Raw genomic sequence first — 72,089 nt, forward strand, 5'->3', positions numbered from 1 at the left:
GGGTTAGGAACAACACAATTAGTTACACCAACACAATTACATGCACTCTGCACTCTTTATCTGTTATGACATAGTATTTATATAACCAAGTTAAAACATGTAATCAAACATGCTAAAATCTAAAATAATAATTTGTTTTATATCTAAACTTGTTATTATTATTATTTTTTTTCAATTGTAAATCATAAACTAGTTTGGGGTTTGGGGTTCATGGTTTAGGGGTTTAGGGTTTAGAAATTTCGTACCAATATATTTCACTTAATTATTCGAAATAATAATTTGTTTTATATCTAAACTTGTTATTTTTTATTTTATTTTTAAAATTGTGAATCATAAACTAGTTTGGGGGTTTGGGGTTTGGGGTTTAGGGTTTAGGGTCCAGGGTTTACAAATTTCGTACCGACATAAAAAAAATTTAATTTCAAACATATTTCACTCAATTATCCAAATCTAAAATAATAATTTGTTTTATATCTAAACTTGTTATTTTATATTTGTTTTATTCAATTGTGAATAATAAACTAGTTTGGGGTTTAGGGTTTAGGGTTTAGAGTTTAGAGTTTAAGGTTTACAGACATATTTCACTCAATTATTCGAAATATATCAAAATTTCAAATATCTCTATATAGAATACTCAAGTTTCTCATTTACTCCTCCTTACTCCTTTTTTCATCAAAATCCTTACTCCTTATATAGAATACTCAAGTTTCTCTACATACTCAAGTTTCTCTAAATGGAACATGAAGATGAAGAAGAAGCATTTGAGGTAATGTTTGAGGTGCAACAACAAATTAGAGGAGAAAATAGAAGATATGTTGAAAGTGAAGAAATGGAACAAAATGTTGAAGGTGAAGGTGAAGAATTTGAAGATGCGACTAGTAGAGCAAATGAGATGCAGAGAAATCGTCGACGACAAAGTGCAAACCTATATAATGAGGTAACATTTGATTAGAATGAATACAAAACACTTGATTGATTGAATGAATGAATGAATGTAAAACACTTGAATGAATGCAAAACCCGAGCCCAAACGACATGGCTGGGTCGTTTGGGGGCATTATAGAATGACATGGCTGGGTCGTTTGGGGACACTATGGAACGACATGGCTGGGTCATTTGGGGACACTATGGAACGACATGGCTGGGTCGTTTGGGGACACTATATAACTACTTTGCTGGGTCGTTTGGAGACACTATAGAACAACATGGCTGGGTCGTTTGGACCCTATATGGAACTACATGGCTGGGTCGTTTGGACTAAATTTAGTTAGTTTTTTTTTATGACTTTGTAATCCCTCATTACCTAAATGTAAATTGTTTGAGACTCTTGTTTTATTTTTCTATATGTAGGATTTTTTGTTGCTATCAGGGAATCGATCCTCTGTAAACTCGAACGACGGGGATTGTCAACCGATTTTAAGTGATACAACATAAATTTTTACTACGGAGGAGGTATGATTTAGTAGGCATTGATTTCATTTTTTTTTTAATTTTCTAAATGTAATTTTATTAGTGTATTAATAATAGTTGTTGTTTTTTATGTGTTTAGGTATTTCATACACGTAGCGAGGCAATCTGTTGGGCAACTGCTAGAGGAAAACAAGTTAATGTTGTTGTGGTCATTGAAAAGTCGGAGTGTGCCAAGGGAAACTGAGTAGCAAGATTGAATTTGGCTTGTGAGTGCTCGGGTGTGTATCGGTCACACAAGAAGGAAGGAGAAGGGAGGGCTAATAAGAGAAGGTCGGGAACCAAGAAATTGGGATGTCCATTTAAGTTAAAAGGTGTTTCCCAACGCGGCACTATCGATAGTTGGAAAATAGAAGTTAAAAATGGTATTCACAGCCATGTATTGGCGAAGACCCTTGAAGGACATGGATTTGCTACTCGTCTGACCGTTCCAGAGTTTGAGTACTTGTCAGAGATGAGTAAGTGTGGAATAAAGCTTAAACAAATTTTGGATTCCATCAAGAATAGGTATCATGAAAACATATCTAGTATATCCCAAGTCTACACTGCAAGGCAAAAGGTGAGGAAATTGGATATGAACGGTCTTACACAATTGCAGAGATTGCGTGAGTTGTTAGCAAAAGAACATTATTTTGAGGAGTTGAGACAGGATGAGAATATCAAGGAGATAACGAGGTTGTTATGGGCCCATCCAGAAGGTGTTAAGTTGGCTCAGACTTTTGCAACAGTTTTCATGTTAGACGCTACCTACAAAACTAACAGGTATCGGTGGCCTTTCGTACAGTTTGTTGGGGTGAGTTCAACGTGGAAGTCTTTCACCGTGTGTCAGGTGCTGCTTCAGTCTGAAACAACAGTCGACTATGAGTGGGCCCTGCATCATTTTAGTGGCTTGCTTGGTGACATAAGCCTATCCATGATCGTGTCTGACAGGGACTTAGCCCTGATGAGTGCCGCTGACAAAGTTTTCCCTAACACACACAAGCATCTATGTAGATGGTATATCGCTACGTGTGTCCTTTCAAAATGTTACGATATTTTTCCAACTACAGAACTTGTAGAGAAGGCCCAATTCTCGTGAAACACTGTAGTCAAATCGAAGACAGAGGTTATTTTACAGTGTAGATGGGATGCTTTGGAAAAATATTACAGGGTTGAGTACTCCAATTTTGTTAGTTATTTGTGAGAAACTTAGTTTCCTCACAGGGATCGATTCATATGTTGTTGGACTGACCAACACATTCACTTTGGGAGTACAACGACTAATAGAGTTGAAGGGTCTCATGCTCAGGTGAAGCGTGTACTAGGAAATGCAAACTGTCATGATTTTTTGAGTATGTTTAGCTTAATCCACCCGATTCTAGAGATCCAAATGTCCAAGATTAAAGCTACCTTTGAGAGAAGTATGATTGTAACTCAGCACCACCACCAGATTCCTTTGTTTCATGAACTCAGAGGCCTTGTCTCACACAAGTGTTTGGACTTGCTATTTGAAGAAATAGATACCCGCGTAAAGCGTGTTAAAGATGGAGAGATCAGGTGTTGGTGCTATTTGCGCACGAGCCATGGACTGCCATATGCTCATGAATTAATTGAGTTTGAAGGGCAAGAGCGGTCCATCCCTTTAACTGCTATCGTCCCTTTTTGGAAAACATTGTCTGTTTCTCCCAATGTATCAGTGGGTGTTGGTCCCGATGTTATACCTTCGATGGACTTGTTCATGAATAGGTTTGCAATGGTTTCTGAAGAAGAGCACAGGGTTATGATTAGGAAGCTTATGGAGATTGCCGTACCAGAAAGTATATGGCTAGTATCGCCTCATGAGGAAGCAAAAACCAAAGGTCGGCCGAAAGCTAGCTGCAGCAGAAAGCTTCCAATTGGAGATGAGAACTCTTCAAAGCGAGATCCATCTCATTTTGAACATTCTCAATGTGACCATGAGGAGTGAGTCTCGTCACAACCAAACACTATGCCCACCCAAAAAACCCACACCACACCAAGAAAGAAGCCTTCTCCAAAAATACCAACCCAAAACACCCACACCACACCAACAAATAAGGCTTCTCTAAAAACACCAAAAACAACCATACCAAGAAATAAGCCTTCTCCAAAAACAGCCACACCACAAAATATGAGAGATGGGTTAGACTTTGGAAAGACGAGGGGTCCTAAGGATTATGGGTTGGATATTCCTGAAGAAATGCATAAATACATTGTTAGAGTCCATGACCCTGTTGGCAATGGCAACTGCGGTTATAAAGCTTTCTGCATTGCATTAGGAAGAAGTCAAGAAGAATAGCTGCAGATGAGAAAGGACTTGTACGAAGAGATTACTGACAACCTCCCCCTTTATTGTACTTTGTACAATCAAAGTGAGGTTTTTTATGTGATGAAGGAAATCCTACATGAAGAAGGTTATGCACCCTTAAATAAGTGGATGAGTATGCCCTTTGCTGGATACCTATTTGCTTCAAGATTTAATGTTGTAATCCTACATTTAGGAGCTCATCAGTGCTTTTTTATCATGCTGCTGAGAACCCAAGCAAATCCTGAGAGAGTGAAAAAAGTGTTGGGTAGCGTGCATGTTGGTGGAAATCATTTTGTCAATGTTGAACTTGTTGAAGATTGTCCGGTTCCTCTAGTAATGCGCCAATAGCTTAGAGCTCGATATGATATTGCTGAAAGCTAGAATTTGGCCTTGACAGTAAGGCAATTGCAATTTATGGCATTGAACATTCCCAATCAAATATGGGAAAACGAGCCCGTTGAAGACCCAACAGTATATGTTATCGACTAAGTTGTTTGTATGTTGTTGATATGATATTTTGATGTAATTTGGAACAAATGTAATTTGATTTGATTTTTATGTTATTTGGAAATAGTGTTAAGGCTTTTATTTGATTTGATTTGGAAATTGAGTGATCGACTAAGTTGATTCGGACGGCAATCGAGTGATTTGGAAATAATATTCGTATGTTGTCAATATGATATTTTGATGTAATTTGGAATAAGTATAATTTGATTTGATTTTACTTGATTTTACCCCGTAACGACATGGTCAAGTCATTTGACCTTTATACCAAATGATGTGGCTGGGTCGTTTGAGCTTTAAGGCAAACGATCTGAAGCGGTCGTTTGGCCTTTATACCAAACAATGTGGCTGGGTCGTTTGAGTATTAAGCCAAACGATCTGACGCGGTCGTTTAGTATAAAGGGCAAACGATCTGAAGCGGTCATTTGGCCTTTATACCAAACGATGTGGCTGGGTCGTTTGGACAAAAAAAATTTTAAGTTCATTTCATTTTTACAATACTTTCATATTCATACAAACAAACATCAAATTCCACTTAACATCAAATAACAACAAATTCTACTTAACAACAAACACAAACATCCATCATTCATTCAAAATCAAATAAAAACAAATTCAAAACATCCATCATTCATTCAAAATTAAATAATCCATCCATTCGTTCCAAAGTTACAAATTACAAAGTTAACAAAGTTACAAACCCTAAACTGAAACAAATCATGAACTATAACGCCCACCACTGTACTTGCACCTAGTCAAGTTGTACGCCTGTTCGAAGGAGGACTTTGCTTCCTCTGGAATATTATTTCCAGCCAATTGCAGACCTCTCTCTAGCAAATGACTAGTTTCTTCGATGACGTCGTTCTGTCGAAAAAAAGGAAATCAAGATAAGTTACCAATCGAATGCAAAAAATCACAGTTAGAGAAACTCAATTAAAAATCACAATACTTACAATCGGTGAACAGTTAGGCAGTGTCTTCAGGGAAGGATGAATAGGAAGATGCTCAGGGTTCACCAATCGAACATGAGAATTTCTCGCATACCAAGTCATGTAGTTTTGATGATACTCCCATGGATAAGACGAAATAGGTCCTCGATTGCAGGGTTGGATCACGTGATTCTACCATGACTCCCAGTAAAGTGGCCCAATATTGGTCCAGTTCACCTCATACCCGCGTCCTGCCACAGTTCTTGTTCTCCAATTTGGTGTTGGAGGATTTACGGGTATAAGCTGTATGTGACCCAACTGACGCACCACCCTTGCGACAGCGTAAAGCTCGACAATGTTGAAAAAACATAGAAATCCCTCAAAAAATGCAATGTCATCGATCGGGTTTGTATCTCTGACATTATAGTAGGGATGCCAATCAACCTGAAACAAAATCAAATGTGTCATTAACAACTCCAATGATCAATTACTAAAAAAAATAATATAAACAAACTTAAATACTTACATTGAAATCATTAATATCATCCAGTATCGCTCGATAATATTGCAATGCATGCGTTGTATCGTAATAGTGTAGAGCGACTACTGTGTGTCTATTAGCACGCGGCTGAGATGAGCTATAGTCCATGTTTGGGACTCCTCTAAGTACCGGAAAATACTCATAGATCCACGCCTAGATATATACAAATAGTTAACATATTGATAGAGTAATAAAATTAACATTAAAAAAAATAATCTCTAAAATACTAAAGTTTTTCCTGTAAAAGAGTCATATAACCTCTAACCCCTTTCACCTTCGTACATATGGCATCCCCAAGACTTTTATACAAAAACGCCAAAACTACTGAACCCCATGCATACTCTTCTATCTCACTGAATTTCAACAACGGCCTTAGATAACATATAGGCACTCTAGTCCCAGACTTGTCAGTAAAAATGACACATCCAAAGAAAAACAGGATAAAAGCTTTGACAGCCCGTTGGACTTCCTGGAAACCCGAGGCCTTCTCCACCACCTTCCCAGCAGCATCACATATGGGGCTATCTTGAACCTTGTTAGCAAAATGCTTTCGGATGAATTCTAGCCTTACTTTTGAAGTGAGCTTGCTAACTTCCATCTCTGCCTTAATCAAATCAATAGGGAGACCCAGAGCACGATGTAGGAGATTTATCGATTCTTCTAAGTTCAACTCATTTGTCCCCCTTGACCTCTTCCTCTAAGCTGTGACTCCACAGATTTGCACAACATCGTCCAAAGTCACTGTCATCTCCCCAAATGGCATATGGAAGGTGTTGGTCTCTGGATGCCATCTCTCCACAAACACAGAGACCAATGGAGGATCCATATGCTCGTGATAAGTTACCACGAGATCAAACAACCCAGTCTTTCTTAACTGTTGGGCAAATTTCGGAGACCTTTGAAATTCATCCTTGAAATTCCATTGGGAGAACTTTGCTAAGTGCGAAACACACTTCAACGCTCCGCGATCCTCCTAAAACAACCAAGCACGCATTAGATATATATGAGTAGAAACAAAAGATTTTGTAAAAGAAAATCAAAGTACTATAGAAAAACAAAATATTATCCTTCTCTCCCAAACATCGCGAGTGACATGCACCGCATAGTCATACAACAACTCTGACTCATACGGGCCACCCCCATACTCACCTCTTTTAAACTACAAATCATTATTGGACTTTCTTACAAAATCCAATACTAGAGGTGCTTCTTCCACTGGTGGTACGACTTCTACCACATATTCTTCCACATCATCATCTTGCTCATCCTCCTCATCCCCCTCCTCACCCTCCTTATCATCCTCCTCACTCTCCTCTTCCACTATACTCTTTTCTTTGTCCATATTTACATCTAAATCTACATTGTTATCACTATCTACACTATCTTCACTCGATGAATCAACCTCAGGAACCTTTTTTTCTTTGTGGTCCTCTCTACGCGCTGATGTCGTTAAGCCATATGCTCTTTGTCTCTTTTTTCCAACTGCGTCACCACTAGAGGAACCGCCACCAAACAATTTCTTCACACTCTTGAATGTAGTTTTCGCTACATTCTTCACATTCTTTGATCGAGGACCCATCGCTACAAAGAAAAATAAAACAAGTATTAGTAACTATAATAAGTTTAATCAAATCTACACCTATGTTAGAAACAGTAAAATACAACACTAGGAAGAACCGATAAGTCCATGGTAGCTATATAAATCAAATCGAGGTTGAACACATATAAAAGGGAAATCTCAATCAAGTAATCGTTAGCCTATAAGTCCATGGTAGCTATATCATATTATCTATTAGTCATGTCAAACATAATAATAAGCTTCTATATTACAATCAAGTTGATCAATAATTTGACATCCAACAAAGTAGTAATGGACGATAAAGAGAAGACACTACGCAGTACTTAGTACAGCATGCCAAGGAATAGTTGACTGAGAGTTGCTAAATCTATAGCTAGCTTTCAACTGATGATAAATCAAAAACTAGTCAAACAAACAAACAAACATGCATGAAAAGGGTTAGTACAAATCCGTTTGACTGAGATTAGTACAAATCCGTTTGACTGAGATTAGTACAAATCACGAAATCAATTCATCTATAATAACATTTATGTTTAACATAACACTTATAGTGTCATGTATTAAAGAAAAGACTTTAATCACTACAAGAAATTAGGGTTTTAGCAACACTTGCAAGCATAGCCAATACCAGCAAAACTGTAGCAAAAGCTCATTTGCTACGCCTTAAGTGTCATTGCCAAGGCGTTGTAGATAGTGGCGAAGCAAAAGCTTATGGGCAACGTTAAAAGTGTGGCTAATACTCTTTCTACTATCCACATTTAAAAGCGTGGCTGAAAGACCTAAAAGCGTAGCTGATAATATTTTCGGGTTGCATTTTGTAAAATGTATATTTATGTCTGAAAAAATCATTAACAACGTTTCAGCATAGCTAAAGTAGTCCATCCGCAACCTTTTCAAGCGTAGCATAAGGGAAAGTATTGGCTACACATTCTCATGCGTTGCAAATAGAATTACATTAGCAACGCTTCAAAACGTAGTATGAAGTATGAGCTTTGGCAACAGATGGACATGGACCGCGGAAAACTACATTTGCAACCATTTGAAACGTAGCTTAAAGGGGGGACATTTGCTACACTCTCTTATTCGTTGCAAATAGAATTGCAATAGCAACATTTTAAAGCATAGCAGGAAGTTTTTTATGTTTCAGGTTCTCTTGGGTTTTGGCTACACGTTGGCCGTAGCGAAAGACCATATGTGGTTTAATACAATATCAGGCTTTAGCAATGCTTTAAAGTGTAGGTAAAGACTTGAACTGGTGGATGTTGTTCCATCATTAGGCAAGCTTATTAGCATAGCAAAAGCCCTTACAAATTTGTCGTGTTTTTAATTTACCCTGTTTAGAAATTGGTAGCAAGCAATAAATATAATCCAACAAAACCTTTCCATAAGCTAAATAAACAAAAGTCATACACTTCTCCAAATTCAAATACACAAATTAAACATCACCCAAAATGCATCATACATACTATACACAATATCATATTTATCCAAAAAAGCTATTACTATCTACATCCAAAATGTCACCCAAAAAAGTTATGATTGCATCCAAAATGTTGACGTTAAACTTGTCATAGAAATTTTGTCCAACTTCGAATCATAGCATTCATTCTTCCCAAGAACCCCATAGTCCTCCCTCACATCTTTAAGACATTAGACCCCATGACTTGAACTCTGCAATTGGAAAAGAGGTAGTGAGATTAGGGAGCCAGCAGAAAAGAGACAAAAGAAAAAAAAAGAGATGGGAAAAAAAATGGCAAAGAGAAAAAAGATGCTAAGGAAATGTACTTGTTTTTCTTGCTCAAAATCTATGTCACCAAGTATGAAGTATATCCTTAAACAATTAACAAATCATTTATAGACAATGATATGCAATGACTCCAATAAGTATATGATGAAGTTATGCACTTAAGTTACTTTTTAAATTGTTCCTCAAAATCATCATGTATTTAATTATCAGGAAGTGGATCAGTTTAGAACTATGTTCTCCAGCCTATAGTATATGCATCAATGCATGATGTTGCATGTATAGGGTGGTGCTTTGAATCCTTTTATTGGCCAGCGCAAGAACAGACACAAGCTAATTATTCGCTTCATCATAATAATCCAATGTTCTCGATCTAGTTAATACTTTCAATCTTCCCCTCCTCTCTATCAACACATTTTCAAATATCAACCTCACCTCTCTCTTTCAGAAAGACATGTGGGCTACTGGGGTACTAGCTAGGAACTAAGGTCAAAGTTTGGAAAAGGAACAAGGTGGCATAAAATATGGATGATAAAATATGCAGTAGGTTAATTCGTACCACATGAGCACCGGTGAATTGCGACATAAGAAATTCAAGTTTCGATTCAGATGCATCTTTCCAACTCTGCAACTCCTTAGCCCTTAGGTCAGTGTCAACTAAACGAGTTGTGAGCTCCTCAGCACGTTGTTCAGACTCATGTGCATGTCTTTCAGCAGCCTCTGCTCTCCTTCTAAGCTCCTCCACTTCAGAATTACGGTAAGCCGAGGAAGATGAGATTGGCTCCACGCCATGCCCAAGCCCACGATTGTAACCTGGTTTCTTATCCAGTACCATTTCAGCTATCTCATCCTCAGTCCTAGGTTTAGAGCCTTCTTCCAAAGGCTAAGACTTTATCTCCAACATCTTGTTCTGTAAGTTTAAATTCCAGGGAAAAAAATGCAGTGTCAAACACTACTTTCTAGTAACTCGTATGTTTTAAATTACGCACAATAAGCGAAATCAAAGACATGTTTATTACATGATTCTCTTCAGCCATGTGACTAGCCCATCCTTTCCCGGCATTAAGTACATCATACGATAGAATTCAATCCTACCAGGTTCTTGTCGAGTTTCTGGATCACGCTGTAACTCGTTCAGAAGATAAAAACAGGTGAGGATTAGTATGTCCACTAGCTACCACTAGTATGCTCACAAGATAAAAACAGATGAGGATAAAAACATACAGAACTAGCAATGTAGAAAAATAATAATAATGCAAGAATATATATCCAATATGACATCACACAGTTCCTATTATAGAAAATAGAAGTCCTCAAAGCATAATCATACTTAAAACAGTATCCGCTATAACAAGGAAATCCTAAGCTTGATCAGCATATGATTCCATACAAAAACCACTTCTACAACTAACTGAACAGACATTTAAATAAATAGTGTCATTTATTCAAGGAGTAACATGTTTGTACATGAGCATTGAATTTAATTAAAAAACAAAGAATGTTAGTTGTTTTTATACCTTTTCCTCACGGTAATTTGAAAATAACTTTGAACCACCACGATGGTGTACTACTTTTTTCGCACGGTTTCCCTTGTTTTGCACACTGAGTTTCTGCCATGATAATTTTCCATTATAGTACAACATAATAAGATTAGGATAGTGCAATCTAAAACAACTTTTACCTTGAACTTGTTAGTTTCGAACCACGTAGTAATCTTTTCCCAATCTTCCAGTGAGACACCATCATACGGCTTTTCACGTCCCCGGCGGTCACTCCAGCCTTTTTGTAGAACTTATGCAATCTACAATGGAATTCCCTGAACCGTTGGCCTAGAAACCTAGTGACAGCCCTTTCCACATGCGGGATATGCAAATCAATGTCAAACTTTGTCTACAAATAAAATTTGGTTGAGAGGGTTAGTAATAAGAATTTAGTACAACAACCAATATATATATATACAACTACTATATGGAGATTTATTACCAAAATATGCTCATGCATAGTGGTAATAGCAGGCCAGTTCTTCTTCTTGATCAAAATCCAGTTTTGAAAAAACAAAGGTGCATGCTTGCGGCAAAGTATGCCAACCTCAATAGCAAACTGCGAACTCCACCTTCCAACCGGTCTCAACATCCCAGGTGGTATCTCAATTCTAGGCTTCTGCCCCCCTTGCCTCACTCTATAGTAGTTAAGAGTATTATTTATTGCCTTGCCTCTTCTTTTTACTCTCGATGAGGTCGAAGCTGATTACAGTCAAAATTAAACCAACATAAAAAAGATGATCTAATTTATAGTTTGTAAATACGAAAAACTATTATCTTACCAACACTAGACACATTCCTTGGAATGACTGACTGTGCAACTAAGTTTGGCACCTGCCCACTGGTAGCTCTCAAAGATCGTCCACCTGGTGCCATGATCGACTTCACCAAAAATTTATGTTTAAATAAACTATCACAGGATATGTATCTTAGCAAAACCATACTAGCAACTTATACTAGCAATAAAAATAATATTCCTATAAATTTTTCAATGCCTTGTAAACTCTCAACCAACTTAGCAAAACCACAAACCAGTAATAATGCTTCCAGAAATTACATACTTATAAATGTAAAACAATCACAACTAAACAAAGGGGATATTCTAAACTGTACAAAGTAGGAACAAAATTAGTACCAACATTATTCCTCATCTTTCAAAACTCTACTTATACAATTTGATATGATTAGAATCATCAAAACTCTGCTTATACAATTACAATTATACAATTTTGCATTATAATACAATTAAAATCATCTAAAGCTTTAGACTTTAGATGTTCAACGTCTAAATTTTCTCAAATTAGAATCATCTAAAGCTTTATATTGGTGTTTAAATGAAAATGAGAGGAGATATTTCACTTACCAGTGAAAAGGAATAATGTTAGAAGTGAGTGTGTGCAAGTTTTATTAGTGAGTGTTGTGTGTTCTTTCTTTCCCCTTTTCTAATTAGATTTTTTCACTGAGAGAGAGAGAGAGAGATGGAGAGAGATGGAAGTGACTAAGTGAGTGTGTGTGTTGGAACTCTGAAGAGGAAAGAGAGTGCCGGTTTTATTAGTGAGTGTGTGTTCTTTCTTTCCCTCTCTAATTTGATTTTTTCACTGAAAAAATAGGCGCTAAAGTGAAAACAAGCGGTGGGAAGTAATGAAAAAAATGTTTAGTGAAAAAATATGCCGCTCAAGTTAAAAGAAGAGCGCGGGAAGTAGTGAATGGCACGAAGAACAAAAGGGTTACAAATAGATAGGGTGTCACTTTTTCCACCAATTTTGATTTTTCTTAAATTTGATATGACATTTTTCCAAATTTGTTAATGATATATGCATTCCGATATTTGAAATTCTAATGTTCGACAAAAATCGAATTAGAATTTGTTTTCAAAATCTGATCCGATTCGATCCAATTTTGTCAAAAACGATCCGATCCGAAATTTAATTATGAATTTATTTTCGATTGTTTAACACATCTTGACCGTCCATCTATATACTAATGGTTAATTAGTGTGTTACAAATAACAAGATTTCTGACAATCAAAGTCTGCGATCACATTGGCGCCATTATTGTTAAATATATTGTTGATCGAGTACTTAAGTTGTACATGGTATGTATAGTTGTAATGGCTAATGGACAGCAAGTTTACACTTTAAAATTTTTAAGTTATGTGTTTTAGTTAATGGATGAGTCAAATCAAGATCAAACACTACTTGCTCATTTCATTCAAACAAATCACGCGATAATTGAGCATTTGTTGGAGAAAATTGAAGAAGAACCAAATTGGGGTGGCTCAAAACCTGGACGTAAGGTGAAGATTCGTTCAAGAGGTGCAGCCCATGATAAATTGATTTCCGATTACTTCTCCAACCATTCTATCTTTGAGGATGATGCTTTTCGTACCAGATTTCGCATGCGCCAAAACTTGTTCGAGTGTATATACTTTGCCGTTGTAAATCACGACGATTATTTCAAACAAAAGCGTGATGCTGTCTTGACACTATATAAGCTTCTCAATGTATACGACAATGTATGAGTTGTGTACGACACTATATAACATGTTCGTGGGCAGCTTATATACAACAATGTATAAGTTGTGCATGACACTATATAACAAAAGAAGTTTATATACGACAGTGTATAAGTTGTCCAACAAGAGTATGAACATTCAGTGTTCATAGTCCTATAGAGTATGAACATTCATTGTTCATAGTCCAATAGGACTATTGATGTAAAGAAGAACTTATAAGTTGTAGATTTTCACAACCTACATTAAAAGCCTATTGATTTCTTGTGAAATACCAAAGATTAATGGTTTCAATGTTTGTTGATTCACACACAAGGAATACCAAACAATGGGAACAAGGGAAGTAACTCTTAATATTATTAACTCAAACCAAAACTAAAAACCCTAATACAGACTACCAGCCTTTATATAGGTGAAATACCCTAATTACCACAAAACTCGAAATTTTCCAAAAATGGAAAGTTTTGGGATAACCACATATTAAGAAACTACTAATCAAAATAGAACTAACCCAACTGACCAAATCAAAAATGGACTCTCCTATCAAAAGATATAGCAAAAACAAAACTTTCCTAAAACGACAAAAACGTGATTTTGAAGGCATAAACGATAGATTTAGGGCCTGAGAGGGTGGTGCCCACAACAAAGCTGTGGGTTATGCTTATTTTGACATTTCCAATTAAATATGGCCACGTCCATGTCTTTCCGACTTTGTTGCCCGCTTTTCCAGTTCATTGACATACGCATCATATGCCAACTTCATTGACATACGCATTGGAAAACTATACTGCATCAACTATGAACACTGAATGCTCATAGTCCAACAAGAATATGAACATTCAGTGTTCATAGTCCACTAGGAGTATGAACACTAAATGTTCATAGTCCAACAAGAGTATAAATATTCATTGTTCATAGTCCACTAGGAGTATGAACACTAAATGTTCATAGTCCAACAAGAGTATGAACATTCAGTGTTCATAGTCCACTGGGAGTATGAACACTAAATGTTCATGGGTCATTTGAGAAATCTTAAGTAGTGTCAATTTGACACTGAATCTTAACAAAAGTATGAACATTCAATGTCAATTTAATCAATTACCTTTTAGCAAAAAAAAAAGTGACTACTTAAGTGCATCCTGAAATTTGGCTTAAAAGATATTCTTTTCACAAATGGATAGACACCCAGCTAAGTTGAGCTTAATTGAATTTTTTGTGTTCCTTAAAGCTTAATAATCTAAATCAATATTCACACATATAATAAACATGTAGTGGTAGTAATCTTAGTTGGTATTCATCAATGATAAATATATATATATATATATATATATTAGGAACCATGATGGTAGTAAATGCTATATATATATATAGGAATACCAAGTAGACCAATATATTAAGAAGACATGACAAAAGTGAACTTACTTGACATTTAATCTAAGTCAGAATCATCATCAGTAGACATTACGCCCTCTTCTTCATAACTACAATATTCAACCAATGTATTGTCTTCTTCATCAGTATCACCATCATCAACAATAAAATCATCATCCATCGATGAGTTTCTCTCTATAATGGTCCTTACCATAGCCGTGTCAACTTCACTAGGGTTCAAATCCTCTCTATTCAGTTGTGTAGGTGCAACTTCTTCTGCTTCGATTTCATTGTTACTTTCATTAAGTTGCTCTTCTTCTTGATATGCCTCGCCACCATGCTCTACTCCAATCTCATCCACTCGTTCTAAAACGTCATACACATTCCTAGGCTTTAACTTCTGGACAACTTGCCAACTACACTGCAGTTTAGTATCACTCACGTAAAAGACTTGAGCTCCTTGAGTCGCTAGCACAAATCGATCATCTTTATACCAAGTCCGTGAAACATTAACACTAGTCACATAGCGGTCTGTGCGTATTCCTGTTTTTCTATTACCAACATCCCACCAATCACACTGGAAAAGAAAAACTCGATAACCAAATAAGTAGTCCAACACTACGACATCTGTTAAGATACCATAAAAGTCGATCTCTTTTGATTCGTGGCACCCTTCCACAACCACACCACTATTTTGAGTGCGTAGGTTTACTTCTTTATCCCTAGTGTGAAATCTTATTCCATTAACAATGCATCTGCTATACCGATTGACACGATTATCTGGCCCGCATGCTAATGAGTACAACTCATTAGTTGCTTCAGGAGATTTCTCAGACCGCAATATTTGCATCTACCAATAAAATGTAGACTAATTAATAGTATCACAATGGGCAAGTACTTAAGTACGATATCAAAAAGACCCTAAATGAACACTAACCCGACGCTTAAACCATTCAGGAAAAAGTGTTTCTTGCCTCTCTTCTAGATTATGTGGACTTTGCATGTTAAGCTCTGTCTTGTGTTGTCTGCATATAGTGAAAGGAAATAATTATGATTAATCATATGTATTTGCATCACTTACTAACACATATATAGTGTCGATCTAAATAATTATTCAACTTACTCAAGATATTGCAATACTTCATCTGTATTATTCAACACGTAGTACCTAGCCTTAGCGAGCTCTTTTGAGTCCATCATTATATACCTAAAAGCCCCCAATGGTCGCACATTTTGTTTGAAAACAGACAACCTTATCTGTTGTTTACCATTACCACCATCAAAATTCCTTTCTTCATGATTGAACCTAGTTTCAATTCCTTGCAAGTACATAGAGCAGAAAGTGAGACATTCAGTGTCAACATATGCTTCTGCAATTGAACCTTCTGGGTGTGCCTTATTACGTACATATTGCTTTAGCGTGTGAAGAAATCTGCGAAAAAATTCACAATTATTGAATACTTAATACAACATGATACTATAGTTTTAAACACAAGTTACATTTTATATTAAACATATACCTTTCAATGGGATACATCCATCGATATTGCACAGGTCCACCATATATTGCTTCATAGGGCAAGTGAATAGCCAAGTGAACCATTACATCAAAGAATGCCGGCGGGAAAATATGTTCGAGCTTACATATAATCAAGGCAATGTCTTTTTCCATCTTCTCAAGAATTTCCAATCTCAACGTCTTGCAACACAACTCCTTGAAGAAGGTACCCAACAGGAACCACGTACTCCATCATTAGACAAGCAACCACGTACTCCAACAGGAAGAAGTCGTTGTAGAAGTACATGACAATCGTGACTCTTCATTCCTAATATTTTACCATCTTTAGCATTTACACAACGAGAGATGTTTGAGGCAAAACCATCTGGAAACTTCACTGATTTCAACCACTCACAGAATGCAATTCTCTCTGCAGACGACATAGTGTAGCATGCAGGTGGTACAACAAATTTATTACCTTTCGAAATTACATGCAACTCTTCCCTTATGCCCATTGCAGCCAAATCCAATCGAGCTTTTACTGAATCTTTTGTTTTACCCTCTAAGCTTATTAGTGTGCCCAACACGTTGTCACAAATATTCTTTTCAATATGCATAACATTTTCAATATGCATAACATCTAGATTGTGGCGCAATTCAAGAGTTTCCCAATATGGCAACTCAAAAAATACGCTCTTCTTTGTCCAATTCAACTCAATCTCTGTCCGCTTTCTCTTCTTGTTGTTCAGTCCCTTCCCAAATTTTTGTTCTTCAACAAGATTAAGCTGCAATATCACTTTATCACCTGACAACTCCTTTGGTCGTGGCCTATTCTCAACCTTTCCATTAAACAACTCCTTTCCTCGGGTTTGCCAACGATGTCATGGCGGCAAAAAGCGACGATTGGCCATATAACATAACTTTTGACCATTCTTCAAATACATAGAATAAGTATCATTATTGCAATTTGGACATGCCAACTTGCCTTTGGTGCTCCACCCAGATAAGTTACCATATGCAGGAAAATCATTTATAGTCCACAATAGTGCAACATGCATTTGGAATGTCTTCTTTGACACGACATCGTATGTCTCCACCCCCATTTACCCACAAATCCTTCAATTCATCTATCAATGGCTGCAAACACACATCAATATCATTTCCTGGTGATTTACGACTAGGAATAAGTAAAGACATGAAGATGAAAGGCTCTTTCATAGATTTCTAAGGTGGCAAATTATACGGCATGACCATTACTGGCCACATGATATACTGATTGGTCATGTCACCAAAAGGGTTGAACCCGTCACTTGCAAGACCAAGGCGAACATTGCGAGGATCACTAGCAAACCACTCATACTTATTGTCAAACTCTTTCCATGCTTTAGAATCTGCTGGGTGTCTAAGTACATTTTCCTCCTCAACCTGTTTCTCTTTATGCCATCTCATATCTACAGCCGTCTTCCTTGACCTAAACAACCTTTGAAGCCTCAGTGTAAGTGGAAAATACCGCAAAACTTGTTGTGGTATTCTCTTATTCTTACCTTCATTAATCTTATACCTCGGTGAATTACATTCTGGGCAACTCTCAAGATCCTCGTGTTTTTTCCAAAACAGCACGCAATCATGTATGCATGCGTGTATTGGAATATAACCAAGCCCTAACCCCCGCATTAACTGCTTAGCCTCATGATGGGACCCTAGGAGTGTCTCGCCTGCAGGAAATGCCGCTTTTATCAATTGAAGTACCGTATCAAATGATTTGTTACTCCAACGATATATTATCTTTGAATGAAGCAACTTGACAAGGAAATCTAATTTGGAAAATTTCTCACACCCTGGATACAAAGGTTGTCGTGCATCATTCAAGAGTCTATCAAAAGAATCTAGATTTCTTCACTCATATCATGATGGCTAGTAGAAGGGTCTGCATTTGTACTACCAGTATAATTATCTCCAACTTCTCCATGCTGTATATCTGGAATATGGTTATCCACGCAAGTTGGTGCTCTTAAATCCTCAAGAAGTTCCTGCATACCATCGAAATGACCACTTTTATCACCAAAACCATCCTCATCTTCATCATCTTCACTCATCACCTCCAATTCTTCACCATGATATACCCAACGAGTGTAACTCTTGTCCATGCCATGCTCTTCCAAATCATATTTCACGTCACTGACCAGCTTGTAATATCTATTTTTGCAAATCCGGCACGGACATAAAATTCTATCCGCCTTGTCTTTGTGAACACTAGCAACGGTAATAAATTCATTAATACTATTTGTATACTGAGTGCCAAACCTATCTGCCAATTGAATCCAACTCTTATCCATATTCAATAATGAGACAGCTTCTACAAAAAAAAAAGATTTAAAAAAGTTAATTTGACTACAAATTAAACATTTCTATTGATCAAATATCGGCTAATGTAATGAAAAGTAATGTACTTACACAGGAGACACATCAAAGGGTAGCAGCAGATTCTAAGATCAAAATCAGACAGGGGAGGTGAATGATTTCCTGAGCATCCCTCGATCAACTATGAAACCAAAACATCAAAGTTAGTCTATTCTCTCTTTTTCCCAATTAGAATACAAGAGATTTGATAAGAGAAAAAGGTACCTTAAGAAAAGAGTGTGTCAACTTGATGATGGTGATGAAATTGTACGAGGGCGAGATAGAACGAATGTTTTCTTAAAAAGAGAAAGAGATGTTATTTTTACTAAGGGGTTCTTTCTTTTTTCAACTTGTTGGTTTTCTTTTTGGATATTGCTGCCAAAAAAAGGAGTGGCACAAGAGGTAGTATCGAGCAGTGGAGACTGGAGCACAAAAGTTTTCAGGCTTTTATAATGCAAGCAAAGTGGCCCATATCTCATTAAAAAAAATGAAGTGGCCCATAAATGATGTTCAGTTATTCAACATTTACAACGAATAATAAAGCGTGGCCAAAGCTTTGTCATTTGCAACCAAATAATGAAGCGTGGGCAAAGCTATTTTAGGTGAGTATTGGCTACGCATTTGAGCGTAGCAAACAAATTTTGACTATTTACTACGCTCCAAAGTGTCGATGATACTATAAAAAAGGAATTAAAACCATTTTCTACCATTTCCATTGTACTTAAAAATATGAAATATATTTAGCTACGCTTAAAAGCGTTGCAGATACTACCAATTTTATTTGAACCCTATAAAAGGTTAGCTACACTTAAAAGCGTTGCTAATGTATGGTATCAACTACACTTTCTAAGCGTTGCAAATAATTTCATAGCAAAAGCCCCCATCTCTTGTAGTGAATAATGACTTCAGCATAAGAAAATGTTTCTCAAGTATGCGCAAGATAAGAATGAAATGAAAAAAAAAATGTTAACCTTCTTCAACGAGAAGTGAAATGTCATATTGAAAGCATAAATTTCACAGCTGCAAATCTGAAACCACATCCTTCCAATGGTACAATGATAAATGTAAAATGAATAGTTTACCTACGAAATGAACGATGAATTCAATCCGTAAGTAAACTAAAACTAATGTTTTAATCTCGATTATCAAAGCTTCTACTCTCGATGCGAATTGCACTAAGTGGAGTAGGAAGTTCGTTCCACTCCTAGTTCCCTAGCATGGATTGTTTTCTAAGTCTAAGAAATCAGTCTTAAGTCTAATGAGAGCTTTACTTAAATGTTATGCTAACAAGACGCGCGTTAATTTAAATAACAAGATATAATAATATAATAAATAACAAGAATAAATATAAACTAAAGTTAAATCTAAAGCTACGGAAATACGATTGTTTGAATCTAGATAAAGAAATTAGAGGGAATTGAATCCACCTCGAATCCAACTTAACAACCAAGCGTAGAATGTTGTATCTCAATTCTCACGTTCTTACGGTAGAGAATTTCGAGTTCTAATCCCTAGTGTTCATGGCATTCCTACCGGATACTAACTAGCATGTGAGGTCGTCCACCCATTCTCATGGCTTAAAAACCTCGACCTTCTAGAGTGGAATAGATTCTACAACCACTTCTATACTAACCACTAAGTTTTCATCAAGGCTTCATCAACCCCTTTAATGGAGGTTTTAGCCTTGATTCATCAAACTAACATTTCCCATTGAATCTAAACTAAACATGATATAAAGAATTGAAATTTACTAATCTAATTTAAACAATAATTAAAATCTAATTACTAACTAAGAATTGAATGACAAGCAATAAATGAAATCAGATCTAACACAAATGTAAATGACAAGAATCTAAATTTAACAACTAGCTATTTTATTAATCAAACTAATTAAGAGTAATGATTCTAATAGTTTAATCTAAACAAGAATTGGATTTGAAATTAAACTTAATTAAAACAATCAAATCTAGATCTAGAAGCTATTCTAATGGCTACTTTCTATTCTAAGCTATGTACCCTAATTCTCTACTAAAAATCTACCATTAACAAAGAGCTAAGCTTTTGTTTTTATACATCCAGATCCAAAAATCGTGCATGGGCTTGGAGCCATGTTTTGGGCCAGAGAATCAGGCCCAAAACCCAATTCTTTCAGTCCAAAAAGGCCTCTTCAGCTAGATTCGGCTTCAACAGACTTTTCGTTCACTTCTACTCCTTTGATTGGGTCAAGTCTTGGACCATTGCAAAGCTCTTTTCAAGCCGGTCGTTTTGACATAAGGTAGGCCCAATTCCGAGGTCTGAGTCCAAAGATATGGCATTCGGAAGTTCTGCTGACTTTTGCTCCTTTATCTCGCTAAAGTGGCACATTTTTCGCACATAATGGACTTTGAAGCCTGAAATGCATAAAAACACGTAATCAGTATTAACTCTTACTTATTATTCACATAATTGGTCTAACAGTATGATTATTAAGGGGTTAAAACTACAGTTTTGGGCTCTTATCATACAATCAGTACATTTTTGTCTTGGAAAACCAAAACCAAATGTTTGAGTTCCAAACTTCTTTGAAGGAATAATAAGTGCTAAAAAGTCATACCACACCAAACAAGCAAACAAACAGCAGAAGTCCTCATTTAGCTCTCAAGCGAAAAACTGACAAGAATTTTATACTTACATATGTACAGGACAATCAAGTTGTAAACTTCTACGGCCGAAAGTTGCATAGAAAAAGGGTGCATAACTTAACTCTCACTCTTACTTCTACATTACATGAACTCTCATCACAAAGTAATTCTAATCATAAGTTTGAGTGCCAATATGAATATTCTGTAATTCCAATCTATATTATTCACAATTACGAACTTTTCCTTCTTTCCCTTTCTTTTTCTAAAAATGTATGCTATTTTCTGGATCTAAAGAATTAGTGGCATTTATAACACTACTGCACTGAAAACAAAGTACAATGTTAAGCTTATAAAAGTTTTTTTTTTTATTGGAATATATACTTCATAAAACAATAAATTGAAATTTCAGATCATCGTAAACACGTTCTTCCATTGAAATAATTTTCGCATATGAGTGATAAACAAAATTCTAGTTCCTAACTAATAAGAAAATACTAATTTACACCATGTTCCGTAAAAAAATACATGTGAAAATACAACTCACCAATCATGACTATCATCTTTCATATACAAACAAATGTCCAAACCCAAGTCCCCCATTTCAATCTTGTCTCGTGGAAACAATCACAACGGGGTCAGCCCAAACAACCCTTCTCTCAAAACCACATACTCACAAGATGATTCCGGCAAATGAGGCGTAAAAACAACTTGCAACTTCCTCCTAGTCCTCACAACACCATTATCACCCTCCGAACCCGTCCCTCCACCAACCACCTCCTCATTTCTCGACAAAAACAATCTCGTATTAACACAATACTTGTTTTATTATATGTTAGAACCAAGGTTATCGACAACATACAAAAAAATTTGTTCTAAATCAACTGATCCAAGGTTACCGACAACATATAAACAACACAGATCAACACTCTACGGAATGGGCAAACTGAATTATATAACTGAACCAAGGTATCAAACATTAACATTCGTTCTAAATCATTAATCATATAAGCATTTGCAATATAAAACATATAAACAATACAGATCAAAACAAAACCTAACTTAAACAACAGATGAAAAGAGACAATAGAAGAAAACTTATAATTAGATTGGGCGATTCTCAATTGGAATGGGCGAGAATTGGACTGGGCGATTCTCAATTTGATTGGGCGATTCTCAATTACAATTGTAGTTAAGCCGATTCTAATTGGATTGGGCGAGAATTGGATTGGATTGCTTCAATAAGATTGGATTGTTTTTGAGTTTTTTTCGTTAGGGTTCGAAAGGTTTTTTGGCGAGTGCACAAGAGAGATAACCCGTTAGAATAGATTTTTCCGGTTTTATGATTTAAGTGGGGGGTGTATTGGGCTTTTTGTTGGGCTTCGCGATTTGGGCTTGGGCTAGAGGCTGCCCGATCCAATTCTGGTGGCGCCCAATACAGGACTCTTTTAAAAAAGCGCACATTTTCGAAAAGTTGCTGTTCAAACAAAAAACCGGAAGTTCTATAAACTACTTCCTAAAGAAGCTTTCCTTATACACCATAAGCCCAAGTCAAGAGGATAAGACCATTGTCACCAAGTACGGTACGGGTTTAAAACGGTATACTTGAAAAAAACTTAGTTAGGTGTTTTTTTCTGGGGGCATAAAAACGGGTTTAAAACGGTAAAACGGGTTTAAAACGATAATTAAAAGAAACGGTAAAACCGATGATAAATAATATAATAGATAAGGAGTTTGATTTTCTATAAAAGTGGTGGAAAAAAAAATAGACACATAAATAAAAAAATAATAATAATACAAATGAAAGAAAGAAAATTCAAATACATGAAAGTATCAAATTATCATTACTCATCCAAATACTAGAAGTTTTAGATTCATTGCCAAAACACTATTCAAAATAAGATACTACTAATTACCAACCATAATGGCATAATTAAACTACAAATAAGTTAATAATTTTAAAATTTTTAATTAATTATTAATAGTCTAAAGCAAAATAGAATGGTCTCAATAAGTCAATCTAACGCCCACTCTTCAAAAAGGTAAACTCCAAAAAGCATTTTTTTTAAAAAAAAAAAAAAAAAAAAAAAGTTTTAAACGGGAGATTTTCAAAATCTCGGTTTTAAACGTTTAAAACGGGTTTAAATTTAAAAGCGGGTTTAAAAGCGTTAAAAACGATTTTGTTGAAAACCCGGGTTTTTAAATGGGAACCAGACGCCTTGGCAATATCTCGGGTTTTAAACGCGTTTTAAACCCGTATTTGGTGACAATGGATAAGACACATTTCTAGTTAAATGGGTCAATAGAGACAATTTTCTCATTCAATACTAGGCGGTTTTGTACGACTCCAATATCTTCGTACTCCTAGCAAAATGAACTAAACCATTTAACCAACGTCAATAAGATCATCCCCAAATTGTCACGGGTGTGCATGCACAGTTGCACGCATATAACATACGGAGATTAAGAGCTCAAGCTAGAAATGCACTGTTCTCTTCGAAGGCAAACCAGCAGTTGCTTCTCATATAACAATTTGGATATAAGCTTAGATTACAACAATGATCAGAAAGTTGAATTATATACAACAAGCTTCTAATCATCACAATCACTATGCAGTATACCACTTCCCCTATCTATACATATGTCATGATGCTTTGGGAGGAAAACACCCTGTCATTGCCGCTGAATCTCTTTAATAACAAACATTATGTCTCATCAGCCTTTGGTTCCAGTACCACAGGGATTTTCTCTTTCTGATCACCACGCAAGACTTCCACCATTACCTGATTTTCACAAAATAATGATTAGCGAAAGCACAACTCAATTACACGAACTAAGGTATCACCCTCGTAGAAACATCATGAAGATTTTTTTGAGATGAAAATGCCCTAATTTTTATTTTTTTATTTTTTATTTTATTTTATTTTTTTTTAGAAGGGAACAAAATCAGCCTCAACTATTGCGTACACTTTGAAGAACTGAATGTTGTAAATAAGCATATTGATCACAATAATATATCTAGGTTTTTACTTGTATAAAGGAACTAGTTAAAGGAAACAATGTCATACCTGCTCACCAACTTTACATTGATCAAGAATTCTGTACAGGTCACTACCATTAGTGACCTTCTTTCCATTCACAGATGTTATAATGTCACCCAGAATTAGTCTGCCATAGCCATCTCGTTTGGTTGGTTGCAGACCCTGTAGAGATGAGCTAACGTAATTAATAATGTAGAATGGACAAACTCGGGACAGTTCTAAATGCATAATTAACTAGAATAATTAAGGCAAAATTACCTAAAAATGCAACTTACTCTGCTGTTTTTTACATTTAATGCAACGTACTTTGAATTTATTCTAAAAATGACTGAACTTTCAATTTTTTTACAATTGATACAACCTGTTTGATTTCCGTCAAATCAAGTGCAAAATTGACGTTACCGTTTAACATCACGTGATTGTTTATGGGCAATAATGACTTTGTACTCACATGCTTAGTTGAACCAAGGGGACGCACACATCACCCAACTAATTGTTACTTCAATTTTGCACTTGATTTGACAGAAATCAAACAGGTTGCATCAATTGTAAAGAAATCAAAATTTCGTTCATTTTTAATATAAATTCAAAGTCCGTTGCCTTAATTGTAAAAAACAGCAAACTACGTTGCATTTTTAGGAAATTTTGCCAATAATTAAAGCTCAATTACTTTGTAAATCATGCAAAAAGTAAAATATGTAATCATGATAAGGAGATAACATACTGCTTTCCCAGCAGGACCATTTGCAGGAGCATCTAGGACAAGCACTCCACTAACCCCAAGTTGCTCCACAGACTGATCAGGTGCAAATTTGATACCTAAAATAGGCCTTGTAACTTTCCCAAACTTTACCAACTGGTCAACAATGCCACCTACCTGGATAGACATTGAATGAAACACATGCAAAACAATTCTCAAATAAAGAAAGTGGAGATTTTCATTCTCAAGCTAAATCCACATACCGAATTGAGATAGATCATTGTAAAAAAGATGGGACTAGAATCAGTTGTTTTATTGATAATTTTTTCATGATTAATTACAGATCCTTGGTATTCGATATAACCATGAGACTGGAAGATGCATCTGTACATTATGGAGTACCTTTCCCTTACTTCTTCTTCGAAGGTAATTTCATTATTTCCCGCAATTAAAAATCCAACTAAAGACTTCTCCTTCATAGCCTTTTAACTCTAAAATATAACGTCAGAGAGAAGTAAAAACTTACAGTATCAACCGGAATTGAAAATCCAACGCCAGACGATGCACCCGATGGAGAGTATATAGCTGTATTTATACCAATCAAGTTTCCCGAGCTATCAAGGAGAGGGCCCCCACTATTACCAGGATTTATGGCTGCATCAGTCTGTATAACATCCTGAATTGGACGGCCGGTGGCAGCTGAACTAATTTCTCTTCGGAGTCCACTACAAAGAAATAAAAGAAGCTTTAATAGTGACCAGACATGTTATTCAAATAATTTCAAACTATGAAAAAGGACATGCATTCTCCGAGTTGAGTATCAGTAAGACAAGTGTGACCAGATAAACTTGATACAAATACCTACTAGAGCATCTAATGGTTCCGCATCTATTGGGAGCCACATAAGACTAAAGGGAATAGAATACCAAAGCAATTGGGGAGAAATTAGCAAATATCATCTCTAATGGTTTTGAATCCAGTTTAAGCTCGGGAGGACAAGAATAAATAAGAATAATACAAATAAGAGATAGCAAAAGAAGTGGCATATTGGTAAGCATGAAGTTGAGTTTTAGTATCAGCATACCAGGTCCTTAATTCTACCTTAGTAAGCATAAGAATAATATACTTTCTTTGAAAATATATATAGAAAAAAAAAAGGGAGAAACAAAAGACAAGTGAAACGAATTCACAACCAAGTGGTCACCGATTCACAATCTTTCCGGACTAACTCAAAACATGGGAAGTATAAGGCACTCTAAAAAAAATTTATTTATGCTGATATTTTTGGGAAACATTCAAGATTTTGGGTTAGGATTTTAGGAAAAGATCCTTATGAGTAGCGGATAGTGAATCATACTGGACCACTTGGTTAAATAAGAGAAGCAGACAAAAGGAGGAGACATGTATCTTCAAAATATAATTCTTCAAAATTATGGTTTCAGAAATTCTCCAAAACAGCTAATCTGTACTTGTAAAAGAAGATACACCGCAATGATTCTCTTACCTGATTACGCCGGTTGTAAGCGTATGGTCAAGACCAAACTGCAAATATATACATGGAAAGAAGGAAAATAATCATATTGTCAGTTATGCAGATAAAGTTAGTAACCACTGTATTTATGACTGGTCTTTAAGTGTGTACAGCCATTCAATAAACAAGTATGGAGTGCGTATCTATTCAGTAAACAAGTATGAAACAACTGCAGAAGATATTAAAGTTCAAAAGAAAAACAGTGAAACACTAATAATACGTTACCCTGACCCTTCAGCACTAATATATGACTATCATAGTGATACTTTGACAATTAACCTCGATAAATTTGACTTGTATGTTCATGTTTATTAAAAGAAAATCCAACCAAATTGAAAATACTGAAAATTCTGAAATAGTAGCTCCATATCTCCCTCATGGTAGATTGTAGTGTTTTGCTATGAGAACCAATCTTTGTAAACTTTTGATTTTTTATATGAATGATTATTAGCGATCCAAACAAAAAAAGAATAAAAGAAATAAGGGGATGATTATATGAACTCCATTTAAAGTGACTTCAAAGTTACTCCACCACTAAATACAATGAATTAGAAGCTGATTTTTGGTGGAGATGTTCTCCACACAATGGAGATCATCCTCACAAAAAGTCAGTTCATTTGAAGATGTACAACATCATCAAAAATAGTTTAGAATGTTATGAAATTATCCAAAGACCAAGATTTCTTTAATTTCATAACAACTTTTGACTAGGTTAAACATATTTAATTCAGCTGATTTTTTGTGGGGGTGTTCTACATCATGTGATGTATATCTCCACAAAACATTAGCCCTCAATTCATCTTGTAAGTCCACTTTTAAGAGTGGAGTAACTTTGAAGCTACTATAAGGTGGAGTTCATATAACCATTCCCAAGAAATAAAGCTCTATCATGCATTACAGGAAATGTAAAAAGTTTTGGGACTTAGTTCAGCTCCCCCACACCAACCAATCCCACCACTCACTCACAGGTAGGTGTAGGTATAAAACATCAGACGAGGTATCACAATAAGATGGCTAAGGGGAACATTTTTCTTATCATCCACCTAAAGTTTGGTAAAAAATTTCACTCCAACCAAGGCCGTTTGGAGACAAAAGCAGCAAAGTAAAAGAGACAACATCTTAAACATGAACAAGAAATGAGGGCATAGAGAAGTAACTGAGATGGCATCCACTAAAGTCTTTAGATAGTGGGAATCTTCTTTTGGATGAGTTATAAGATTTGGTTTTCGGTTTTGTGGGTTATCTGTTATCATAAAATTTTATGAGTCTAATGTTAGCCCTTTCTGCCCTCCCTTCTTCTTCGTCATCATAAAAGTTTACCTTTTTTTGGTTTTTTTTTTCCAAATGGCATAATAGCAACATTGTTAGGATGTCTTCGACCACATAGATGGTAATCCAACCCCCTTCAGCACCCAACCCGCACACACCCAAACAACAAACATAAATAAATAAATTGCAACACATACATGCAGCCTTTTACAGATAACAATTACCACAAGATTTGAAGATTTCATTTACGGATATATGTATTTGAACATTTTTGGAATAATAGAGCATTACACCATATATTATGAAAATGAGAAGCAGCATCACAAGAACTGTCAAAACTTATAGGAACTTTCATGAGCATACCATATGTGAGAAGACAGGTTTTGATAAACAATAGCTGAGTGGACCACTATTCTCGTCATCAGCCTAAAGCTAAGTGGCAACCCAATTAGGATGGCTTAGGCCATGTAGATTGTACTTTTACACACCAATGGATCTTTCCCTAGCATAATGCGTAGTTGGCTCTTACACTCACACAAAGAAAGGGTGAAAAGGAATATCAGATTCGGAAGAATGATGTTCACGGAAGCTATGTGAGAATGGATAAACCCTACATCTGTTGATAGCTTATACATTACGAGGACAAATATGCTAGTCCAGTCAAAGAATTCAAACTAAGCAATTTCCCATAGCATTTGTCTTATGGAATTCACACTTACAGGATTTCCAATGGCATATACTTTCTGACCCACAAGTAAGTCTGCAGAAACACCAACGGGTAATGGTCTCAATTTATCTGCTGGCGCATCAATGCGTAGCACAGCAACATCCTTATCTTGGTCAAATCCAACAACTCTAGCTTCAAAAGTTGATTGATCAGCAAGAGTAACCCTGTATATATCGACATTAAACTTTAGCTTCAAAATGAGGTTTTGATTACTAGATAAACACTCAAGATATTAGAAATATTGACATCATAGTATGAGATGGATATCTAAAAATTTCGTATCAGTGTCAATACAGAGGAGGGGAGATTAAGGGTATATTTGTCCTTATTCCAAATGGGTATCTTATTTCTTGCTAATGTACTTGTTATTGACCTATTCTTCGTCACCCCTTTGTCCAGATTGCTCAAAACTGGGTTAATGAGTTCCGCACCAGGGCTCAAACCATATCTCAAGGAGAGGGTTGCTGAAAGAGCGTTTTTACTGTGTGCCTATGTTATCTAGGAATCTGAGATTCCGCTTTAACATTTATCACTTTCGCGTTACTCACCCGTCCGCCGGTTCCTTACTTCGACAGGGTGCAAATATCTTAAATTCATTTATGTTACCCAACTCCAACCTTGCAAAGGGAAATCTAGCTCCCAGTGCAACTTCATAAAAAGCAATCAAAGATAAGATCGAAGAGACCATCAGCTAGTAAGATGGAGTGAATTTGATTGATTGAGGGGAGTGAAATTCCACCATGCCTTTAAAAAAACGCATTTTGGAGGGGACTCTACGCCATTACATTCGGGATTTTAGATCCTTAGATTTCGTTGATCATGATAGAGTCTGCGCTAGGAAGCGCGCGGAGACTAGTATAGCGGAGCAGCCAGCTGAAAAACAGAAGCCCGCTAACGCACTCGCATAAGTATCAACCTGCACGAATGGTGTAACGTCTGCCCTGTTGTCTCCGACATGGACCCGGTGAAAGAGAACAAGCATAACAGCCTAACCGCCAGCGCGGCCTTTCTATTGCGCCTAAAATATCTATTTCTGCTGTACTCGTTCTATCCATTTTCTGCACACTACTGTCACCTCTCCGTCATTCATCCCCAATTCTCCATTCTCGACAACTATCCAGGACGCTTGTTTGGCTACCACCCCATTCAATCCAAAACGAGTGTCTTACGATGATTTTTTTCACTCTAAATATTGCTAAATCTTCAACTTAATACTACAACTTCAAATTCACAAATACACAAATAACAGCCAAAAAAAGAAGACCAAACAAAATCTAACCTGAGATCAGACGCATTACGAATAACATGATAATTAGTAACAACATGACCATCTTTATCCCAAACAAATCCTGAACCAGACCCTTGAGGCACTTCCAATACATCCAAAGTAAATGCATCCTGCCTAAACCAACAAACCAACAAACAAATAATCAAATCACACAAAAACCCAACAAACATTAAAACTTAAACAACACCCCAAACTCCCAAACCATACCTGACAGCAAGGTTAGTAATATAAACAACAGAAGGAGTATTCTGCTGAAAAAGCTGAACAGTAGCTAGTTCATCAGACTGCAACTTTCTAGCTGGAGTGACAGCAAAAGCAGAAGCAGCATCAATGTCTATAAGAAACAAAGACATGGACAAAGCTAAAGAAGTACATAGAATGAAGAATGAGTCCAGACATGGGAATGTAATAAAAGGTTTGTTGAAGGGCTTAGTGGTAATTGAGAAGTGGAATTTGTTGGTTCTTTTGAGAGTGTTAAGTTGAGGAAAGAGGATAAGAGATTTATTTGAGGAGAATAAGGTTGTAGTGGTGTTGTTCAGTTTTGGTGTTCGTGGGGGTGTAAGTGTTGCTGAACATATGAGTGAATAAGCTGCTGTTGTTGTAGTAGTAGTAGTTACAGCCATTTTTTTTTTTTTTTGGTTTCCGGACTAGTCAAGCTGCAACAGATGAATTTCTGTTACCAGTTGACACACGGTATTATTGGATTGAGAAACTATTGACTGTCTTTCAAGTGTTTTCTAGATGGTGCGTCCTTAACAGAGTCATGATCTGGCTTGTGGGCCCTTTCCATTATCTTAGTTTGACATAAATAAAATCATGCGTCATAAACTCATGATCAAGAATTTTTGTTCCTGAAAATTGTCTCCACACTATAGGTGTTACATTCCACAGAGATGTGCTCAAGTCTGAAATTTGTACAGTTTGATGGTTCTATTTAAGTGTTTAACTAGCTAAGAAATGGCAAGATGATTGAAGTGCAAATGTTTTATTCAATCAAGAAAGGGTAGATGACGGGATGGGGGTCCATTGGAGATTATAAACTAGGAACGAATATCTGGTTCAAAGGTCCAAGAGGGTGGAGGATCAATGTTAGCATATCTCATAGCCCACAGGCTCAGTTCTCAAAGGGCCACAATCCACAAGCCCCTTTCCACCTTTGGCAGGGAGGCATGAAGCTGAGCTGGGAGCTATTTTTTGAAAGAATCTGGAGCCGGAGATGACACTGGTCCTAGGATATAATGGAGATTAGAGAACTGATGCTGAGCCTCCGGAGCAAAGAAGCTGATAGGCAGAGTGACAACGACTATCATTGTTCTTTAAAACTCAACAATTTTAATTTTTTTCTATATTCAAAGAGAAGTTCTGACTATCAAAAAGATAAAACAGTATTTCTACAACCTGAAAATCTTTATAGTTGATCTCGATATAGTCACCAAAATATTTCCTTAAGCATAGACAACAAATGTTTATAACCTAAAGTGTTCGTCCCCAAACATGGCACAAGAAGTAGGGAAATTAGACACAAAAGGGAATTGAACTTTATGAAGCTGCAATGAGGCGTAGAATAAAAATAGTTACAAAATTTTTTCAATAGGTCTCAACTCCCTTGGTAAGCGTTCAAAATTCCCAGAATCAACATTTGACTGCAGCATTGGTCTTGTCCCAATTTTTTTGAGAATGCCTTCAGCCAGATGCTCCTTGTTTGGTGTTAACATTACATAGTTAGGATCAGCCCTTTGATAACTACAATGGGAAGAAAAAGGAAAAAAAAGGTTGCACTAGTACTTTAGACGTCTCACAAAAGACAAATACTAAATATCAACAACTTTAATGAGGAAAAACATGATTGAGTGACAACACCCTCAAGCATTGCAGTTACTAATTATTCAGCCTTTTTTTACTCATACCTTATTAACATTTAAGATAATGTGAAAGAGGAGAAACATTGAGTCATTTATATTGGATAGTTAATGAGATAGAAGTATAACCTGGCTTGTCTAAGATCCTCAATGCGGATTCCGAATCCAAAGCCTGTCCTCCCAAGCCGATCTCTAACAGCTGCAAAACAAATGCAAAGTATACTTTTAAGAAGAGATCATCAAGAGTTTCAGGTGTAATACAGATAATATGACAGTTTCTGTAGTGAGACTTGCATGTGTTGATCATGAAAATTAAAAATCTCATACAAATATGTTCAAGACACTATCACCATTGATTATCCCATGAATAGTTCCAAACCAAACTCTTCAGTTAAAGTAGCTAGAGAATACCATACTAAAAGTTCATTTAGTAGGATGTCAAACAAATTAGCAAGTATAAATAATGTGATACCAAGTTAATAAGATAATCCACTTATTTAAAATAAATAATAAGAATAATATAATAATAAAAAGTAAAATAAAGGAAAAGTAAGGCATCTCACATCATGGTTTTCATCCATCTTAATCTACTTTATATACATCCGCAAGTGAACATAAAAAACTATTCATTATTTCTTAAATAGTACCAATAGAATAAGAGTCTTGCAAGAGATTTAAGGATTAATATCGTTGCCATATGTGTGTGACCTGTGATCCCATTGTGGGAGTGCTAATTAGTTCACTCCTTATTTCTGGGAGTGGTAACAGAGTCCACTCCACCAAATGTTGGACCTTTTCTATACAGCGTCAAAGCCTATCTATACAAGTTTGAGCTTTAGAGAAAATGGTTCTCAACATGGTATCGTTGTTTCTGGGATGTCGAGGGTTCAACTGCACAGCAACAATATTTAAAAATTATATATTTCTCTAGCTATGTCACTGAGGGGAGTGTTAATGTATATGTGTGACCTGCGATCCCATCGTGGAAGTGTTAATTAGTTCACTACATATTTTATGGGAATGTTAACAGCGTCCATCCCATTGTTTGTGGTACGGTATGTGCCTACCATGTGGTGGACCCTTTGTATACAATGACGAAGCATCCATCTACAAGTTTGAGCTTTTATAGCAAGTGGCTCTCAACAAATGTCAATACCAAAAAAACTAAAGCAACTGTAAAGACTAAAGAGAAACAAGAAATGAAACGTGAAATGTAAGCACCGCAACTAGTCACAGCACCTATTCACTACTAGTATGATTTCATAAGAGAAGTGGTTGACAAAGGTGGAGATTTAACTTGTAGTGATTAAACGACAAGTCAACTCCATTATATTGCCTTGAAGAGTTGTAGGAAAACTATCAGTATTGCTAAATGCAGATCTCTAGCCATTTTTGTACTCTGGAATCTGAAGATAGTTTGCCAAAAATCCATTAGCAACCTTTTACAAGTGGGGGCAAATATCACCTTCATGAAAACTTTCTAAAGCACCTAAAAGCCATTTTCTGATTCATTCATTCAAAACTATTAAGGTGAAGATAAATGAGAAGGGATATAGTTGTCCAGGTTTTCCATATCGTACATGACGCTTGTAAGTGGTGTCAGATAGCATTGCATAAAACAAGAGTTGGCAATGCTACCTATCTTCCAGGGGGAATAAAGATTGAAATCTACTTGTCAACAAAGAAAGACATAACTCAATCTTTCTGGGGATAAAAAAGATTGAAATCCACTTGTCACCAAAGAAAGACGTAACTCAATAAACATCGTCAACTGAAGTCCGAAAAGTCAAAGGACATAATGAGTATCTATATACAGAATGAGAAAACAAAAGAATGAATAAAAATGCTATACCTGAAACGCTGAAGGTGAACGCAGGTTTCCACCATGACTTGAATGCTAAAGCTATTGAAGAGCTTAAAGGGCCCAGTTTTGCCTACAACTTGGAAGCATGACTAATCAGTTGAATCAACTAAAACTAATATTTATATAAACAGAACTTTTTAGTAGATGATTACCTTTAACAAAAAATTCTTATTGGCTTGCCAAGACGCGCCTACTTGAAATGTGGATTCTTTGACATCGCTTGACGTTTCACCTCCATCAATCCTGAAGAGCAAAATCAACCTCGCTTAGCTCCCATAATTTAAGAAATTGAATTTTAGATAAATGTGCACTTAACTATTCAATTTACCTAGTCTTTAACTCAAAGCCAAAGTCAATGTAGTTTGTAATTCCGACAATGCCATTAGCTTCAAATGGATTCTGCACCTGTTTTAATTCAATTTATTCAGATGTTCAGGTGAATTCCACTATTAAAATAGTTGAAACTAGCCAGTAGTAAAAATGTACTATTGCTAATGAAGAAAAAAATCTGGAACGAAAAAAGAGAAAAAAGAGGATTACTGCTTAGTTAGTTTCAGCCTTGGATCACTCCAATACACATAAGAAAAGAACAGGGTTTTACATAATAACTGTCAGCACAGGCGCACACAACAAAAGAAGCAATTCAAAGACATCTCCCTCGGGGCAGGCTGCACCTTTAAATCCCCTGGGGAGATGTCCCATGTAACTCTAACACAGTATACTAGGCGGAGCTTTAAAACGGATAAAGATTAACTGTAATATCTCAATGCTGAAAAGATAAGAGAAAACAAGAAAGAAGAAAAGAAAAAGTCCATACCCGTCTTTGGACCACAACATGCTGATAGAAGGAAGCAATCATCTGCAGTTGACACATTGTAAAGCATAAACCTCAGACAACAACCATATAAAAGCTAATTAAGCAGTAGTCTTATGCAGAGATGCAGGTAAATAGGTAACCGACATCTGTTCAAGAAACCCCCTGTCAAAGGTACCAGAAGCAAAGTCGCAGCATCACGCTAAAAGAATACATATATTTATACACTCACAACATGTCAACATCCATTACATTTTTTATTTTTGAGACATTCATTGATCATTCATATTACATCATTACCAAATAGGTGCAGTTTTTAAATGTTTGGACAGTGTTAGTAATAAACAAATATAATGCGATCTTTGTCAGACACAGCAAACCTGTCAAAATGCAAGTGTACGAAATCTTTCAAAGAAAAAAAAACAGACTTTGTCGATATTCTGACTTTACCCCTACTTATGGGTTTGGTTTGTCTGTTCACCAATCCTACCACTCCCACCAACACTACTCTACCATCGCCGCTTCACCACTACCAACATCCCAGCAGCCACCACCACCACTCCCTTGTAACCACCATCATGGCTGTGGACGACCAACAATCGCACGAAACCTCCTGATTATTGCCATTTAGTTACCCTCATTAAGCTAGATATCCACCTTTAATCTCTCTTACATTCATTTCATGACTAGACAAATGTAACACTGTAGAGCAAAAACCACAGAGCAAAAATAACATAGAAAATATATCTGAGGGGAAAGCAGTAAAACCAGAAAAACATGAATCACGTGACTAATGTAAACCACATTAAAATTAATAATAATAATAATAATAAATAAATAAAAACCTTGTACATATACTCTTTCAAAATGTCAACAGATCACCCAGTCATTTTTTGTTTTGTTCTCTATGACTGGTAGACTTATTTAAGTATTTTTCAGTTTATTAACTGGTAGAACTTCCTAATCTTAACTCCTAATCCTTTAAATTCTACCTCCATGGGTGAAAGTGGACAAATTGAAGTATTGTTGATACTAGTTGCGTGCAAAAGCACTTAATATTCATGTACAGTCACTCTTCACAAAACATATATATCAACGAAGTTACATTGAAATGGATACGTGTGTCCATATCCGACCCAGATTCAAAATGTCTGACACGACAAATTATAAAAAATTGAGGTATACTACATGCAATTTGGTCTGTGTGTCCGACACGGACACACGGATTATTTTTGAAATGTGCCCGTGGGGTGTCCATGTAACATAGTATATCAATAATGTTAATAATAATAGTAATAATATTAACACTAATAATAACGATAATAATAATTATATTAATATTAATGATAATAATAATAACAATGACAGTACCATTAATTGTATTGGTCTGTTTTAAATTACATTTATACACAGTTTTACACACTATACACAAACTAGTAAGAATAAGTACCTAAAAACCACTACGAATAGGAAAGTACTTTCACTACAAAAAAAGGATAAAAGTGCATGAAGTTACGACACAAACCTGAGAACTCCTAGCAAGTTCAAGTGCAAAATTGAATGAAGGGCTCAAAGGGCTAGTTGATCCTAACCCATAAGCAATAGCACAGCTCAAATTTCTCAAGTCATAAAAGTTCGTGCCATCTTCGCTTCCAACTATTCAACATCAAAATTAGTAACAAAGATCTGAGTATCTTAAATAATTTCATCTCAAGAATGCGATAGATAAACACAGAATCAGGAAACACTTTCTACAATATAAGCAGTAACGGCTAATATATTGAACCTTGGTGCTCAAGAAATGAGTTAGTTAGTGCCACACAGTTGTGTATTATCTTATTATACTTATTCTAGGTTACATGGACACACCATATTTTGAAAAAAATCTGCGTCGGATACGTATCCACGTGTCCGTGTCGGACACATATTGCATGTAATTTACCTCAAATTTTGATATTTTGCCGTGTCCGACAATTCGTATCAGTGTCCGATACAGCGTGTCAATGTAACCTAGTACTTATTGAGTATAACCCAGACTGGAACAGCAAGATACCACATTCTTTTGTTGCAACATTTCAAATATCTTTGCCAATTTTCGCATTTATCAAAACTTCCCCACATATCACTAGCTTACATGGACAAAACTTCAACATTCCTTCACTCCACCCCATCTTTATATATTTCCGCTTCCACCCAGCTGTTATCTTAATCTGTTGAAAGTGGCATCCCAAGCATTCTATTATGTACCCATGTTTATTCTCATAATAAGGTTGGCAAAAGAAGCTATTTCATATAAAATCCAAATAAATGACAAAGCCAAGCTAGGCTGAATTGCATTCAAATGCTAAAACAAATTGGCTCCTGAAGTTGGTAACTATTCCTCAGGTTGCAATCACATTTTTTAATTGTTAACCATTAGATAAAAGATGAACGTGAAGTAATGGTTGCACAAAAAGGTCGGTTCAAATATTCAGAAGGATAAACAAGCTCCCGACTGAAAATTCTTAACAAGTAGATAACTAATGAACGGAACTCACCATTGGGACTGTACTGTACCCCCGTGGTTAACCTTCCCATCCTGCTTACTAACCATGCACTTTTTGGAAACTCATCTGTTACCACAAACAGATACATAGCACAAACAGTCAAAGGAATTAGAATGCCGGTTGTGTCCATTTCGTGAACAACAAAAAGCAAAAGTATAATACAAGAATCCAACTCATTTCTTGATGTATAGTTTACCAAATATAACTTAGTCGGTCTCGTGTACATTATAAAGCTACACCTTGGTGAGCTGGAGTCCCTAAATCAGATCATTCAAGTTGGATTTGATTTAGAGGGAGTGAAGGCTTAAAGTGGGGGAAAAAATAGGTCATTCCCGCATCCCCACATTCTCGATATCGCCTCAATATGCCTCAGTGTCAAAGCCTGAAGGCGCCATTGAGGCTAGCCTCAATGCCTCTGAGGTCTGCCTCAAGGCGTATTTTAACACTGGGCTTAAAGCATCAAGTCTAGTCCATTGCAATAGTCAAGCTTTTTGTTTGATTTCTAATCTTTTTCCTCCTCAAAATCTTTTTTCTTTCCCCCAACTTCTACTCATAGCCTAACAATTGCTTGAATATGTATCCTCTTGCTTAATTATCTGCATATATATGTTCCTCTACGTCGTCCAGGTATCATGGTTTATGAGTAGTTTAATATTATAACAAGACATGCCCCCTGTTCACTTGTAAGCAGCATGTTTGATGCAGAAACTAGAATCAAAAGAGTTCCTGTATACCGAAATTGACAGAAACAAAGTATGGTTTTGGTAAAGAGATTTGGCTTGGAATCAATCCATTTTTTGGAAAAGGTTTGAGAAAAATTAACTTAAAAAGGCATCCCACTTAACTAACACGGACAACACACACGTGCACTCACTAAATGAATAAAAGACATGAAACGATAATTCCGATATGATGGTAAAGGCACACTTACTTTGGGATTATTTTAGTGGTCATTATCACATCTAAAGGTTTTATTCAGGGAAGAAAATCTTCTTGAAGCTCAGAGGGAACCACATTTGTGAATGGATAAAATCGTTAGGCAAAGGAATCCAATCATTGTATGTCGCACCAGAATAGTTACAATAGTCCTTTTTCAAATGCGTATGTCATACGAAGTTAATGAAATTGAATATTCTAAAAAGACGCTTTCAATTTTGGTACAAAAACAACTTGTATCGATGGAAGCAACTTGATCTTTTGACTATAAACATCCGAGAGCTAGTGTGCCAATAAATCAATCACAAAAGACTATTTGAAGATTCTCAAAAACACACATATTTTGAGCTCAAGCCACACCACATTATACTCGTAAAAGATTATGTCATTCACATACTTGAGAAAGGCATAACAGTGGTTCCGATTGATAGATTTGCTGAGCCATATCTTAAACCCACAACGCCAAGATCTTCTGTACTGGTTCTGCATGAACAATAGGATGAGAGCTCAACTGTGGTATACAGCTTCTATTTTCAGTAGGTATATTATGTGTATAGCTATATACTAACTTTAAGACCATAAATCATTTCTTATAAAAAATAAAGACCATAAAATCAGTAATACTATTGATGGGTAGTTAATTGAAAAACATTAATAGTTACCAAGATAGGAAAACTGAAGTACCTTTCCTTCATTAGAAAGGGCAAAACTCCGAATGCACCAAATCCATATTTGGGGTAGTAAGCACATGATCTCATGCGCAGTATCCTAAGCAACAAACATTTCATTTTGGTAAAATCCAAGAATACAGAAATTTGCGTAAACCATTGAAAAGAATAATATCTTAAAGAATGTAATAAACACGTAGATGTTAGAATATTAGCTTATCAAAAATTTGCAAGAGTTGTTATCATACGGTTCAGAATTTGACACGAAAAGGTCCATGAACGTGTTAGGATCGTCGACATCTCTGCTCATAGAAACAGAAGAGGAATCAGTTGTTAAATTCCACAATAACAAACTGAATCGGTAAATCACAACTAACTTTCAACCTTTGCCAACGAAATAATGCATTCATCACCATATTCTCCTGAGGCTTATGATCAAGTGGACCTGAAACCTGAAAATGCTAAGGAAAACAATTTCCTTTGCTTTGTTCTTCATAAGCATAGAAAATCATACTGATCCAAGGTGACAATCAGATTGCAATACATGAAATCCTAAGACATGAATGTATGTCAAAGAAAGACAAGGTTTTATCTTCTCGAAGCTGAATGCATACACATGGGACTCTTCAGAAGATTTTTTAAACAGATATCTCATATCTTGAGCATAGACATGATAAAAGGCGTATATTAAATGCTATCAATCAGCTGTATTGCCAATTATTTACCGTTCCAAGAATTTTATGTCCAATGTAATGATCACTTGGACCACACTTAGCTCAAGACAGAAAATTATTTTTCTTGAGATCAGACATGAAAGCACAAATCAAAGGTATGAATGCAATTTGAAGTTTCTCCTGGTTGCTTTCATGTGGTACTGAGCCCAAAATCACAAAGTTAAATGATTCTATAGCTTTGGATCTCAAACCTTCGATTATCTGATCAACAAATTTGTCCATGTTTAGTACTAGTGCCACAGAAGAACATGAATGTCTCATAAACATTAAGTTACAACACTCATTATAGCATCATTACCTGGCGATATACCTAAGGCTCTAGTGTAATTGAATGCTAAGTAATGTCTATATTGTCAAAGTCGGTGCCAAGGCGGTCAAGGAAAAGGTCACAGTTTCTAGTGGGAATAGTTGAAGGTTGTCAAAGACGTTCCTGAGGCGATTCCCAGGAGGCAGTTGGGAAATCAAGTGCCATGCCTCACCTCTGATAACATAGGCAAGTGTAACAGTCAGATGTTCAAGCAAGACAATGATGACATGTCACCTATAATAATCAACATCTAAGCGTACCTCTTTGATGTGGTGATTATTTGTGTAGTTCACGTTTCAATGTCCTAACCATGGTCAACATTTGGCCAAAGCTCCAAGTCCGACTAGAATAACTAGTTAACTTCTATTTTTGTAAACTAAAATTGCTTTAGATCTAAAAAAAAATTTTGTTTCCAGGTAAGAGTAAGCTTAAAATTAAGGATCGGTAAAAGTGTTCTGCATTTTTCATTTTGGAGAAAATGAAGATTAAAGTGTCTTTTCTAGGGCTTTGGCTAGAAGGAGGTTTAAACCCTTGTGCTGATTACCCATTCTATATAATCTCCGTTTGTTCAGATGGGTGGGACTGAGAAGCACTTTGTTCAGAAGGATTAAGTTTCACAAGATTGTTTTGACCTTGGCAATCCATTGTCTTTATTGGTTAAATTATTGCCTTGCTAAATAAACACTGTACTGTATCAGGTGAGCTGGCAAATCATTAGTGGGCTAAGAAGTACAACCTTCTAGTCATGTTGTGGTGTCTTAGTTTCCACATAGATGCCTAGTGCCTCTTTGTACCTCTTCATACTGTGCTGGTTTTCATATTAGATATTGAGCTCATTAACATCAACAAAAAATTACTTGTCAAGAAAAAGAAATTGTGAAGGAAGATATTAGTCTAAAAGTGGATACAGTTGCCACCAGATCAACGTTCGGATCATCAATTGGCTTCAGCATAATTCTTGTGCTAAAATTTTTTTCAACCTCAAAGTAATCCTCAAAAAGGCATTTCAAGGCAAGTTTTCCAAACAACACGTCATATGATGACTGCAACATCCTGCAACATTCCAGAAATATTAGGACTGAAGATTTATGCACTAGTATCAGAAGAATCAACATGAATTATGTTAGAAATACATCTGAACAAAACTAGCTTCAAGTCAAATTGTGCTTGATAATAATATACTTTTGTGGAGAGGTAGTCATATCATAGTGTGAGAACTACGGACAATGGACTGCAAGTTTAATTAAAACCGACTATTAGAAGACAGTAACTTTAGGGAGAAGATTTAAGTTTGTATTGTTGTCAAATCCTGCATTCTATTGTGCATCATTTTTCATTTTTCATTTGTTGTTTATCAGAAGATACGACTACTATAACCATTCTTCTTTTTTTTCTCCTTTTTTTTTGCTTGCTGCCGAGTGATTTCTTTGAGGAAAAGAAAAAAGTTGGCTGAGGAAGCATGCAAATACAAGAGCCAAAAAACTAAAAGTAAAAAAACAAAGCCACAAGAGACTAACCCTGTACAACAAATCAACTCGTATTCAAATACAATAGACCAGAATAGCATTGGTCACTGTGACCGACGTTACGTTGCAACATTGGACATTAGAATTCAAGAGGTGAAGAAGAAGGAGATGGAGGGAGATTTGGGGATAGAGGGTAGAGGGTAAACTCGAAAGCGGAAGCAACTTCGATGAAGAACACCAATTAAAGTTAATGGTAAACACACAAAAACTACAGTTTGAAAAACGATTTGTCATAATTCAATAATAATATCAAGTCTGCTCCTCTTAAGGTTTACATTTGTTTATATAGAAAACTAGTTGCTAAAAAGAACAATCTTAATCTTAATACAACCTGGAAAACTAAAATCGAAACTATTCTATATCTAATTAACTAAGAACTAAAATGGAAAATGGAAAATAGAAACATATGATGTATAATTGAATCATATGTAGTGCACATGATTAATCAATTACATAATTTATCGATCACGTTCTCGCATGAATCCCACCAGCTTGGGAAGATCTCGTCCTCGAGATTAATTCCATGAACTGCTTGTAGAAAGTGGGATCCAATTGTTGAAATGTAGCATCAGAAATCTATGTATTTTCTGAAAACGGGCGATTACGCCACTTCACCAAATAACGATCATAAGTGCCCTGGCAAGTCGTAGTAGAAGAGACATCAAAGACACTCTCAATCCGATTTGTAGCAGTAGCAGGAACCACGGTATTACCGTAAGGCAAGGGAATAGGTGGAACACTATCGCCAACAAAAGGAGTGAGAGCAGCTACAATAAGAGTTCGAGATATACGCAACCCGGGAGGGAGGTCCACCCCGTCAGCATTATCTCCAGGACAAGTGACAATAGGAAATGGGCCAAAACATCACATCATTAACTTGTAAGATGAAAACCGACGATGTTTATACAAAAATAAACCATGACCAAATCACCAATTTGAAAAGTCACCAAACGCTTGTGTGTGTCTGAATTCTCAAAAGCACTCACGAAACAGGACTACGTCCGGGGCCAAAATGAGCATAACCTAGATGTGTCTTTTGGGTTGCACATTATGGAGAAAACCTCTTTGAAAAGACACCATTCTTCTATATACATACAATAAAATGTTTATAAATACCATTCATTAAAACTACAAACTGCTAAACAAAAAAAGTTTGGGGCAAAGTTGTGTGGGGGAGGGAGTGTACCTTTCACGTGCAGCAAGAGGAGGAAAATCAAAGAGCGGTGGAATCAAAACCATTGGAGGTGGTGGCTCATTATCCATCAACTTCCAAAGCTTGACCAAAATATTCCCCATTCCGAAATGTTTCAAGAAGAGAAACAGAGAGAATGAGTGGAAGTGTGTTTAAGAATAACCGAAAAGTCCGTACAGTTGTGTACGTGTACTCTTCGCCACGTTTCTCGCTTTCTTGGGAGAAAAGTTCAAATGTATCGCTTTGGTCGTCCATATTTCGCTTGAGCCATCTCTGGGGGACGGACGAGTAAATTTTCGTTTATACCCCCCATGTAAATAATAATATAATAATAATGGATATACCCTAACCTAAGCAGTTAATATCGGATTAAATCGCTGATTAATCGCGTATCGGGGTTAGAGCGATAAGTTTTTTCCCGATTTTTGAGTTATTACTCAGTCAACGATTTTTTCGGTCATATCGACCGAGAACACCGATTTTCTTGGGTAAATAAGAAGAAAACGCGGCCGATATTATCGGAACCAACAAGTTCTAGAACTGACGATGGAGGAAAGCATAAAACTTTGAGGATATGACCGAATCAAGGGGCTGATTTGGGTGAAATTCTAGTTGATGAGCGGTAAACCCGATGAGATATGCGCTTTCTTTGGAGACAACTAGGCGATGAAGAGTTGTGTGCAAGGTAAAAAGACGACTAATTGATGAAGAGTTGCGTGCAAGGTAAAAGCTGCATCAGTGCATCCTACATCTCCTCCTAGAACTTTAGCCATGGATGAGTTAGCTCCAACACAAAGAAGGAGACGAGGAGTAAATGGGTTGAAAACAAAGTGGAAATGGGTTGTTTATCCGAAAAAGGGAAATGGGTTCACACGTGCCTTAATCTTTGTCTTTTAGACTTTTAGTCTCCATATTTCATGTTTTAACTGTTTGTTGTTTCTTAATTACGTATTTGCCATACTTTGTGCTATATATATATGCTTATATTGTGGGTTTTTTTTTTTTTTTTTTTATTTTTTTTTTAAAGGTATAATTATATATTAATATATAACCGATTAAATCGGCGATTAATCACCGATTAATCGCATATCGCTCTTCGACCGATTACTTTCAAAAACCGATTTTAACTGCTAAGACCCTAACTCCCTTGGCTATTAGAGGCCAAAGTCGCCCAGATGCTGGAGCACAGGTACAGCAGGCGAATGCTAGATTTTGCAATAAAAATAAATGTTTTTACTTACATTCTAAAGAAAATAAATTTTTTTCTTTATTTATCGGAAAATAAAAAGAAAATAAATTTTTTAGATTTTAACATTTACGGGTCATACATGTGATTTCTAATTTGTTTTGAAGGCTCGAATTTTAGGTTTAAAGTTCTAGACCCATTAACCCATTAATATGTTTCATTTAAATTAATTAGTTAAAAAAAATTAAGATTAAATTGTTTATGATTTCAACTAGGTCTTTTGTTTATGATTTCAAATAGGTCTTCAAATGGGATCTCTCTTTAATTTCACTTTAATGACATTTGTGTTTAATCAAATTTAAATGGGTTATCATCCCTAAAAGAATGCACTCAACGCAATACAGTTTGTCTTAATCAATTATCTATTTTTTTTTTTTTTAAAAAAAACATATATTTGATAAGCTCCAGACTACGTCTTCAATTAATTAGGACATTTCAATTTCGTTTGTTTTTTTCTTTCTTTCTATTAGACAAACCCCAAATTTATTTATTTATTTTTTGATACCCCAAATAATTTGGTGGTTATGGGTGGTTATTGGGGTATGCAATTATTTTATTAGTTGTGACCAAGACCACTTTTTAAACACTTGTTAACACCTTACAACATCTATGTTTTTTTGCGGTAAAAACAAGTATTTTTTGCCCGATCGATGTCCATAGTTTTGGAGTGCCAAATCTAAAATAAGTTTTGTATCAAGTTGTTGCATCAATAATAAATTGTATCTGTTTTAGATTTAGAAAAAACATATAGATATACATGAATTAAAAACCATTTAGAATCAAAAGAACTCAAATATATATATATATATATGAAATTCAGAATATCCATTGTACTTCTAATGAATTGAAAGACCATAAAAAAGATTATACGTCCGACACCTACTTGACAAATACACAACATGACTTAGAAACTTCATTAGACACAAACAAAAGCAATACTAGCTACTTATAATATAATACTTATTTTCCTAATACTACATCAGTGTCATCTTCATTCAGGAATCAACATCCACTTCTCGAACTTGTTGAACCTTGAAGTGTTGCTGTCTTTCTTCACAATTGCTGACAGGACTTTGTTCTCTTCAGCCAACATTATCCTTAGTCCTTACTGTGAGATGGTGCCTAATGTATGAAAAATCATCTTGCAAGTTTACACAAAATCCAAACTATTTCAAAACATAGGTCTATTGAATAAAACTTTTTACAATGTGTATCTCTTGGATCAATGTTTGACATACATCTTCAACACAAATTTAAAGTTTGATGTTGTCTTTTTGATGCATAAGATATTACTTGTCTCAACAAATTTCATGTGAACTTTAATATTCAATGACAGAGAACAAACATGGGAGGGACGAATTGAGGGCTTGAGGGATTTTGTATACCCCTAAGTTGATATGTTTTGCTCAACTTTATCATGGTGATTTTTCAAATCGATGGATCTAATAGAGTTTTCTAATCACTTTAAAATTATATTATTGATGTGTGTTCCGATACTAAGTTTGGTTAGTTTGATCAAAGATAGATGGAATCTAACTTCTAAAACTAGACTATATATCAATTTCAATCAAAAGTTACTTGCAGCAATTGATAGTTATACGCCTATACCATAACAAAATATGAGGTTACAAACTTCATCGATCTTTTTTGTAGAAAGCAAAATTAGTTAGGACGTACTACCAAGTAAAAGCATTTCCTGCCAAATTAAAATTGAAAAATGTTGTTAGCCCATGAGCATTAAAATGGGCATCCAATGTCTATGTCCAAATTATTAATGCCCCACTCTTTTAAAGTTAGAGAATATCTGATTCCAAATTGTCGCTTTCAATGAAAAATTTCTAGAGTGGTTTCTTGTGCATATTTTCGCAAAGCAATAAGATTCTAATACACCACCAGTCGTTTTTACCTTTTTTTGTTAGTTTTTTTGTTAGTTTTTTTTTTTTTTAATTTATTTGGACACCATAGTCTAAATTTTGATAACACGGATTTGAATTTGATAACACAAACGGAAAATCTCAAATATGTACTAAAAAGCTGAATTTGGTCCACCATGCAGACCTCAAACAAACACAAAACAAAAGCCTTTATTGTTGGGGAAAACGATTCCAATCGATCCCCACTCAGATAGCTTGTACTTGGACAATCTACTACTCCAATAACAAAATCTAAACTTTAACTACAACCAACAACCACCTAAACTATGGATATAACTATCACAAACAGACAATAGTAATATAGAGAAAGTACAATATATAATGTGGTTCGGCCAATGATGCCTACTTCCACAAGAGCAAATCCTTTTATAAGTATGGAAAGGAAGTTTACAATCACTCCTCTCAAGTCTCTCCAATCTTACTAGATCACTCATCTCTCCTTACAAGCTTTTTCTCTTTGCAAGGGGTTCCTCTCAATTTTGGTTCCTCTCAAAATTGGGTTTCTATTCAAGACTTAGTTTTCCAAAACCTAAATTTTGTTTTTATCGTAATTTGAAATTTCAGCGCATCTGTGAAAATTTGTGTTTACTGTAGAAAAATCAGAACTTGGTTTGTTCAGGCATGAGCGCGGGCGCGCTCTTGGCAAGGCCAATCTGAGCACACATGTGCCCTCTTATTTTTCCAGTTCCCAAACTTCAATAGATATGTTTCATGAGAGGCTGAAAAAAAAAACTATCTTCTTTTTCACAGTAAGGGCGCGAGCGTGTCTTGGGCACGACCAAGGGCGCGGGCGCATGCTTTGACTTCTTCACACGAATAGTACATATTTTTCTATTCTTCCTCATGTGAGGGATAACTCCAACAATCTCCCCCTCCTGAACAGTGAGGGGGGATACCTCCATGCATTCCCAAATCACCAAGAAGAGTGTGCTATCATTCTGGCAATAGCACAACAAACATCAAACTTACCTTTCGGTAAAACTTTGGTCATCATATCCGATCTGTTCTTGTCGGTATGGATCTTCTCAATACATAATTGCTTGTCTTCGAGAAATTCTCTAATCCAATGCTAACACACATGTATGTGCTTGGATCTAGAATGAAAACTCAAATTCTTGCTCAAATGAATGGCGCTCTGACTATCACATAGAACTACAAATTGTTTCTACTTTAGCTCTAGTTTATCGAAGAACCTCTTCATCCATAGCATCTCTTTACAACACTCAGTGGTTACAATATACTTAGCTTTTGTGGTGGAGACGACAACACATTTTTGCAAAAGTAAATATATAACCGGAAGTGGACTTCATAAAGTCAACATCACCTGCCATGTCTACATCTGTGTAGCCTTCAAGCAAGATCTTGCTCCCACCAAAACATAAATAAGCTTTGGAAGTGCACTTGCAATATCTAAATATCCACTTAACACCTTTCCAGTGCTCTTTACTCGGATTTGATAGAAATCGGCTTACAATACCAACGGCGAAAGCAATATCCGATATTGTACACATCATTGCATACATAAAACTGCCCATTATAGATGTATAAGGAATCTTTTCCATTTGACTCTACTCATGCTCACCCTTTGGACACATATCTTTGGTCATGCAGAACTAGCCACCAAGCGGACAACTGACTGGCTTCGCATGATCCATGTTGAATCTCTTAAACACCTTCTCAATGTAGCTTTCCTGGGAAAGCCACAACTTCCCACTCTTTCTATCATGGGTGATCTGTATACCAAATATCTGCTTTGCTTGACCCAAATCCTTCATCTCAAAGGACTTACTGAAGTCTTTCTTCAACTTGGATATGTTGTTGATGTTCTGGCCAACTATCAATATATCATCCACATACAACAAGAGCACTATGAAATCCCCATCTGAAAATTTCTGAACAAATACACAATGATCGGAAGCAAACTTGTAGTTTCCATGTTTCACCATAAAGGACACAAACTTTGTGTACCACTGTCTCGGTGCTTGCTTCAATCCATAAAAACTCTTTCTTAGCTTGCATATATGCCAGGTACTCCTTGCCTTTGACCTCAAACCCCTCTGGCTGGTCCATGTTGACATCTTCTTCAAGGTCTCTATGAAGAAAAGCTATCTTGACATCTAGTTGCTCAACCTCTAGGTTCATACTTGGGGTCAAACCCAATACCACCCTGATAGAAGTCATCTTAACTACAGGAGAGAAAATTTCTCAAAGTCAATACCTTTCTTTTGACCGAATCCCTTCACAACAAGGCGAGCTTTGTACCTTGGGTGTGGATTATTCTCGTCATTCTTGACTTCGAAGATCCATTTATTCTTGAGAACTTTTCTTCCTTTCGATTTCTCAACTAAGTCATAAGTGTGATTCTTATGCAAATAACTCATCTCATCTTGCATGCCTTTCAACCACTTTTGCTTGTATGTACCTTCAAGAGCCTCTTGATAATATATAGGTTCTCCACCATTAGATAGTAAAACATATGTATGTGGTGGATACCTGGTTGAAGCTTGTCTTTCTCTCTTAGATCTTCTTACCCCATCTTCTTGTGGCTCAAGAGGATGCACTTCTTCTTGCTCAGGTGGTGGTTCATGCACTTCATCTATATCTTCTATATCAATAGGTTCTATCCCATCATGAGCAATAAGATCATCATCATAAGCTTCAAACCCATGGTTCTCTGCATTCTTAATGCCTTCTGCACGTTCCACAGTAGGAACTTTAGTTCTAAATCAACAAGATCATCAATGAAAGCATCTAGCTTCTCACCATTCTCAAAATTTGCTATTATTTGGTCTTCAAAGAACACAACATCTCGACTTCGGATTACCTTCTTGTTGATCGGATCATAAAATTTGTAGCCAAACTTCTCATCCCCATAACCCAGAAAAATGCACTGCTTGGCTTTGTCATCAAGCTTGGATCTCTCATCCTTGGGAATATGAACAAATACTCTGCACCCAAATTAATACCTTCAAGTATCCATAATCAATATCTCTGCCTGACCATACTCTTTATGGATAATCATTATTCAGAGGCTTCAAAGGCGATAGGTTTATTATATGTACGACTGTGCGCATTGCTTCTACCCAGTAACTTCTAGGTAACTTAGAGTGAGACAGCATGCATCTCATCCTCTCTACAATGGTACGATTCATCCTCTCGACTATACCATTGTGTTGCGGTGTCTTGGGAATGGTCTGCTCATGAAGAATCTCATGACTCTTACAATACTATTCAAATGGCCTAATGTACTCTCCCCTATTATCTGAGTGAATACACTTCAAAGACTTCTCTGTCTTTCTTTCCACTATGCTATGGAAAGTTTTGAACACGCCAAGTAGTTCATTCTTGGTCTTTAGATTATATGCCCATACCTTTCTTGATGCATCATCAATGAAAGTCAAGAAGTACAAAGCTCCCCCGTAGGACTTCACTTTCATAGGACCACATAAATCTGTGTGTACTAGCTCAAGGACATTGTCCTTTTTGTGAGAGGGGAATCTTTGGAAAGACACCATGTGTTGCTTTCCAACCAAACAATAAGTACATCTATTTAAATGCGTATCTTTTGGCAAGGCCTTTTGCTTAGCAAAAACTTCCATGCCTTTTTCTCCCATATGACATAGTCTCTTATGCCATAGTTTGGAGGAAGCTTCTTCTTGTGCTGCATTCAACTCTGCTTTACACAAACTAGCTTGTGTCTTATAAAGCAAGCAAGTTTTCTTCCCTTTGGCTATTACAATAGAATCTCTGCTCAGTTTCCATACCCCATTACCAAAAGACTTTGAGATATACGCAACCCGGGAGGGAGGTCCACCCCATAAGCATTATCTCCAGGACAAGTGACAATAGGAAATGGACCAAAGCATCACATCATTAACTTGTAAGATGAAAACCGACGATGTTTATACAAAAATAAACCATGACCAAATCACCAATTTGAAAACTCACCAAACGCTTGTGTTTGTCTGAATTCTCAAAAGCACTCACGAAATAAGACTATGTCTGGGGCCAAAATGAGCATAACCTAGATGTGTCTTTTGGGTTGCACATTATGGAGAAAACCTCTTTGAAAAGACGTGGTGACACCATTCTTCTATATATACATACAATAAAATGCTTACAAATACCATTCATTAAAACTACAAATTGCTAAACAAAAAAAGGTTGGGGCAGAGTTGTGTGGGGGAAGCAGTGTACCTTTCACGTGCAACAAGAGGAGGAAAATCAAAGAGCGGTGGAATCAAAACCATTGGAGGTGGTGGCTCATTATCCATCAAATTCCAAAGTTTGACCAAAATATTCCCCATTTCGAAATGTTTCAAGAAGAGAAACAGAGAGAATGAATGGAAGTGTGTTTAAGAATAACCGAAAAGTCCATACAGTTCTATGTACGTGTACTCTTCGCCGCGTTTCTCACTTTCTTGGGAGAAAAGTTCAAATTTATCGCTTTGGTCATCCATCCCCTAACTTAAAATACTAGTATACTGCATAGCAGTGGGGCGTGAACGGAGAGGGAGAGGGAGGAGTGGAGAGGGGAGAGGGAGAGATTGAGAGGGCATGGAAAGGGAGAGGGAGAGGGATGAAGAAAAGAAATGAGGAATGAGGATAGACAACCAATCAAATGATAACCTTTTGTCCACATACGCCCCCCCATCCCCCCAGAACTTTTGCCCTCCGCTCACTTGATAAAAATAAATGTTTTTTTTTGTTTTTTTTAAAGGTTAAGCTAAGGTTTGGCAGGCCCTCACATGTTGTATTACTTAAGAAATTCTTACATAAACTCTCCCTTGCGCATCCTCTTCAACAATATTATTGAGGGTATCATCAAGGGGTGGTATAAAGGAAGAAAAATTTACATAAAAGGCCTGGCTAATAGAAGCTAAAAAGTCCACTTCCCGGTTAGTTTCTCTGACTACATGACAAAAAGAGATGAACTCAAAAAGAGGACACAAATGTTAGATAGCCATAACTATGTCCAGGTAGTACCAAGGAGGCTTTTCCTGCTTGTTAATCACGTTAACTGCTTTTAAAGAGTTTGAATCAATTTCTACTTTCAAAAGCCCCTCATATAGACATCTTTTTAACCCGACTTCAATTGCCAAAAGTTATTGGAAAAGAACCGATAACATTTCTCCACTTCTTGTGTAAGTTGCAACAACCTGACCAAATCTATCTTTGATCGTTCCACCATGCCCAATACCACGACTGCTCAAGCTACCATCTGCATTAAGTTTAACTCGATTCTTTAAGGGAGGGTCCCAAGAACATCTGTTAAGGCCCTTGGGCTTGAACTCCATGTTGAGCCCAAGTCTATCATTCACATCTCTTGACACAAGCGCGTCTTTTAGAGTAAGCTTCAGAACCTTGTTAAAGAAGATAATTATTGAGGTTCCTTACCAGTTTGTTAAAGAAGACCGAAGCTGTCTTAGAAGAACCTTGAAACCTATGGCCATTTCTCTCTTTCCATAACACATCTACTGCAGCACATATGTAGACTTCACAGACTTCTCCAATTTCATGTCCTTTACAAAGCCTGAAAATAGAGGACCATTCTCGATTAGTAGATCTCAAATCTGTCACAATTCCAAGAAGTTGTTTGATGTTGGAGATAACCTGCTAGGAGTAAGCACACTCGAAGAACAAATGCTTAGAGTGTTCTCTACTGTTGTTGCAGAGACAACAAACTGAATAAGTTAACACTTTCTTATGCACTAGACGATCTCGGGTAATGATAAGAGCCCAAAACTGTAGTTTTAACCCCTTAATAATACTACTTTTAGACCAATTATGCGAGTAATAAATAAGAGTTAATGCTAATTATGTATTTTTATGTATTTTAGGCATGGAACTCAATTATGTGCAGAAATGTGCCAGTTTGGCGATATAAAGGAGCAAAGGGTTGGTTGCTAAGAAGTTTTGTGATAAAGGCCAAGATTCAAGGAGACAAAGCCTTTATGAAGCCTGGTCAAAAGCTGAAAAGTCAACACGGGGCAGAAATAGTGCACAAGTCAGCAGAATTTCCAAAGACCATATCTTTGGACTCAAGCCTCAGATTTGGGCCTACTTTACGTCAAAACGACCGGCTCAAAAAGAGCTTTCCAATGGTCCAAGCCTTTACCCAATCAGAGGAGCAGAAGTGGACGAAAAGTCTGCTAAAGTCAAAGCTAGTTGAAACGGGCTCTGTGGACTGAAGAAATTGGGCTTTGGGCTCGATTTTCCAGCCCAAAACATGAGACCTCAGCCCATGCACGAAATTGTGGATCTGATCTCCTCCTTTACATAAAACAAGACTTAGCTCTTAAGGAGGGAATAATTAGATAGCTTAGAATAGAAAGTAGCCATTAAAATACCTTGTAGATCTAGTTTTTGAATTCAATTAGTTAAATTAATTAGTTTCATACATTGTTTTAGATTAATTCTTTGAATCATAGTTCTTTATTGATTAGAAAAATAAAATAGTTATTTCTTGTTCATTTCGATTTTGTCATTTAAAAATGTTAGATCTAAATTCAGTTGTTGTTATTCAATTCTTAGTTATTAATTTAGAATTCAATTATTGTTAGTTAAATTTAATAAAGTTATACTCTTTATATTGCATCTAGTTTTAATTCACATCGTAGTATAATTCCCACCATTGCTCTCATTAGACTTTGAATAGATTAGTCAATCTAGGAAACTTGAATGCTAAAGAACTAAGAGTGGAATGAACTTTTTACTCCACTCTATTTCAATAGAATTGAGAGTATATAAATCTTTGATATCAACGCGGAATTAAGTTTAGTTTCACTTGCATTTTGAGTTTCATCGTTCATTTTGTAGGTAAATTATTCAATTTTATGTTTATCAGGTAAGTATGCTATTGGAAAACAGCTGCCAGCATGTGAAGGAATGCCTAGGCAGTACCCACTTCCCCCACACAAAACTAGACCCCATCGCACTTTATTCCTTTCTGGACTAAGAGCAGTAGAGGCACTACAAGAGGTGTAGATTCCACTCTGGTGGGGAGTCCACATAATTTTGTCCTGAGGGAGATGCCTTTGGACGTAGGTGGAAAGTATTTCTTTCTTCTGAGCTGAGTTTGGCATTTGTAGCACTAGATTGTTCCATTGCCTATTATCTAACAAGCAATTGACCTTGGCATTTAGAGGAAGTTGCCATGCTGACGTAGCTTCAGCATTAAACAAGAGAGGTGAAGAACCACACCAAATATCATGCCAAAGAAGGGTGTTGTCACCATCAGCAATTGTATACTTGATAAGCTTCATAGCATCTTTTCTAGCGTTTAGAATATTTCGCCAAGTCCAAGAGCAATCCTTCGGAGTATTCATAGTTCAGAAGAATTGTTGTTTTATGTGTTGCCACCAAGTCCAATCTACCCATACAGTGTCTTCCTTGACAACCACCTTGTAGACCAAACCACAGTAGGCTCCTCGATTCCATTTATGCAGACTTGAGAACCCAAGACCTCCTTCCTTTTTTTGTTTACTCATAGTACACCAACTCGCATTATGAAAAGCTTTTTGCGAACCATTAAAAGACCATAAGAACCAAGCACAGATTTTCTCCACTTGTTCCAGAACCACTTTAGGCAGAACCAACGTTCTCGCTCAGAAAACGTGGAAAGATAAGAGTACTGACTTGATCAGCATAGCTTTACCGGAACGAGAGAGTTGTCGGGCTTTCCAATTAGTGACCTTTTGAGTAACTCTTTCAATTAATGGTTGACATTCTCTTATACCCAACCTCCCTGAGATTAGAGGGAGTCCCAAGTACCTAACTGGAGGTTTTACCAACTCTACTCCTAAAAGGGAAGCCAGAGATAAAGCATCTTGATGATTTAGAGCGCCGGTAAGAATGGTAGTTTTGTAAGTGTTAATACTCAGGCCTGTAGCCTTCCTAAATTCTGCTAGACAATCTTTAACTGCCAGGATAAAGTTACTATCCCCTTTACAAAAGAGAAGAACATCTTTAGCGAAGGCCAAATGTGAGAGTTTCACTCTTCTGCATCTCGGATGAAATTTGATTCTCTTCTCATTGATGCTTCTTAGAAGGATACAATTGAGGATTTCCATGACCAAAACAAATAAATATGGAGACATAGGATCTCCTTGTCTCAAGACTCGAGCACCAGGAAAGAAACCTTCTGCAGAGCTGTTGATCATAACTGAATAGGAAGGAGAGGATACACACATCTGGATCCAATTACATATAGCAGGGGGGAGCTTGAAAGTATTCAGCATGATTTGTACAATGTCCCATCTAACTGTATCATAAGCTTTCCTTATATCCACTTTAATAGAACACCTCGGAGTACCATGTTTTCGCTCATGAGACAGTAAGATGTTGTCCTGAATGGACCTGCCAGGGATGAAAGCTGATTGATTAGAGTAAACCAAATCATTAATCACCAATTTCAATCTATTAGTGATAACTTTAGACATGCACTTGTATATGGTGTTATATAAGGCAATATGTCTAAAATCTTCTACCCTAGTAGGATTATTAACTTTTGGCACAAGGCAGAGAAAGGTTGCATTGACCCCTCTAGGGAATTTACAACATCTAAAAGCATTTTTAATAGCAAAAATAAAGTCTTGACCAACAATAGCCCAGCATTTCTTAAAGAAAATCGAAGTGTATCCATCTGGGGCAGGAGCTTTATTATCCTCCATATCAAAGAGAGCTAGTTTGATTTCTTCATCCGTCACTTCAGAGTCCAAAGAAATAGTATCGCTGACAGTGGCTTTGACAGATAAGTTTTGAAAGAAAGCAGGACAAGAGATCTCTGCCCCCTTTGTACCAAGAATCCCTTTGAAAAACTCAACAATCATATTGGAAACCTCTTGCCCTTTCACTGTGTCACCTTGTACATCTTGAAGAATCCAAATACCACTTCTAGCACTATTTTCCTTTAATAGATTAAAGAAAAGGGCAGTGCATTTGTCGCCTTCCATCATCCATTCACTATCCTCCTTAGTCTGAATTTCAGAGGCTTCTGCTCTAGCAAGCATTTGGTACTTGTTCAGAGCAACTTTTTCATTTTGTCCCAAATGTGGATTGAAAGGGTTGTCCTGCAACTGCTTCTGGATGTCATATAGCTCCTCTCTAGCTTTTATAACTCTGCCATAAAGATAAGAGAAATTCTTCCTGGCCCAAGGCTTTAATCTTTCTTTCAGAAGCTTTAGTTTCTGCATGAGAATATACATGGGATTGGAGAAAATCTCAGTCTTCCGCACCTCTTCAAGAATAGTATGAAACTCCGGTTGCTCCACCCAGTAGTTTTTGAATCTAAAAGGTGACGTATTTCTGCTCTGTGCATTCCACTCAATAAGAATAGGGGAGTGGTCAGAGATTCCATGCAGCAGGAATTCCACTTTAGAGGAAGGAAATCGTGCTAGCCATAAGCTATTAGCCAAGCACCTGTCAATCTTGGTCATAATCCTTCCAGGCCCATCTACCTTGTTGCTCTAGGTAAAGAAGAACCCATTAAAAGCTAATTTAGAAAGACCACATGCTACTAGACAATTAGTAAAATCACTAGCTTCTCTCGGGTGCATAGGTGCCCCACCCATTCTCTCCTCTGCCTTGGTAATATTATTAAAGTCACCAACAATATTACAAGGTAGATTAATAGAGCTCTAGATAGTTCTGATGTCTTGCCATAGCTTCAATCTTTCAACTTAACATTCCTAGCATAGACCACTGTAAAAAAGAACATTTCATTTCTAAAGAAAATAAACTTTTTAGATTTTAACTTTTACAAGTCGTACATGTGATTTCTAATTTCTTTCGACGGCTCGAATTTTAGGTTTAAAGTTCTAAACCCATTAATATGTTTCATCTAAATTAATTGGTTAAAAAAAATTAAGATTAAATTGTTTATGATTTCAACTAGATCTTCAAATGGGATCTCTCTTTAATTTCACTTTAATGACATTTGTGCTTAATTGTCACACTTTGAATTTCGACAAAATCGGAATAACAATATTTGTTTCCGACTCTTCGAAAACCCATCATCATTTAACTATTCCAATAATTTGAAACCAATAATTTTTTTTTTCTTTAAACCAAAGTCCTTTTCATCACAAATAAGCTTAAGTTACAAACTTCCCGTTAAACATCGTTTCAATTATTATTACAAATGAAAATACAAAAACATTATCTTAACTGAAAATCTATTGCACCTCAAAGGAAAACAAAACATATTCTATCTGTAATGAGACGCTAACGCAAACCACAAGCAGCAATCAACTTTTTTCAATACTAATTCTGTCAAGATTTATCGACTATGTTCATTTTATGAGCACACCCGATAAGTAAAACATGCAAATCGGGTCAGCATTATGAACAATACTGGTATGAGTAGCCCTAAATTAAGTATACTTCAAAAGAGTTAGATTAAGAGTTGAGGTTCATCCTAAATTGTTTGGAGTTGAGTGAAGGATATAAGAAGAAGAAAGGTAGACTCTTGAATAGTAGAATGGTTCTAAGCTAATGAACTTGAAAGCTTGACAATTTGAATGGAATGACTTGAAAACATGAAAGGAATATTGATTAAAACATTGAAATGACTTGAAAATATGAAAGGAAGATTGATTAAAACATTGAACTGAAAGCAACAACAAGATTGAAAATTTAAAACAAGAACAAATAGCAAGTTGATTGAAATAAAGAAAAGGGAAATAATAAGTTAATTGAAATAAATTAAAACAACAAAAAATTAAAAACATGAATTAAAAGCAAGACAAGAAAATAAACAAACCAATTGGTTTGGATCCTAAGACATGGATGAGTTCTCTCTCCCTTGCTTTTTTTTTATATACTCCTATACTTTTGCCAATTACAGTTTTGCCCTTCTCCATTACAAACTAGACACCTCACCCCTTTACTTTTGCTTTTGCTTTTGCTTTTTGGTGCCTTTCTTGACCAAGATAGGGTTAGGGATAAGTCTTCAAATTTTGAAATAAGGCCCTCCATCTTTGGTCTTCTGAATTGAGGACTTTGAATGTTGACTTTGACCGGTTGATTTTGATCGGTTGACTTTGACTTTTTTAGCACTTTTCCATAACAGTTATTGGTCTTCATAATAAGTGTGATTAATGCTCCTTTTGGTGTTAAGATGCAACTTTTATAATAAGTGGTCTGAAATACTCCGTAACCTGAAAAAAGCAGTAAAAGCTATAAGTTGTCTTTTCGTTAAAGCGTAAGAGCGACTGTAATGCAGCAAAATACGGGTAATAAAATGCACATTTGGGAGCTGATCACCACCCCCAAATAGCATCTTGCTTGTCCTCAAGCAAGGATGAGAGAAAAAACTAAGATCATAAATGAGTGATTTATTATACGTTACACTAATCTCGTTTCGCAGAGTGTAATTGAATTGACCATATGTAACAAGGCCTTAAACTACTAGAAATTCCCTAGTGGTCGAGCTTTAAGCCTCACGAGAGTTTTCTAGTGAAGGTACTCACAAACTTCTTCTATTTAGTACAAAAGGTCTTGTTTCCTTATTTATTCTCAGAAGTTCATACATCTCATTAGCGGGGAATAAGGACAAGCTCCTTTGAACTCAGAATAACATATGTATAGTAATTTAAGCATCTAAAGATAAGTATACAAAACATGAGCACTGAAATGCAAAAGCAAAGTCGTTTCCGAGGCTTTTGGAGATCTTCCTTAAGGTGGGTTCTCATAGGGGTGTGTTGTAATCACAACTCTCTGATAGATTCACTCAAGGTTCATTCTCTCAAGTGCAGTGGGCACTTATATTCCTTGTATACTCAAATGACATCCAAAGAAACCAGAGTCGATTGATCACGCTTGCCACTTACTATCACACCATCCTATTCCTAATCGGGCTAAAGGTATTTTATTAGGAGTTACGGGGCTAGGGTGATGGTTTAGAAAGAAAAAGGATAGGAAAAGCAAAATCTGATAAGATGAGAAACTGGGTCTTTAAGATACTTCTAGCTAGAGAAGAACCTCATTTTGTTTTTTTGCTTCTGAATTGTGATACATTCTTATAGCACTTTGGCTTTGTGACTCCATATGGTTTTGAATTTTGGGAGTTCTAACTTCGCTTTTGATTCTTTTTGTTTTTGATATCGTATCCTTTTGATTTTGAACTTTTTGGAGATTTGATTTTTGATTCCTTTGGATTTTTGGAGTTTTGGTTTTTGATGGGTCTTTCTTTTCTTTCATTTCTTTTTCTTTTGGAAGCAAGTAACTGTTCTGTTTTTGTACAAGGTCTTCTCTTCTCTTTTTTCTGATAACCATCCAGTTCTCAACTCATCAGCTAGGTAAGCTTTTTATTGTGTGTTGTGATGGGTTAGGAATTATTGGTGAAGAATAAAAAGGTTTTTAGAAAGGGTGAAGGCTCAAGAGGGGTAACTAGAGGATAACTATATTTTTGGGTTTTTAACGTTTATTTGGCTATATCGATCCAAAAAGGGCCTAAATTCCTTTATAGGATATGGTGTGGCAATCAAGCAAGTGGACAAGTACATGTGGTCTTTCTATCCAGACATCCTTTGTGTCATCACTCAATAATTATTCAGATGAGACTTTTGGCTAGATTCTCACAAGATATGGAACTTAATTGTTCTAACCTTGGCATCGGAAACTCACTGCTATATATAAACAAATGATGATGCATGCCATTCATGAAAAGATACAGAAACTATTGTACGTATATTAGTCTAAATACGAAGAACAAGTCCTTACTCTATTGCTAAAATGAGACTTCTAAACTTTTTATTCATCATAGAAAAAGGAAACAAGACTTTTTAATACGAAACGGAAAAATATTTTTGATTTTTTCAATTTTTTTTTGGAAATGAAGAAATATACTATATATAAATTGCCTAGTTTTTACAAAATGTTACTATACCAACTCTATGATAGAACTTTGCTTGTCCTCAAGGTATGAAGAGATAAGGAAAGATATTACCATAGAACATGAGTAAAAACGGCGATACACCTGTATTCTATTCTTGATGATTGATAAGAGCCCAAAACTGTAGTTTTAACCCCTTAATAATCATACTTTTAAACCAATTATGTGAGTAATAATTAAGAGTTAACACTGATTACGTGTTTTTATGCATTTTAGGCTTCAAAGTCCATTATGTATAGAAATGTGCCACTTTAGCGAGATAAAGGAGCAAAGGTCGGTTACTAAGGAGTTCCGTGATTAAAGGCCAAGATTCAAGAAGATAAAGCCTTTCTAAAGCCCGGTCAAAAGCTGAAAAGTCGACGCGGGCAGAAACAGCACACAAGTCAGCAGAACTTCCGAAGGCCGTATCTTTGGACTTAGACCTCGGAATGGGGCCTACCTTATGTCAAAACGACCGGCTCGGAAAGAGCTTTGCAATGGTCCAAGCCTTGACCCAATCGGAGGACCATAAGTGGACGAAAAGTCTGTTGAAGCCAACTGCAGCTGAAGAGGCCTTTTTGGACTGAAAGAATTGGGTTTTGGGCCTGATTCTCTGGCCCAAAACATGGCTCCAAGCCCATGCACGATTTTTGGATCTGAATGTATAAAAACCAAAGCTTCACTCTTTGTTAATGGTAGATAGTTAGACCTAGATTAGTTAGCCTCCATTAATTAGTTTTAGAACTTAGTTTAATTAGTTTCAATTCATTGTATTAGATTAAACCTTTGAATCTTGTTCTTCATTTGATTAGATCAATAAAGTAGTATTTTTATCAATTTCGATTTTTGTCATTTCCATTTCTAGATCTAATTTCAATTCTTGTTCTTATTTCATTCTTAGTTAATTAATTAGATTTCAATTATTGTTTAATTTAGATTAGTAAAGTTAGAATTTTGATATGATGTGTAGTTATAATTCAATGGGAAATGATGGGTTGATGACTCAAGGCTAAAACCTCCATTAGAGGGGTTGATGAAGCTTTGATGAAAACTTAGTGGTTTAGTGTAGAAACGTTGTAGAATCTATTCCACTCTAGAAGGTCGTGATTCGCCATGAGAATGGGTGGGCGACCTCACATGCTAGTTAGTATTTGGTAGAAATGCCATGAACACTAGGGATTAGAACTCGAAATTTTTGCCGTAAGAACGTAAGAATCGAGATACAAGAATCTATGCTAGGTTATCAAGTTGGATTCGAGGTGGATTCAATTCCCCTCTAATCCTTTATCTAGATTCAAAAACAATCATATTTCCATAGCATTCGTAGTTTAAATTCAAATAATCAATTTTATATTGTATCGTAGTATAACACCCTTCGTAAAGCTCTCATTAGACTTAAGACCGACTAATTAGATTAGAAAACATTCCATGCTAGAGCACTAGGAGTGGAACGAACTTCCTACTCCACTATATTCGATAGAATTGAGAGTAGAATCTTTGATAAATATAGGCACTTAAAATATCATTTAGTTTTACTTACGTTTAGAGTTTCATCGCTTTATTTTGTAGGAAAACTATTCATTTTATAGTTTATCAAATGGCGCCGCTGCCATCTTAGTTACACTTTAGCATTGTTTTCATAGTAGAATTAGTCATTTTTAAGTCCCATTAAACCCACCTACCTTTGTTTGATTCATACTGTGGTTGTCCATTTCAGCGTTGAAAAAGTTCAAGAAAAAATATACACCGAAAGCGACCGCTTATAAGGAGCGCTACCAAGGCCTCTCTGGACCCGGCGACCAGCCCGACCGCCCCATACCCAGACCTCGACCGACCCTCATACCAAGCACAACCCGAGCTCACTTACTGGACACGGGCGTGGACAGGCGCTTCAAAGCGAGCGACCGCATACTAAGCTGAAATTTGTCCGATTTCCACGAGGTTTGTTTGAATTTTCATTTTTCAAGTTTTTCAGTGTTTTAACTTGTTATATACACTGAACACGCCAGTAAACAAGACGTTATTCATAAGCGAAGCAAGGGCTTAATCAGGTATTCCTTTCTTCCACACCTCGCATCTCCGGTTAGAGGTTTCTACTAGTATATCGTAATTGTTTGGATGTTGCATGTTTAGTTAAGTTCGACTTAGTCTTGCATGAGATTAAGGTGCGGTGAAGAAAACAACTAACGTAATTTACGGCAACGCGTCAACAAACAAGTCTATCTAGTTTCCACCCACTACACCTCTAGCTGCTATTTCACACACACCACCGATATTATGGTGAAGAAGAGAGACTCCTCTCGACTTTTTATAAAGCCTCGGCGATAGCCCTAAATCTTGCATCGTTCTAGCAGACCCGATTGGGGATTTCCGCATCCCCAAATATATTTAATTTGTTACCCATTTTTCATGGTTTAGACCATGAAAAACTTTATCAACATTATCGTAGGATTGAACAAGTCCTTATAACATTCCACCATCCTACGGTTGGTGCGGAACAAATTAAATTGAGGGTATTCCCTTTCACCTTAGCTGATAAAGGCGTCTTGGTTAACTGCCCAAAGCCTAATTCTGTGGACTCATGGGCCAAACTTGTTCAGCTGTTTATGGAACATTTTTACCCACCCCTAAAGACGGATGAAATGCTTTCCAAGATTCACTTCTTTCGACAGAATCCTCATGAATCATTTTTAGAGGCTTGGAATCGTTTCACCGATCTCCTTATAGAGTGTCCACACCATCACCTAGCAAAAGACACGTTAGTTCGTGCCTTTTTCAAAGGACTTCTACACCACCATAAAGAAGTCCTAGACATAATGAATGGGGGTAGTTTCCTAAGTAAAGGAGCCTCAGAGGCATATAAATTTTTGGAATATCAGACTAAGCGTAATAATAATTGGGGGGGTAGTGACGATTACTCCGCTCCGCTAGTTCTTCTTCAACAGTTAATGCTACCAGTATGTTTGAGGTTAAATAAGATCCTGAGCTTAAAACTCTAATTGAATCCCTCACAAAAAAGGTAGAGGCCATTTCTATACAACAAAAGCCTATCCCCGTAATGAATGTAAATTCAAATCCATGTAGTTTCTGTTGGAGTCCCGAAAGCATCCCGGCTCATCGTCGTCCTATAGCCTATGAACATTCTTGTTCCATTAATAGTGAACCTAACGCCCTTGAGACAAAATCCCAACTTCGGTTGGAGAAATAACCAACAAGTCACACCTACGAGTGGTACAATAATCAATATGTTAGGCCAACGCACAGTTATAACCAAGCTCCACCACAACAAGGACAGGATCAGGGTAATTATAATAATTATAACAACGAAGTGCAACCTCGACAAAGTCAAGCACAAGGTCAATGTATTTATAATAATTATAATGCTAATAGAGGTATCGTTCCGGTAAATAATAACTATCACAATCCGCCCATAAATAATCAACGCGAGATAATTCTAGTCACACCACCCGTGACTACTACACCCACACAACCGGATCGTCTTGACACCTTCATACAAGTGAGCCAACAACTTTTCCAAACCATGGCTCAATCTAACCAACACATTCTACAATCCGTTAATAATTTAAACCAACAGTTAGCCCAAGAGAAAGTTCCAACCAAAGGCGTGTTTCGGGCTAAAGCGATACCCAACCCTAGAGCAAACAAAACACACCTTTGAGGTAAACGGTAATACTAGTCACGGAAACTACAACCAGGTAGGTGAGCTAAATGCCATCACCACTCTCCGATTACGGAAGAGTGGTTGATAACAAAGTAACTATGCCTATAGTTACCCCATCGATACTCCTACACCGGATATCGAACTAGATACCAAAATAGAAACTGAAGAACCTACCCTTTGTAGAGGTACCCGGTTAAACCGGAACCTAAGAAACAGAAAGCCAAGGTTACACATCAAGTCGAGCCATACGCTAAAATATAGAATTTAAACCACCGTTCCCTCAGAAATTAGCCATGCTAACCGGGGATACTAACTTTGAGGAGATTAGGAACGTTTTTTAAAAATCTAACGATAAACCTTCCTTTTCTCGAAGCTATAAAAAGCTACCTAACCACGCTTAAGTTTCTTAAGGAGTTGTGCACTACTAGGCGTAAGACCAACATACCTAAAGGCGCCTTTCTAACTGAGCGGTTCCTAACTTTATCCGAAAATAATGGAATTGTTAAGTACAAAGACCGGGTCGCCCTTTGACAATGCACCTTAGAGATTCTCACACTAACGACGTATTTACTAGACACGGGGGCTAGTGTTAACTTACTCCCATTTTATTTGTATAAACAAATAGGTCTAGAGGAGATGCAACCTACTAAAATGACATTGCAATTAGGCGATCGGTCTATTAAGTATCCTAAGGGTGTGGTTGAAAGCGTCTTTGGTTAAAGTCCAAAATTTTTACTACCCGGCCGACCGTTATCCTCGATTAATAAGTCACTAACGACTCTGTACCTATCATTTTAGGGCGTCCCTTCTTAGCTAACGCCAACGCTCATAAAAGCGCCAGCGATGGTTCGATGTCCTTGTCCTTTGGCCATCTTTACGTTGAGGTAAATGTTTTCAAAACGAGGACACAATATCCCGATTCATCTACAAATGGAGAGGTTAGCATGATCGAGCTTAGCTCAAGATTACTTCAAAACATGTTTCGAGAAACAGATTAACAAATTCATTTTCCTTCGAAATTCGACTTTAACAATGACTCCCGGTAGTAGACGAAATCAAAGAAGAATTCCTGCAACTCTTTTGCACCGCTTCTTTACCACTTCGCGAGTCCCCCTTTGCCAACAACCATTTATCCCTTGATGCTATGACGGAAGATGAATTTTTCAATCTCTATCCCAGTGATCCTTTTGACCCACCTATTGAGGAATGTCTTGCATATATCAAGATTTCTGATGATATGGACTTGAGAGCTCTAGCTGAGAATCATTCACCTTCCATCACCAATATTCCCCACCCTCCACCTTTTCAAAGGAACCTCGAGTTTGCACTTGATCCTTTAGTTTCTCCTGTGCTTCTTGATTTTTTAAATCCACCTAGTAAACAAATACTTCCCAAGGATAAACCACTTGACACCTTCATTTTCAGACTTGAGGCGGTCCCCTAACTACACCATGAATGAGTTTTTTGTGCTAAACCCACATCCTCATTTTTTTCCATGCTTTCCTCTAAAACTTATCCCAATCCACCATATTTTCCACAACCATTCACTTTTCCACACTTATTCACTAGGACACCCTCTCGTTCAAAGATGAAACATAAGGTGCATGCTCGGTTATGTTATAGGTCTATCCGACTTCGCTTTCATTCCACTAGGCTGCGTCGTAGGGAAATCTTGGTGCTTGATTGTGTTTGGATATGTTTTTCTGTGATATTTATTTATGGAGCGATCCACAACTATTTCGGTTGTTGATATATGATAAACCTGCATATTCATACATATATTTAGATAAAGTCTCGAAAGTATCGACTATAAACGACTCAATTTTTGTGTTTGGTGCATTTCCTTTCATTTCCATATATTTGTGAATGCACCATTCAAGTAACCGGTCCTCCCTATGGAGTGTGTGGTTGTAAGTACGGATCCTAAGTCCACGGTTCACATAATTCCGTTTTCCACTCTTGCATGTTTTCTTGGTTTTGAGTCATGTTTTCTATGGTGTGAATTATGTCTTTCTTGCTTATTGTTTTCCTTTATATTAAACCTAATTCATAAAAAGTAAAAAAGTTTAAAGCTATAAAAATAGTAATCTAGCAAGTCTCGGGAATCTGACCTTAAAAGACCCAAGTTTTCGTACAATACCAACTTTCTGGAGTATAGGCCAAACAAAAATTTCAAACTTAAAAAGAGTTTTCCAATTTTGTTTGGGGGTGGCATATTTTGGTATTCATTTCAAATCTTGTTGCCACCCTAAGCCTGTCATGTTTACTCCAGTAGAGTTTGTGTTAGTTAGTACGTAACAGTTTAATTGTGCTTCATATTATCATATCATCTTTACAATATTTCATTACAGTCGCGCCAATTTTTGCCACGCGTTTCTATGGTAAATTCTTTCCTTATCTCTTTACACTTTGAGGACAAAGCGTTCGATTGTTTGGGGGTGGGATAGAAACATTTGCAAAAATTAGACACTTTTAGGATGTAAATTATGCACTTTTATTTATAAAATGTTAAAAATTATAAAAATTAGTTAGTTACATAATTTAATTGTGCTATTGAATTGTTTCATGAACCCCCTTCTCCCAAATTGTTTGGGGGTGGTATAGAAACACGATGTAAATGTTAAGCACATATTAGGTTGTATATTACGTATTATTTGTTTAAAAAAAAAATAAAAATAAAAAAAAATAAAAATAAATGTTTATACTATACACTTAGGAATATTGGTATTGTTTCTTTCTCTATGCTCTTAATAATCTAGAAGTCTCACGTAGCTTTTGCATTAGAATAGTTTTTAGAAACTTAGGTTAATATGTAGGTAATAATCTTTGTATCTATCTATAAATATATTACATGAGTATCTATGATTGTTTGGCAGTAAGTTTCTGAAATCTAGGCTAGAGTACTTATTCTACAAATCCTGTGAGAATATAGCCTAAAGCCTTATATGAGTGAAATATTTGAGAAATGACACAAGGGAGAAGTATATTCCGAATAGAGAAATCACACGTCCACTTGCTTGACCACTATACCATGTCCTAAGAGAGAATTTAGGCCCTTTTTGGATCGATATAGCTAGAAATTCCGACCTAAGTATATTTTCTGCTAGTCGCCCCACTGAGCCTTTTATTAGCCCTTTCATAAACCACAAATCATTTACCTTGTTACAAAAAAAAAAAAAAAAAAAAAAAAAAAAAAAATTCAACCTACCAAATTTAGATAAGTCTGAGAATATAATAAGGAAGAAAGAAGAAGAGAAAAACCTGTGTAAACAAAAGTTAGTTAATTGCTTCAGAAAATAAAGAAAAGAAGTTTCCATCCAAAGAAAAGAAAAATAAAAATAGAAATAAAATAAAAACTCCAAAAAAAATAGAATAAAAGGAGTCAAAAGCCAAAGAAAAAGAAAAAAAAAAAAATATGGCTAAGGATGGAAACAAAGTGTAGAAGCAAAAAGTAAATAACAAGGTTTTTCTAGTTACATAATATGAAGACTCTATTATCTCAGACTTGTCCCTTTTGAATATCCATTTCCTTCCTTCTTAAACCATCTCCTAATCCCCACAACACCTAATAAAGACCTCTAGCTCAATTAGGAATAGGTTAGTGGGATAGTAAGTGGAAGATGTGTTTGATCAACTTCGGCTTCCTTGTGTGTCATTGAGATTGTAAGGTAAAGTATGCCCACCGCATTAATTGGAGTAGCAAAACTTGAGTGGAAAAAAATCGAGGAGTGATTTTTTGTCTTGACTTTTATGTGAGAACCTACTTAAGGATATTTATTCCAAAGTTTGAAACGGACACATTCTTGCATTTTCATAGCATTACTCATTGTATATATGTTTATTAGGAGATGATTGATTATTATGCATATATTAGCTTAGGTTTCGACTTGATTACTCTATATGGATGGCTAGTGAGAGGTATAGTTAATTTAGAGCATGAATAAGGAAACAATAGTTTTATTTCTTAGTCGTTGTAGTATAGATGAAGTTTGTGAGTACCTTCACGGAAAACTCTCACGAGACTATAACTCGTCCACTAGGGAATTCCTAGTGGGCTTAAGGCCTTGTTGCATATGGTCAATGCAATCGCGACTCAAGTGAAAGAGTAGATAGAACTCCATTTTTGGTCACTTATTCTAATTTCTCATCTTTGCTTTAGGACAAGCAAAATGCTGTTTGGGGGTGGTTTGATAAGAGCCCAAAACTGTAGTTTTAACCCCTTAATAATCATACTTTTAGACCAATTATGTGAGTAATAATTAAGAGTTAACACTGATTACGTGTTTTTATGCATTTCAGGCTTCAAAGTCTATTATGTGCAGAAATGTGCCACTTTAGCGAGATAAAGGAGCAAAGGTCGGTTACTAAGGAGTTCCGTGATTAAAGGCCAAGATTCAAGAAGATAAAGCCTTTCTAAAGCCAGGTCAAAAGCTGAAAAGTCAACGCGGGCAGAAACAGCACACAAGTCAGCAGAACTTCCGAAGGCCGTATCTTTGGACTCAGACCTCGGAATGGGGCCTACCTTATGTCAAAACGACCGGCTCGGAAAGAGATTTCCAATGGTCCAAGCCGTGACCCAATCAGAGAAGTAGAAGTGGACGAAAAGTCTATTGAAGACAACTGCAGCTGAAGAGGCCTTTTTGGACTGAAAAAATTGGGTTTTGGGCCTGATTCTCTGGCCCAAAACATGGCTCCAAGCGCATGCACGATTTTTGGATCTGAATGTATAAAAACCAAAGCTTCACTATTTGTTAATGGTAGATAGTTAGACCTAGATTAGTTAGCCTCCATTAATTAGTTTTAGAACTTAGTTTAATTAGTTTCAATTCATTGTATTAGATTAAACCTTTGAATCTTGTTCTTCATTTGATTAGATCAATAAAGTAGTATTTTTATCAATTTCAATTTTTGTCATTTCCATTTCTAGATCTAATTTCAATTCTTGTTCTTATTTCATTCTTAGTTAATTAATTAGATTTCAATTATTGTTTAATTTAGATTAGTAAAGTTAGAATTTTGATATGATGTGTAGTTATAATTCAATGGGAAATGATGGGTTGATGACTCAAGGCTAAAACCTCCATTAGAGGGGTAAATGAAGCTTTGATGAAAACTTAGTGGTTTAGTGTATAAGCGTTGTAGAATCTATTCCACTCTAGAAGGTCGTGATTCGCCATGAGAATGGAAAGGACCTCACATGCTAGTTAGTATTTGGTAGAAATGCCATGAACACTAGGGATTAGAACTCGAAATTTTTGCCGTAAGAACGTAAGAATCGAGATACAAGAATCTATGCTAGGTTATCAAGTTGGATTCGAGGTGGATTCAATTCCCCTCTAATCCTTTATCTAGATTAAAAAACAATCATATTTCCGTAGCATTCGTAGTTTAAATTCAAATAATCAATTTCATATTGTATCGTAGTATAACACCCTTCATAAAGCTCTCATTAGACTTAAGACCGACTAATTAGATTAGAAAACATTCCATGCTAGAGCACTAGGAGTGGAACGAACTTCCTACTCCACTATATTCGATAGAATTGAGAGTAGAATCTTTGATAAATATAGGCACTTAAAATATCGTTTAGTTTTACTTACGTTTAGAGTTTCATCGCTTTATTTCGTAGGAAAACTATTCATTTTATAGTTTATCAATGATGAAAATACGTCACCCCCAAATAAGTTTGGAGCATGGGTTGTTTGATATAGAATGAGAATACATGGTTTATTATACTAGGGGTATTTATTCTAATATAAAATATTTTTGGGTTTTTGTATTTTTGAAAACATCCATGAAGGAAAAATGAAATTTTTTGGCATGATGTATCTGTTTTACCTTCTACTCATAAACCAAATTCCACAAGAAAAAGCAAAATAAAACAAGCAGATAAAGTTAAACTTATACTACGTCATACACGTGAAAAAGAAACATAAAAATAAATAAATCCAACTATACGGACACTAGGAATCCTAGTCAGAATCTGTGCGTGACTCATCTCAAAGTCTAGAAGATCCTTCTCCTTGCTGATGTTGAGGCCTGGCATGTCTATCACTATGCGGGAGCGCGTCTTTAATGCTCTGCAGTGTTCTAGTGACACTGTGCTGAAAACGTCGCTGCTCCTGCTGGACGTTGCTCTTCTCTGAGGGTTCACTGTTTTGCTATGATGTTACCTTGAGTTTCCCTAAGCTGGTGGAGATATGAGTGCAGAATCCTCTGGCCTCAATGGAGGAAGTGAATTTCGTCCATGGGCTGAGTGAACTGTAGAGTGGCATTTTCGGTGAAGTAATCCACCTTCTCAGTCGGGCGTGCTTGCTCAGCGGCACTGGCTTCAGGTGGAAGCTATGACTTCTAGATGGAGTGGGCATAGATAGGACCTGTGGTAGCGTCCTTAACCTCCACTAGGTCCTCTGGTTCTTGGAACCCCCAGTGCTACATGATCTTGGTGATTGACTAGCACTGGTAGACGATGCAGAAGTTGTTCTTCTACTCTTGAAGAACCAATAAAAGATGAAGCATCGCATTACCTATATCCGAAGGCTTGGCCGAGCCTAGCAAGTTGTAAGCTGTCTACTGAGATACTACTAGCTGGTTCCTTCGTAGCGAACTCTAGTAAGCACAGTGAGACTTGGGGTTTTTAACCCACTCCCTCTAGAAGTGTCTCTACCATCATCACGTCGATGGTCTTTCTGTCTGGGGACTGTTCCGTATGAACATAGGCCTTCAGAGGAATCCCCAGAACACCACTCACCACCTCCTTGGTGAGCACTAGCGAGCAGCCATCCCTAACAACTGTAACACGGTCATCCTCCCCTCTAAGCATGAAATTATAAAATGAAAGAGTAAGAGAGGGAGAATACGCCGCCTCTTCTAACAAAACCAAGGGTTCCCATCCTCTTCTTCTGATCTTAGCCTTGAAATGCACTTCAAATAGATCGGAAATAGAAGATCGAGGTCTTGAAATTTTTGCTCTCGCACTATTTTAAGAATTCGAGCCATTTAAATTAGGGATTTGAAAAATTGGGGTTTTGAGTTGGAATGGGGCATGAATTTGGGGAAGGCGGTGAAAAAATTGAATGGTGGTTTGTCAGGGTGAGGTCGCGACAGCGAGTAAAGTAGGGGCGGGTGCGAGTCAAGTGGAGCGGCTAGGTGATAAGAGCCCAAAACTGTAGTTTTAACTCTGTAACAGTCATACTTTTAGACCAATTATGTGAGTAATAATTAAGAGTTAACACCGACACGTGTTTTATGCATTTCGTGCTTCAAAGTCCATTATGTGTAGAAATGTGCCACTTTAGCGAGATAAAGGAGCAAAGGTCGGTTACTAAGGAGTTCCATGATTAAAGGCCAAGATTCAAGAAGACAAAGCCATTCTAAAGCCCGGTCAAAGCTGAAAAGTCAAAGTCCACGCAGGCAGAAACAGTGCACAAAGTCAACAGAACTTCCGAAGACCATATCTTTGGACTCAGACCTTGGAATTGGGCCTACCTTATGTCAAAACGACCGTCTCGGAAAGAGCTTTCCAATGGTCTAAGCCTTGACCGAATCAGAGGAGCAAAAGTTGATGAAACGTCTGTTGAAGTGAACTGCAGCTGAAGAGGCCTTTTTGGACTGAAAGAATTGGGTTTTGGGCCTGATTCTCTGGCCCAAAACATGGCTCCAAGCCCATGCACGATTTTTGGATCTGAGAGTATAAAAACCAAAGCTTCACTCTTTGTTAATGGTAGATAGTTAGACCTAGATTAGAATTAGATTAGTTAGCCTCCATTAATGAGTTTTAGAACTTAGTTTTAGAATTTCATTTTTTGTTTTAGATTAATTTCTTGAATCATTGAATATCATCCATTAGATAAATAAAATATTTATTATTCTTGTCATTTCGATTTTTGTTATTTCAATCTATTAGATCTAGTTTTAATTATTATTGGTTACCATTTCTTAGTTGTTAATTAGAATTTAATTATTGTTTAATTTAGATTAGTAAATTTCGAATCTTGATATTATGTTTAGTTTAGATTCATATGGAAATGATTGCAGAATGATTCAAGGCTAAAACCTCCATTAGAGGGGTTGATGAAGCTTTGATGAAAACTTAGTGGTATAGTGTAGAAGCATTGTAGAATCTATTCCACTCTAGAAGGTCGTGATTCGCCATAAGAATGGGTGGACGACCTCACATGCTAGTTAATATTTGGTAGAAATGCCATGAACACTAGGGATTAGAACTCAAAATTCTTGCCGTAAGAACGTAAGAATCGAGATACAAGAATCTATGCTAGGTTATCAAGTTGGATTCGAGGTGGATTCAATTCCCCTCTAATCCTTTATCTAGATTCAAAAACAATCATATTTCCATAGCATTCGTAGTTTAAATTCAAATAATCAATTTCATATTGCATCGTAGTATAATTCCCCATCGTAAAACTCCCATTAGACTTAAGACCGATTAGTTAACTATGAAATCATTCCATGCTAGAGAACTAGGAGTGGAACGAATTTGTTACTCCACGCTATTTCGATAGAATTGAGAGTAGAAACTTTGATAAATATAGACTCATAATAGTTTTAGTTTACTTACGTTTTGAGTTTCATCGTTTATTTCGTAGGTAAGCTAATCATTTTTATGTTTATCAAATGGCGCCGCTGCCGGGGTAGTTGCACTTTAGCATTGGTTGTCCCATTTCACCCACCCACCCATGTTTGATTCATACTGTGGTTGTCCATTCCAGAGTTGAAAAAGTCCGGGCGAAATTACTGAGGCGAAGGCTTCTTTTGAGCGCTAACGACCTAACTAACTCATCGGCCCTCCTCGAGCGAACCGCCCCCCATGTGGAGCGTGACCGCCGCTTAAACTCTGGAATTTAAGATACATCGGCGTGACCGCTGCTTCTATGCGAAGCGACCCGCACCCTTAACAAAAATTTTTCGGATTTCGGCGGTTTGATTCAAACTTTGATCTTTCATATTTTTCGGTGTTCTAACCTCGCTATATACACGAACAAGCGTAAACAAGACGCTTATTCATAAGCGAAGCAAGGACGCAATCAGGTATTCCTTTCTTCCACACCTCGCTCTCTGTTAGAGGTTTATAGTAGTATATCGAGAATTGTTTGGAGTGTTGATGTGTTTAGCTAAGTTTGGTTTTAGCCTTGTATGAGATTAAGGTCGGCGGCGAACAAAAACACGAACGTAATTACACAACAACGCCAACAAACAAGTCTATCTAGTATACCACCCACTACACCTCTAGCTACTATTTCACACACATCACCGACACAATGCCCGACGAAGAAGAGAGAGGCCTCTCGACTTCTACAAAGCCTCGAGCGATAGCCCCAAATCTTGCATCGTTCTAGCGGACCGGTGAGGGGATTTTCGAATCCCTCCAAATATTTTTAATTTGTTACCCGTTTTACATGGATTAGACCATGAAAAACCTTATCAGCACATGCGTAGGATTGAACAAGTCCTAACAACATTCCACCATCCTACGGTTGGTACGGAACAAATTAAATTAAGGGTATTCCCTTTCACCTTAGCCGATAAGGCGGCGTCTTGGTTAACTGCCCAACCGCCCAATTTTGTGGACTCGTGGGCTAAACTTGTTCAACTGTTTATGGAACATTTTTACCCACCCTTAAAGACGGATGAGATGCTTTCCAAGATCCATTTCTTTTGACAAAATCCTCATGAATTATTTTCAGAGGCTTGGAATCGTTTCACCGATCTCCTTATAGAGTGTCCACATCATAACTTAGCGAAAGACACTTTAGTTCGTGCCTTTTTCAAAGGAGTTCTACACCACCATAAAGAAGTCCTTGACATAATGAATGGGGGTAGTTTCTTAAGCAAAGGAGCTTCGGAGGCTTATAAATTTTTAGAGGACCAAACTAAGCGAAATAACAATTGGGGGGGTAGTGACGATTACTCCCGCTCCGCTAGTTCTTCTTCAACAGGTTAAGGCTACCAGTATGTTTGAGGTTAAATCAGATCCTGAGCTTAAAACTCTAATTGAATCCCTCACAAAAAAGGTAGATGCCATTTCAGACAACAAAAGCCAATCCCCGTCATGAATGTAAATTCAAATCCATGTAGTTTCTGGTTGGAGCCCCGAAAGCATCCCGACTCCCATCGCCCTATAGTCTATGAACAGGGCTTGTTCCATTAATAGTGAACCTAACACCCCAGGAGACAAAATCACAACTTCGGGTTGGAGAAATAACCAAAATGTCACACCTCAAGCGGTACAATAACCAATATGTTAGGCTCTACGCACGCCTTTAACCAAGCCCCACTATGACAAGGGATGGTCGTGGGGAATTTTAATAATTATAACAACCAA

At 36.6% G+C, this 72,089-nt stretch overlaps 2 protein-coding genes and 1 pseudogene across 2 annotated transcripts; all 3 read right to left on the bottom strand.

Annotated features, from left to right (window-relative positions):
• Positions 1–14,551: 14,551 nt before the first annotated feature.
• LOC147497528 (uncharacterized) lies at positions 14,552–18,327 on the bottom strand (annotated as a pseudogene).
• A 5,153-nt stretch (positions 18,328–23,480) lies between these two features.
• On the bottom strand, positions 23,481–30,527 carry DEG1 (DegP protease 1). The gene is made up of 8 exons (XM_086559986.1): positions 29,773–30,527; positions 29,557–29,679; positions 28,270–28,441; positions 26,255–26,292; positions 25,277–25,475; positions 24,775–24,927; positions 24,078–24,212; positions 23,481–23,792 (listed from the first exon to the last, which is right to left on the bottom strand). The coding sequence occupies exons 1-8, from the start codon at positions 30,186–30,188 to the stop codon at positions 23,715–23,717; spliced, it is 1,314 nt and encodes a 437-aa protein (XP_086416112.1). The 5' UTR covers positions 30,189–30,527; the 3' UTR covers positions 23,481–23,714.
• Positions 30,528–30,953: 426 nt separating this feature from the next.
• On the bottom strand, positions 30,954–42,322 carry LOC147497530 (beta-galactosidase). Its single transcript, XM_086559987.1, has 14 exons — positions 42,006–42,322; positions 40,202–40,346; positions 38,637–38,704; positions 38,501–38,554; positions 38,269–38,352; positions 37,982–38,067; positions 36,640–36,714; positions 35,628–35,758; positions 34,106–34,147; positions 33,617–33,693; positions 33,441–33,531; positions 33,277–33,358; positions 31,554–31,623; positions 30,954–31,308 (listed from the first exon to the last, which is right to left on the bottom strand). The coding sequence occupies exons 1-14, from the start codon at positions 42,113–42,115 to the stop codon at positions 31,140–31,142; spliced, it is 1,284 nt and encodes a 427-aa protein (XP_086416113.1). The 5' UTR covers positions 42,116–42,322; the 3' UTR covers positions 30,954–31,139.
• Between the last annotated feature and the right edge of the window lie 29,767 nt (positions 42,323–72,089).

This window comes from Coptis chinensis, chromosome 5, assembly GCF_015680905.1.
Source record: "Coptis chinensis isolate HL-2020 chromosome 5, ASM1568090v1, whole genome shotgun sequence".
NCBI lineage: Eukaryota > Viridiplantae > Streptophyta > Magnoliopsida > Ranunculales > Ranunculaceae > Coptis > Coptis chinensis.

What these genes read in the sequence shown, in the direction of transcription:
- DEG1 (XM_086559986.1), bottom strand. Translation starts at nt 30,188, where the DNA reads ATGGCTGTAACTACTACTACTACAACAACAGCAGCTTATTCACTCATA. An exon ending in TATATGCCATTGGAAATCCT is followed by an intron (nt 26,293 to 28,269) that starts GTAAGTGTGAAT and finishes ATATATTTGCAG; the next exon opens with TTTGGTCTTGACCATACGCT. An exon ending in CTTACAACCGGCGTAATCAG is followed by an intron (nt 25,476 to 26,254) that starts GTAAGAGAATCA and finishes ATTTCTTTGTAG; the next exon opens with TGGACTCCGAAGAGAAATTA.
- LOC147497530 (XM_086559987.1), bottom strand. Translation starts at nt 42,115, where the DNA reads ATGGGGAATATTTTGGTCAAGCTTTGGAAGTTGATGGATAATGAGCCA. An exon ending in GCATTATTTCGTTGGCAAAG is followed by an intron (nt 38,555 to 38,636) that starts GTTGAAAGTTAG and finishes TTCTATGAGCAG; the next exon opens with AGATGTCGACGATCCTAACA. An exon ending in GGCTTTGAGTTAAAGACTAG is followed by an intron (nt 33,532 to 33,616) that starts GTAAATTGAATA and finishes TTTGCTCTTCAG; the next exon opens with GATTGATGGAGGTGAAACGT.